Raw genomic sequence first — 60,948 nt, 5'->3', positions numbered from 1 at the left:
ATTCTGCAGGTGCACCGCAGAGAAGGGGAACATTCGGAGCGGATACATGTGTGCTCACACTACTGGCTGTGCTGCGGCCCCGTAAACTGAGTAGTATGGAATTAGTACTCGTCGCCCTCTGCAGTAAAATTGCAATGCGCTGCAGGGCTCGTGACGGATCAGCGACGGATTCTCGAATTTGTTTTGCGACTCGCCTGTTCTCTTCCTCGGTGGGCGCGGTTCTGTCCTCTCTCTCAAAGAGGTCAATAACCGGAACATGCTGAAAACGCCTCGCCAACCGCCTGCGGAAGGTAAAAAGACCGGTCTTACTAAAGCTTATCGCACACTTTTCCATCGTGACTGCCTCAAATGCCCGCACACCACACATCAATTTGACCCCAATTGACTTCGTGTGAGTAACTTTGTGCTTCATTAGCTCATCCCTTACAGCCCTGATGTGACTATTAAACGTTTTGTAAATGTCTTGGTCGCAGGGCTGTAAGAAGTGGGAGGTGTTAGCTGGGGCAACGACGACTTCACATTTATTTTCCACACACGTCTCCACCCATTCCATACCTTTCCGGGAGCCGTGCCCATCCAGGGTAAGCAAGTACTGAATATCAGATGGCACAAACATTCGGACGTATTTATTAAGGTGTTTGATAAATAGTGGAAGAACCGTCATATCCATGGACCCCTTGTCAGTGCAGACCACTACTCCCCCTTTCGGAAACCAACCTTCGGCATCTAAATTTCGCAGCAACGTTCTATTGGCATTAGGATAGGCATTAACATTTAGGGGCTGAAACCAATTGGACATCACCTGTTTACCCTGCACGATGAAGAACGGTGGACAAATTCTGCCTGATGCAGAGGCATCAATCACGGCGGTGACATGCTTACCCGTTCCCGCGGATGCCGGCCTGGACCCCCGTCGTGAGTCGTAGAGTCACAAAAACCCTTGATACGTGTGATACAACGACCGGCCCGCGCGTTGGTCTACAGTACAGACGGCCGTGACGGTGCACACGTGGTCGGGTGTGCCCACGTGTAGGGAGCGCGCGCGTGTACCAACCGGTCGTGGCGGGGCGCACGTGTGCAGTAGCTCACGTGTCGTCCGAGCGGTAGTCTACGCGTGTTACGTGTGCGCGTTAGTACACGTGTCGTCCGTGCGGTAGTCTGTAAGCAACACGCGTGTACAGTAGTGCACACGTGTAGTAGCAGCGTCCGTGCGGTAGTACAAATTATGGCGCTAGCGTTTTAATTGTGTACAGTACCCGGCACGCACTACGCGGCCGGTACTGTACTATTGTACTGGGACAGGTGTCCGAGGCGTCCCTCTGCGGGGTTAAGACCTGGCACCCGTCCCCACCAGTAGACGGGGGCAAGCTCGCCCCCGTCCCTTTCGCGCCTATATACGTCCGTTTCGGTTGTCTATCGCGCGCGCTGGCTTCTAACCCGTTACCGGTCGCTCCCGTTCACGCACCACGGGGCGACTGCGCGTAACCGGCCAGTGAGCCACTCCGTTTTCGCGAGCTCGTCCGATCGGTTCAATTAGCGCGTCGCGTCCGCGCCGCGTGCTCCCTCGCTAAAACCTCAGCCCCTCACCCAACCCAGGGCGGAGAGGAGTTCTCCCACATTTTGGTACTCTTGTGGAGGGGATAACTCTTGAGGTTGAGCCGCACGCGTAGTCGCTCGATCGCGCGCAGAACCGTACGGACGGAAAAGGTTGAGAAATCACCGCGTCGATCGCGAAGCGTATTCGACGAGGAACCGACCGGAAGAAGGGGAAGACTCCGCCGCCGGGCGTCTGAGCATCCGCAGTGGCAGTGGCGCACCGCGCCCCCGGGTGGAGAACCCGGAAGCCCTGCTGCGGCCGCCACCGCGACCGGGCCGCGCGCGAGCGTCCGCATCGGATGTTTCGCCGGCCGCGTCGGCAGGCACCGTGAATCGCGTCTAATGGATGATCGACGCGATTCAGCCGCGCCTGCAGGCCTGGGTCGAGGAGTTCCTCACTACAGAACTCCCCCAGGTCGCGCGCGTGTGCCTCGACCGAACGGTGCCCGCACTCGTAGACGAGCACGTGCGCAGCGCGATACCACCGCTTTTGGACGAGCTACTACCCGCTCTAGTCCAACGCGAGGTGGTGACAGCGCTCGCTACTATGGACAAAGAATCCCCATCCGGTACGGCTCTAAAGGGAGCGATCAGCTCGGCCATGGCCAATCGTCTGGCCACGACCTTTCCCGCCGAAGCAGGAGTCGACGCGCACGCGCAGCGCGACTCAACCGCTCCGGATTTTACGCTACCGCACGCTGAACCGATCGGCGCCGCACCCCGGATCGGTATAATGGCCCCTCACCCGGAGGGTAAGACCATTTACCTCCCGCCCATTTATGGTGCTACAGGAGGACCCACAGAAAATGGCCCTCCCGTACTCGCCGATACGGCTGGCCCCCGCGGGACAGAAAACCGCCCGGGGCGCGTCGCGACAGAAAAGCGACAGCCGTATCGGTCGAGCAGAAGAAGCGCACCCGGCGCTCAAGGATATAACTCGGAGGGTACAGAAATCCCCTCCGTGGAAGAAGACCCGAGACGTCGCCACAGGGCGACGCGCAAGAACCGCGACGGACGCTACGCGCGATACCGCGATGCCGGAGGGGTCGGTTACCCCTCCAATGATACCCGCGAAGGACGCTATACGCGATACCGCGATGCCGGAGGAGGCATCACCTCTGCGGTCGCAGAAGCGGTCGCAGAAGCGACCGCAGAGGTCGCAATGCGGGCAACCGACGTCGGTTCCGGCGAGAAGACTCCGACCTGGACGGCTACAGTAGCCCCGGCGGCGGAGGAGACCGCCATCGCAGGGGCAGAGACCGCCAGTCTGCCCCGAGGCGGGATCCGAAACGGTTGCCGGTGATCAGGCCGCTGAACGACCTGTTCACCAAGGCCGTCGACTACCGCACGTATAGGCTGGAAAATCGCAGCGCGCGCTACGACGCGAGTACCGCCCGGCGAGTTAACTGTTATCAGAAGAAGTTGGACGTCCAGCTGAAAACCCACACGTTCAGTGGTCAAGATCCAATCGCGGTGCTAGGGTTTCTCACGCGCTTCAAGATGGCCAGTGACGCGTTTGCGACCGTACGGAACTGCACCTCGTGCGCTGCTACCCGCGGGACGCTTGTCAAGAACCAGAAGGATCTCAAGCTGTTCCCGGCGGCGGGCCCCATGGAGTTTGTCCCGATGGACCTCCTGGGCCCGCTGCCCAAGACCGCGCACGGAAATCAGCACGTACTGGTCATTACCGATCGGTTCTCTAAGCTAACCCGCAGCATACCACTACGGACCACCACCGCTTCGGTCGTCGCAAGTGCGTTCCTCGACAACTGGGTCTACGTCTACGGAGCGCCGCGCTACGTGTGAACCGACAATGGCCCGCAGTTCGCCGCGAAATTCTTCGACGCGGTATGCGCCCTCCTTGGGGTGAGGCATTATCTCACGACAGCCTACCACCCCCAGACGAATGGGCAAACCGAACGGTTCAATCGCACGCTGGTGCAACGTCTCCGACACTACGTGGAGGAGCACCAGCGGGATTGGGATGACTACGTGCAACCGCTGTCCGTCGCGTACAACACGCAGGTCCACCGGTCGACGGAGACCACTGCGTTCGACCTGGTGTTGACGCGACCACCAACCGGCTTGATCCTCCCCGGTACTGTACCGCAGGACGCGGGGACCCACATGGAGGACCCGCGCACCCCGGTGCAGTACAAGAGGGCCACGCTGCGCAAGCTCCGCGACGCTCTCGACCGCACACCGACGAAACTCACCGCATCGCAAAAGCGGTACAAGGATAATTTCGACAGGAAGGTCAGCTTCTGTCCGGTCGTGAGGGCGGGCGATTTCGTCTACGTGGATCGCCCGCCCCGTCCGCTGACAAGCGTCGAGCGTCATATGCGTGCGCAAAGTCCGACCGATACGGAGGACCTCTCCGTCAAGCTGTTGCCCAAGACGGAGGGTCCATTTCGCGTGCGCTCCGCTACGGATACACGGTCCTGATCGAGCAGGACGGCGTAGAGAACCGCGTGAGCATCGACAGCGTGACTAAGATGCCACGCGGGCCGGGGGATATCGCCACCCCCGCAACGGCGACCGAATCGGAGGTTCCCGCGGCCGCCCCGACTGCAGAGTACGTCGTTGACCGCATCGTCGGATACCGTACAGCGCGGGGCGGGACCCAGTACAAGGTGCGCTGGTACGGATATACCGCTTCGAACGACACGTATGAGCCCGCCGATGGGCTCCCGCAGCCGTTCATAGACCGATATTGGCGCACGCGCCAACGAGAAGGATCTACTCAAGCGTAACGAGGCGCTTAGCAGCACCGCGTCGCACCGTTCGGACGCTCGCGCTCGCACGCGCATCGCAGCGCGATTTGACCGATGGGAGGCGCTACGTTCGCGCATTTTCGCCCCAAACCGTCCTATTTGCGGTTTTCCCGTATCGGTACCATCGGCTCCGTCTCAATCGCGCGGGTGCGATGCCGTTCGCGGAACCGGCTACGATTTTTATTCACCCTAGGAGGGGAGGAAACGTAGCCTCAAAGTACTATCTAAGTGCGCAGGAAAGGGAGAAGAAGAGCACCGACAAACGGTTTCGTTTAATCTGGGCGATGCCCCTACTGTACTACGTAAGGAAGGGAACCTCGGCGAGCCGGGGTCTAGAAGTGGCGCGAGTGCTTCGCCGAGGGCCCCTCTTCGACGTCGTCGGGCGCGGGGCGCGAGGCCCCGACCGTCGACGAAGGCATCGGAGGCGCCGCCAGGCGTTGGCTCACCACCGCAAGGACGTCTTGTACGGAGCGCAACTTCGTGTGATGCTCGGCGCGCTCGCGCGTCGCAGCGGTGGAGGATTCCTGCAACACCGCGACGGTCTTCTCGAGCTGCCGAACCCGGAGCATCCAATCGCGTGCCTGCAGTAGCGCCGCCTCGACCGATGAGGGAGTGTCCGCCCCCTCAAAGGAGCAAGCGTACTGCAGCGCCGTGAGCGCGGCCTCCTCCCGGAGGCGCTCCGGGGAAGCTCGACCGGCCGGTTGACTTGCAGAAGGCTTCGGCATCGTTGTTGGTCGCGATCCGGTTTCCGCACCGGTCACCGCGCTTATGTGCTGAGTGACCGGGGGTGGGTCCGAAAATCCCGCCACGCCGACCGGACGTCTTAAGTCGCGCCGCTCCTGAGCGACCCCCTTTGGAGAGTCGCTCTGTATGGAATCCACACGGGTGAGCCCTCCAAGAGCGGGTAGCGCGGGCGTAGCGACCGGCGCCACCGTATCGGAAGCGATCGCGAGCGAGAGCCCGTCACCGTCATCGGCCGGTGCCTCAGCTACGACGTCCGCGTCAACGTATCCGTACGCCGCGTCGTGGTCTCCCGCGCCCGCGTCGGCGCTGCCCCAAGGCGGCATGTCCGGCGCGCAGCCACGCTCCCAGCTGAACCATACGAAGTCCGGCCGGCCGGTCCAGTCCAGACTTGTCGAGAAGGTCAGCAGCTGGTCCGCGTGCGCCGCGTCGTACGCAGAGCCTTCGAGGATTCTCTTGACGCCGACCGAACGGATGAGGGCGATTAGCCCCGCCGAAAGGCGGAAAAGCACGCCGCGCTCACCGGTCTCCCGCCTCGCGGACAACCGGGGGTCGGGGCACTTCGTGAAGAACGGTAACCCCTGGCGAGCGGCTCGAAGGAAGCACAGCAGCGCGAGCACCACCCATTCGGACAAGACGATCGCGCGCACAAGCTTGCGCGTGCGTTCCGTTTCGGCCGAATCCGCCCGACCGCGCGGCAACCAATGCGCCGCGACGTAGGCCAGCGCACTCGGCGTCGGCACGCAAAGGTGCTCCGGCGCCTCGAGGTCCGGCCAGTCCGGAGGAAGCTCTGGATACAAGCCTCGTCGCGCTGCGCTAGGCACCGAGAAAAACTCGGTGTTATGCCACATGTGGAAGAAGTTATCCGCACGGCGCCAGCGCAGCCGACTCTCGCGCGCAGCATCCTCGCCCCACCGTCCACGGTCCGCGACGCTGTACCAGTGGTTGAAGGGCCGCGGAAAGGCCACCAAGCTGATATCCGGCACGACGCCATCGTAGCGACTGTACCGACCGAATAGGTTGAAGAACGTGATGTGGTACTGCTCCTCGCCACCGCACCGGACGTAGAGAAAGTCGCTGCCAGTCGCAGCGGGCGTACGGCACGGCACGTGGCGCCATCGGGCCTGCCAAGCGCCTGCCCGATTCTGCTGCGCCACGCTACCGCGCCCGGATGGAGTCACGATGGCATGGCTCACAGGGACCGCCTGGAATCGCACCGAGTCCAAGAGGCGACGCCGCACGTATTCGTCGACCGTCACCGGAGCCTTGCGACCGGATGCGCGTCGCCGCGCTCGCCGCCGCCGGTGGTCCATCGAGGACCCGGGCAGCAGCGACCGGACGGAGTTGACGCCACTTTTCAACCAATTCGGCCCGCTGGGGGTCGTGAGGACCCGCCCGAGCGATAGCGTCGACCCCGCTTGGTTCGCTGCGAGGGCAAGACAGCCGGCGGTGCCGGCGTCTCGCGCACAGTCCCGAAGTCGGCTCTTGGCGACGCCGTGCCCGCGGCAGGCAGCGGCGACATGGGAGGCGGGGGCAGTACCGCGGGGTACGCCGGGCCCGCCTCAACCGTTCTTGGAGCCGCGCCCTCGGAGTGCGGCGGCAAGGGCCATGTGGGTCGTTCTTCTATCGGTGGCGGAGCGACCGGATCGGACGCATCAGCCGGCAAGCGCGTCGCGGGCTCAGCCAAATGGGTGGTCGACTCTGTCTCGCCGCGGCGAGTGCGTCGCGCTTGAAACGCGGGAATCGACCCGGGTAACGCCGGAGCCCTTCCGGGGCTCGACGGCGCACAGATCGGAGACGCGTCCGCGGGGGTGTTGCGATGGTCCATGGTTGGTCGGCGGAAGAGCTGGGATAAGGGAATGTTGTCGTCGGGGGAAGGATGGGAGGAGTGGTGGTGAAGTGTGGGGGAGTGTGTGTGGAAGTTGGTGGTTCTGGGGGATTCGCGTGGGAGGAAGCAGAAGACGCACTCTCCGATTCGCACGACATACCAGACTTATATACCGTCAGATCAGGGAAGAGCCACGAGGCGTGGTCGGCCGCGCGGAGAGGCTTCCGTCCGGTCATCGCGCGCGCAGGTTAGGGAAAGGATGGAAGAGGCCGCTGTGAAGGAAATTGGGTCGCCACGAGGATGTGGCGACGGATAAGGAAGGGGGTCTGTGATACAACGACCGGCCCGCGCGTTGGTCTACAGTGCAGACGGCCGTGACGGTGCACACGTGGGCGGGTGTGCCCACGTGTAGGGAGCGCGCGCGTGTACCAACCGGTCGTGGCGGGGCGCACGTGTACAGTAGCTCACGTGTCGTCCGAGCGGTAGTCTACGCGTGTTACGTGTGCGCGTCAGTACACGTGTCGTCCGTGCGGTAGTCTGTAAGCAACACGCGTGTACAGTAGTGCACACGTGTAGTAGCAGCGTCCGTGCGGTAGTAGTAATTATGGCGCTAGCTTTTTAATTGTGTACAGTACCCGGCACGCACTACGCGGCCGGTACTGTACTATTGTACTGGGACAGGTGTCCGAGGCGTCCCTCTGCGGGGTTAAGACCTGGCACCCGTCCCCACCAGTAAACGGGGGCAAGCTCGCCCCCGTCCCTTTCGCGCCTATATACGTCCGTTTCGGTTGTCTATCGCGCGCGCTGGCTTCTAACCCGTTACCGGTCGCTCCCGTTCACGCACCACGGGGCGACTGCGCGTAACCGGCCAGTGAGCCACTCTGTTTTCGCGAGCTCGTCCGATCGGTTCAATTAGCGCGTCGCGTCCGCGCCGCGTGCTCCCTCGCTAAAGCCTCCGCCTCTTACCCAACCCACGGCGGAGAGAAGTTATCCCACAAAACGCTTCCCAAACTCTGGGTCGACATTGGTCTCGTCGAGGTTCCATATGCTATCGCCTTCCTCCAAAATCCCCTGAAAAACGGCGCCGATTCCCTCAATAATCTTGAAGAACGGATCGACATGTTCATATCTCTCTCCCTTGATCTTGGCGAGATCTTTTGCTTCGTAATGTCGCAGAGATAACTCGCGGTGCTTGGCCCTATAAAGGCACACGGTGTCATCTGAAGGTAACCCGTTTTTATAGGGATGACGATTCAGGCGAGCTGTTTGGGCCATAAGGTTCTTCAAATCGTTGATTTCGGCGTCGAAACCACGTTTACCAGCGTAGATGAGACGTGTGGGATAACTCCTCCCCGCCCTGGGTTGGATGAGAGGCGGAGGCTTTAGCGAGGGAGCACGCGGCGCGGACGCGACGCGCTAATTGAACCGATCGGACGAGCTCGCGAAAACAGAGTGGCTCACTGGCCGGTTACGCGCAATCGCCCCGTGGTGCGTGGACGGGAGCGACCGGTAACGGGTTAGAAGCCAGCGCGCGCGATAGATAACCGAAACGGACGTATATAGGCGCGAAAGGGACGGGGGCGAGCTTGCCCCCGTTTACTGGTGGGGACGGGTGCCAGGTCTTAACCCCGCAGAGGGACGCCTCGGACACCTGTCCCAGTACAATAGTACAGTACCGGCCGCGTAGTGCGTACCAGGTACTGTACGCCATTAAAAAACTAACGCCTCAATTCTTAATTACCGCGCGGACGCTGCTACTACACGTGTGTACTACTGTACACACGCGCTGCTTACAGACTACCGCACGGATGCCACGTGTGCTAGCGTACACGCGTAATACTAGCAGACTACCGCTTCGCCGACACGTGCACTACTGTACACGTACGCCAGATTACGACCGCTCGGCACGCGCGCGCTCCCTACACGTGGGCACACCCGCCCACGTGTCCACCGTGCACGGCCGCACTGTTCATAATCTCCCCGCCCGCGCGTCCGTCGTTATACTACAAGACGCTCGGCGATCATGGACTCTTGTTGTTGTGACAGATGCGGTATCGCCCCCGCACGGTTGGCAGATGGGTTCATTATTTTGCGGAGGGCTGACGCGCTTCCTGATTGGTGATGAAGCTTGATGCGGCGGCAGGTGCCGCAAGAGAGGCCGCAGAGGGACGCGATTTTCGAAGTTGGAAGGGTGGTGGACTGGAGGAGATTGAGAGCTTTGTTACCGGCTTGGGTTGCCTTTCTGTCTCGGTGGTTGCGTGTTATGGCAAGCTTGGTGAGCTTTGTCATCGTCGGAGGCATATTGAGACTGTATGAGTCTCGACTTTGATCGTAAAATTGAGGTTTGCAGTGCCTTTATTTTATGTACTTTTACAATAAGAACCAATGTAAGGTATGTGCATTGTTGTTATATCAGCACGCTGATTTGAATTTTTAAAAGGGTCTACCTTTAAATTAATAATAACATAAGGGTGATTGTCCCACGAACTTGCCACTTGTCAGTACCTCACCCCCTGTCCAAATAGCACCCATTATTATATATTATCCAATTATCCCCAGCATGAAGGGTAGTTTCAACAATTGGATGATATTTTAAACAGGCGTTTTGATTTCGAAGATATCAACAAAAAAACGTTTTGATGTTCTTTAAAAAAGCTTCTTCTTTAGGTATTCTCAAAAAGCCTGGAAAGGACGTGCAGATCTCACCAAGCTCCACCCTTCCACAGCGCAGAAGTCACCTGCGGTGGCGAGAGTATCTTTTTCCATTTTGTTCAGGTAGCACAAGTCGAGAAAATTTAAGTTGAAAAGTGACCTCATATGAGGCCATTTGTCACCTAGACACTAGTGGAGTGAGTATCTCTAAAAAATTTACCATTTTGAGTAAATCTATCTCCAAGCAGCCTACCGGATGGAGACAGATTTACTCATTTTGCGCAAATATACATTAAATCGAAATTTTATAAAATCAGTTTAGACACCATTTCTTTAACCAATATTCCCTCGGCAATAGCTTCCTGCAAAACATCACCCATTATTATATATTATCCAATTATCCCCAGCATGAAGGGTAGTTTCAACAATTGGATGATATTTTAAACAGGCGTTTTGATTTCGAAGATATCAACAAAAAACGTTTTGATGTTCTTTAAAAAAGCTTCTTCTTTAGGTATTCTCAAAAAGCCTGGAAAGGACGTGCAGATCTCACCAAGCTCCACCCTTCCACAGCGCAGAAGTCACCTGCGGTGGCGAGAGTATCTTTTTCCATTTTGTTCAGGTAGCACAAGTCGAGAAAATTTAAGTTGAAAAGTGACCTCATATGAGGCCATTTGTCACCTAGACACTAGTGGAGTGAGTATCTCTAAAAAATTTACCATTTTGAGTAAATCTATCTCCAAGCAGCCTACCGGATGGAGACAGATTTACTCATTTTGCGCAAATAGAGATGCGAGTAGAATTGCGCCACTTGGAAAAATTACCAAAATTCCACGCCAATTCTATTGACTTGGTGCGAGCAATGTTCTCTGTGCACAGGGAACACCCCCAACACCCCCATCCCAAGCTGAATTTACCCGCCACTGCCACCCTCCTGCATTCTTCCTGACGCCTTCCCTTCTCCCTTTCCTCCTCCTCTCCTCCCTGCCCTTCTTCCAGGGCATGATGGTGTCATGTGGGGCTTGAGGAGATGGGAACCGGAGACGTCCCCCACAGTACAGTGGTGGAAAAAATTATAAAGCACCCCCCAAAAACGGGCATTGCTGGACAGAGAAAAGCGAGTGTTTAAAAAAGAGCTTTGCCGCCCCTCAGAAAAGGACCGTGAAAAACGAATCTGTAACCAGTTTTATACAGTCGGCACTATATTTTGCATTACAGTTCAATAGTCATTTGACAAGTGGAAATTTTTATAATGCAGCGTGTCTTATTGTGCTCTGCATGGGGTCTCTAATACTTCGTTGCCCGTCCGTTGCTTTTAACAACGTCAAAACAACGCTTCTGCATTGAACCCACTAATTTGTGGAGCGTTTGAGCTGGTATGGCATCCCAAGAAGACAAGATGCACTCTTTGAGCTCTTCAACCCCTCGAAACTGACGTCGATGCTCGTACACCTTCCGAGCCAGAATTCCCCAGAGGTTTTCGATGGGGTTTAAGTCAGGAGACTTAGCTGGCCAGTCCAGAACCACCATATCCTCCTCATTAAACCATTCCCTCACGATATGAGCGCGGTGTATCGATGCCCCATCTTGCTGAAAGACCCAGCTCGGTCCCAGTTCTTGGTCCGCAAACGGCAACAGGAAGCTCTCGAGCGTCCCAATGTACTTAATTGTTTGTTTGCCCTCCAAAACCGCCAGTTCACACTTTTCCCCCCTGCGAAGACTCCCCAAACCATTAATGAGCCGCCCCCTTGCTGGCGCTTCGAAAAAATCAGATCTTCACGTCTTAGATCATGCCAGCAACAGGCAAAACCGTCCGGGCCGTCCAAATTGAACTTCTTTTCGTCACTCCAGACGACGTTGTTCCAGTCTGGATTGGTCCAGGTAACCTTTTCGGTCGCCCAGGCGACGCGCGCAGTCTTGTGATGAATAAGCATTTGCGGAACTCTCTTAATCTTTTTATACGTCAACGTTGGGTGTTGGTTCAGTATCTGCCGCACGCGTCTTGCTTGCACAGGCAGTTGTAGATCCTGAGAAAGCTCTCTAGACCCTAAAATACCCTTGGATGCTTCACGAAGGAGCATGCGTCTACCTGCGACTGTGAGCTTTCTTGGTCTTCCAGCTCGTTTTTTTGACCCATGGGCTTCTGGGTTGCGGAGAAAGTTTTGCACGGCCGCCCGACTTCGCTTTAGCTCCTTCGCGATGCGAGATTGGGACCATTTGGCTTGGTGGAACGCCAAAAGTTTTCCTCGCTCTTCAGCGCTGAGTGACCGACCGCGAGGCATGTCTTCGAGCAGTAAGAGGGATGGAAAAGGGACCTGGGGTGTTCGTGGTACTATTTGAAGAGCTGGTGTTGCCTTTCTCCCGCCAAACACTGAACAACTTGTCCGTGTGGTGTTGTTGGGGTGTGGTGCTTTATATATATTACCACCTGTCAATTTGATTTTGGACTGTAATGCAAAATATTGGCTGTACTGTATAAAACCGTTTACAGATTCGTTTTTCCCGGTCCATTTCTGAGGGGCTACGAAGCTCTTTTTTAAACACGCGCTTTTCTCTGTCCAGCAATGCCCGTTTTTGGGGGTGCTTTATAATTTTTTCCACCACTGTATATCCGTACAGCACCACCACTACCATCCCTCGTGCTGGATGACCACGGCTGCCGAAAGAGCCAATCACTGCACAACACGTTTGAATTTGCGCTCTAACCGGTAGTGTTGCGCCTAGAATCGCTATCTCCAAACGCTAAATTTCTCATATTTAACCTCCAAATATAACTAAACCAGTAGGGGTGCTCTAAATAGATGTGCGCGGTGAGGGTACCTGAAAGGGGCAATTTGGTAATCGGGGGCAATTTGGTAATCGGGGGCAATTTGGTAATCGGGGGCAATTTGGTAATTTTTAGTCTTCCCCTTCCAGATGCTCCAAAACGCTCCGTCCACCTGCCAACACTACTCGTACAGTACTGCCTGCTCTATGTTGGTGTCTTTCTCTCTACAGTATCTCACCATTCTGACGTCACATCTAGCTGCATGCACTCGGAAATTAACGTCTGCCTGCTCAAAATAGAACTGCGTGCGCGGTGGAGATGGCCTTAAGACAAATATCGCCGAGGCTAACGGCATGCCTTCTTCGGCAGCCGGTCCACATGTTCCATCGGGGCGTCAACATGCCATCAACACTTTGAAGCTACAACTAGAAGCGACTCTTGCTCATCAACTTGGCAGCCCTTCGGTTGGAGACACTATTGAAATTGTCTTGAATAAACGATCAAAAAGGCAGTGTCTTCCTCCTCACGCCAACGGCCAAGTACATTCCGCTGTTGTCGCTTTCACACCGTCCGCGTTTTGTCGTCAGAACATCGCTCGAAGCACTGAATCGCAAAAAAATCTTTGCCTGAGTTACACATGCTCACTTACGGCAAGAAGAGAATCTCTTTACCGCCCTCTACAAGTGCCTCCCGGCTATTCGATAGAGTCGCTTCTGATATTTGAAAGAGCCGTGGGAGGCGGAGGGTTCGTTTTTCGGAGCCGTTAGCGTCGCATGTGCATGTGAATCGTGCGGATCTAGTGCCTTTGGACACATGGAAGCTAACCTACATCCGCCGCCAACAAGGCATATACAATCATCTCTCTTTATGCTTATCAGTTCTTTAAGCGGAAGCCATTCTTCTCTCCCGTTTTCCAACAATTACGACAACCCATAGCCCCGTTCATGAATTTCGTAGGCGTGGGCGCAAGAAGAGCGTGCTTGAAATGAAGCCAGAGCACCAAGGTGTTGGGGCTGATCTTCGGCCTTTGATTTTGGATGTCGCGAGGGACAACCTGGGGCCCACAGATTCGACTTCATGGTATCAAGGGAGAGAGGCTATTCGCTGTGATTTGATGGACTATTCTGTTTGGGTGGCTGAAGACGATCAGAAGTGCTCCCTTCCACCCTAGGGGCCCTTGGCTGCTTTCACGGTTCCCTTTCTGTATCCGGCTGTGTGCATCCTGCGGTGGCGGTCCTCATGATATCCACTGCGCGCGCTGAACTCATAAAACATGTTCTTTCCGTAGCACCTCCAATAAAATTTCTCTACGCTGTGGGAAGCTAATCTGCACTTTAGGCAGCCGATGCGCCATAACAATTTCCAAGACAACTTGCAATATCCTGTGCAATGTTAATATCCGGGCGGACATCGGAGCGCTGTTGGTCATCATAAAAAAGAATGGAAGCGAATACATGTCCTCTGACGAGAAACGGGAGTGCAAAGCAGGCCGTGAACCCACACTGTCTGGCGGCCTCTCCTCTCTTGAACCCATGACAAGACTCGGGATCTCTCAAGTCGATCCACTCGGGCGACAACTTGGACGCAGTGCGGCCGACTATACTATTATCGTCATTGACAAAGGTGGCCATGTGAGATATTTTCGAAAACATTCTGAACACTTTCGGAATAGTGGAAGCTGTGATGTCATGCACAGACGCGGTTATGTCCAACTTGAGGAAACTTTTTCGAGGACAACGGGCCAAGGTCGTAGACGGTGTTGGTGGGGTTGATGACGGGAGCGCCGCTGTCAGTGCCATCCGGAAGCAAATTGACCTCGTAGCGACACCACAGCTCGGAATGCTTCCCACGTTGCATACCTACTAGAAGACTCATGAAAGGCTTAGTAGCAGCCTGGAAGCAAGTGGCGGCCTGAACGGTGTCCTCGACCCACTTTATTCGATTCGCCGGGCTTGATAAAACAAAATGCATTTCCAGTGCGGACATCTCTGTTCGGAGTCTCTTGACTGCGTGGACGCTATTTGCGAGGATCTGGCGTTTCGTTTTGAGTGTGCAACCTGGGACGACCTTTGGGAGAAGCTGCTCGAGGTTCTGGAAGAGCTCGCCGAGGTTGTCTCTGTAGCGCTTGGAGTGTCTGCGATGGAGCTCCTGTTTGCGCTTCTTGCCGGCAATGGGCTGGGGCTTGGTGTCGTCGTCGTCGTCATCGTCGTCGTCGTTTTCGTCGTATTCGTTTTCGTCGTATTCGGCTTCGTCTTTTATCGAGGATTGACTTTAGAGCATTTTTTTGTAGATGATGCGGCGCAGTACTGTAATATCATCACCCAAAACAATGCAAAGGCGCTGTAGGTTGTGATACTTTCATGCCAAGGGTCGCACAGGTGCACATCAACATTGATGCACTGAGAGGGCGACAATTAGGCAGGAGCAGCAGCAGACTGCACACTTATATGACCTGTTGTGGCGAAGAGGTGCGTGGCGATAGCGTCAGTCTTCCCACAGAGTCGAAAATCAACCAATGAGGTTACGAGAAGATACTAAAAAATTCAATTTTCAACTTCACTTGTCAAAGTTGCTGTTGGTAAAGTCGTCCAAGTCCAGACAACTCCTCGACAGGCTGTAGTAGCTGACTCGACGAGTCTAGCAATCGTTAAGACAAATATCGCCGAGGCTAACGGCATGCTTTCTTCGGCAGCCGGTCCACATGTTCCGTCGGCGCGTCAACATGCCATCGGTGTCACACTCGCAGTATGCGTGGCCTTCATCTGGGTCGGCTCGTCGGAGTTGGTCCAGATTCTCATGAGCGGAGACACTGTGTCAGAAAGGAGTCATCCACAGCCCTATTTTATCACGTACGTGTCGTTGTCCACTTTCGTGCTATGCCTTCTGGGATTTCTCCGTCCCTCATGGCGCGCAAAGCTCTACAAGCCACCAGGCCATATTGATCACACCGCGCCAGGCACCATGCTTGACTCCGAGGCCATATCCCCGTTGTCGTCAGACGGGGCACCAAGTCCTCCGGTGCTCAACGATGAGGATTCTGATGGTGATAAGGGACCTGAACTGTTGCAATTCGATATTGAAGACCCGGGCTCCGAAGACAATCATGCCATCATCTTTAGCGCTGGACAGGTCTTGCGCATGGCGTTGGTTATTTCACCGCTCTTCTTCCTATCAGACTGGATATTTACCCTGGGGCTGAGTATGACTACCGTGGCATCGACTTCGACGATCTCTACGATCTCCGGGCTTTTTACATTAATTCTGGGCGCCTTCATGAAAGTGGAGCGCTTCTCCATACGCAAGCTCTTTGCAGCAATTGCGACCATTGCTGGGGTCGCTATCATATGCTCCTTCGACAAGAAAAAAACGCAAGGGGATCGTAATTTTGTAGGAGACATGGTCAATGTCGTCTCCGCACTCATATACGCAGTGTACACAATCCTTCTCAAATCTAAATCCGGTCCACCAGGAGCAATCGATATTTCCATGCTCTTCTCGTTCATGGGAGCTGCTGTATTGATTGGAGGAATACCTGGGCTCTTTTTGCTTCACTGGACAAATCTCGAGCGTTTTGAGCTCCCAACGCCCAAACTCGCAGGCATCCTGTTTGCAAACGCATTAATAGGGACCGTTCTATCCGATTTTCTGTGGGCAAAGTCAGTTGTCCTCACTACGCCCATGATTGGGACACTCGCGCTCTCGCTTTCTGTGCCGCTGTCTGTTATCGCGGACATCTTGTTTCGAGGCGACCATTTCAGTCTTCCTTATTTGATAGGGGTAACGATGGTATTTTCTGGGTTTATTGTTGTAAATTGGGAAGAAATACGGGAACGGCGGCAGACAGACGACCCCGAATGAACATATTGGTTTGGATAATCAAGTCTTTGATTCACTTTCCACTTCATGATTGACTCTATTACTGTTATCGACTCGCGTGGACGAGACTTGTGCCACAACATCGCGGACAGCACACATCGGGCAAATTTTGGCAAGCTTGCTCCGAACCGTGAACACAGAAGGCAAGTTTTGATGTTTGGAAAGGGGTTCCGTTTCCACGGCTCACTCAATCTTTTCCACAAGAACCAACGTGCAGCCTAACTTTTTGCTTGAAAGCAACTTGATTACGGTTTAGGAATGCAGTTACAATAAGTCGATGATCGAGAGCTCTTTCTGTTTCGGACACGCCTCGGTTGGGACGGTAATGGTATTTGGGTGACGTGGTATCGCGGCGTGAGAACGTCCTGTGCCTACTGCTCGGATGTATGTGATGGAAAAGCCTGCTTGTGTGTAATAGAATATGTACCTTATGGTGTGGCGTACACAGGACTACAGAGGCATGTACCAGCTTGTGAGATCACAAAAATCGGTCGTTGTACAACCCCCGGCCTGCAGTCAGAAGGACACTGCTGCATTTTAGGAGCACAGCTTGCTGGGGATACTTCCATGCATAAAATAAATTGTATTTTGCTGTAGTATACCGATGGATATGAACTTAGCACCCACCCACTTCCACGGGTTACTGTGCAGAAACGCATGTTCAGCACACTATTCACAATATTAAGCGATGGGTTGAAGCATGAAGGGTGAGCTCCAGTTTCATTAGCATTTCTCTTCTTCGCTCTCGAGACGACTTGCGAAAAAGAGACATATGGCACCCGAGCATCACAACTACTCTTGCTGCACTTCTTTTGTGTCAGATTTCGCACCAGAATCTCGATACATCTCTGTCGCCAATTCTAACTTTGCCTTTGACGGTTTGTGCTGCTGCCAGCTAGATCCGACAGTTGCCAGATATTGAAATTTCCTGAAAATTAAATTTTCTGTGCCTGAAGGTTTTGAGCTCGTCTTGTCGGGATCCCATCTTGATCGCCCAAAGTCTTCTTTCGCCGAGCGGACCTATCCCAATCCGTTTTTCTCAGCCGTCACAACGTCGATTTCTGAAAACAGGTAACAGCGACAAGCATCAGGATACGAAAAGCTGCGACGAAATGGCCTTCGTGCCTGCGTTACAATTGCGCTTGGGTCATGCTGGGACCCAATTCACATCTCGCTTTGTGCAGTCGCAGACATCCGTGCGCCCAGTTGTGTCACACGTGAAGAGCAGATCATCCTCTGCTCCGCGGATGGTCGCGAATGCGGAAGCGGAAAGTAAGGCACCCGCGTTCTCATGCAAAGGCATGACAGTGGACGAATTCTTCGAGAAATCCGTGGGCGAGTGGAGTAGCCAGCGTTCCAGCCACAATCTTGCGTGGGCACAGTTCGAGGCTATCACAAGTGACATCACAATCACAAAAAAGACGGCAAATGACGATGAGGTTGTGTCGTTGTGCCGGCAGCACGAGATAGCCGTGGAGGAGACGGATGTGTCAATTGCAATGAGCTGGGAAGGCGAGTCGGACTGGGACGAGGACGAGGTGATGGAGGGGACCGCAGTGATGTCCGTGGTGAAAGACGGGCCGGCGAATGGACGGTTGCTGAGAAGTGTGGGGTATGCGGAGACGATTCCAGCGGTGGGGAAGTGGGAGATGACGGAGGATGGGGTATTCGTGCTGCACACGTTCTACGAGGCGGCGGCTGCCGAGGAGCGGATTTGGTTCGCGACCCCAAATCTGCGGATGCGGGTTTCGCTGATCAGGACGAGTTCAGGGAATGGGGTCGTGACAGCTTCGTTTTCCACAGAAATCCGAAAACTGCGTCCGTAGGTGTTTTAGAGCTCGTTGGAAGGGAGATTGCTGCCTGTGTACAGGATTAGGAAAGTAAACAGGAATTTTGTCGCGCGCGACCATGACATTGACGGTGTGGTATGGGCTTTCAGAGGTTTGGAATCTTTTTCGCGCACGCAGTCACTGCGCTTGCCAAAACGGCAAAGCACGTGCCAGCGTTATGTGTTGACTCGCAATTGCAGCAAGCGTCGAGTTACAAATACAAACCTTGATCGGGCTCCTGGTGGGAACTCTGCCGGTCTCCCTCTCCATCCTTCTGACACGAGCTGGGGCAAAGCTCATCAATTCTCTTCTGCAGTTGCTGGGCCTGTGCTAGTCTTCTAGCGATGATCTCGATGTTCTCCCCGACGGCCTGGACGAGTTCGCTGTCACGGTGGTGCGGATCGAACTGACGGATTTGGGAGTTGGAGGCACGCAGTTTCGCGACGGAGGAGAGGAGCGCAGCGTGCTGGGCGCGCAGCTCGTCGAGAGAGAGGTCTTGCATGTCAGTGGAGGGTAGGGTAGTCGGACGGGGAGCGGCGGAGCGAGGCGGCGTGAAATAGACGCCGGGGAAGAGCTCCCGCTCCGCAGGCTGCGGTGGTGGGGACATTGCAGGAGAGGGTTGCAGAGAGAGAGAGTAATTGCGAGGCCCGTCAGCTCCGAAGGGGAAGGTTAAGCAATCGGGAGGTTTAGTTCAAGGCTTGGGATTGCGGGCTTGGGATTTTACGGGGGAGGAAGGCGGAGGCGGAACACGTCAAAAAAGTGGTAATCTGGCAATTGCTGGATGGACCCAGCACGGTAGTAGGATGCAAGGGTGACTAGATTGTGGAAAGGAGAGATGAGATTTGTGATCTGATTCTATGTGTAGTTCATGTACAGTATGACCAGTGGAAAAAGCACACTTGGTGACTGGCTGAGGATCAAAATGTACACATGTATGAAGTTGTCGACGGGCACATATCAGTTTCCATTCCCCACTTGGAAAGATCTCTTTGCGGGATTTGTCGCAAAGGGTGGGGCGACACCGCCCAACCACAGCCACATCCGCGCAATGTTGGCATGGAAATTCAAACCTCGAACCACGACAAGAGCACTTGTTACTTTACTGTAGTGCCTCCAGAAAAGGCATGCGAGAAAAGCGATGTCGTACAACAGAGATAGATGTTGACCGCAGGTGTCCGGCCCCCGCATGCAGTTGTTGCCAAGAATGCTGTTGCCAAGAATAACTTTCACACCGGCATGTAGTTAACGGCTCAGTGGAGTCTCGGCATGCCGCCAGCCCAACCGCATTTTCGCAAAAACCCATACGCTCTCTTCGCACTCTGCTGCAATACATGAGTAACATATGATACCAGGCCGTGTTTGTCCCCCAGCAGGGGACGGGTCTGACGGGAACTAGTAGTTCCCGTCAGACTCGAGACACCCCGGCGCCCTCCAATCATATCCGACACTCAAAGCGGCAGCAGGGCAGCAAACCAAATGCTGTCTGAAATTTCATGGTCAGGGAGCTCCCGCTGCATTTCGACTTTTCGTCGCCCGCCCGCGGCGCCACATCCAATCGCGATTCCCCAACAATAACCATAGGGCAGCGTGAGCCCTATCTCCCGCCCTTCTACCAATCTGCATTTCGAGACAGCCCTGCCCGAGCCATTTCCCAGTCTCCGCGCCTTCGCACTCTCCTTCCGCACTCCACGGCTTCACCATGATCCTTGTCTTCGTTCTCCTCCTACTGCCGGCGCTCCACGCCATGCCGTCCGGCCTCACGTTTGACCCGTGTCGTACCGACGCCCGCTGCATCGCCCCTCGCGTGTGCCGCATCGGCTTCATCGGCTTCGTCGACTCAACGGAGCCGTGTCCCGCGGCTGGTGACAACTGCTTCTGTCTCGCCGACAAGCGCAGCTCTTGTGAGAATAAAGCCGACTGCCCGGCTGGAGAGGTGTGCGCATTCTTCACGACTAGCGTCCCGCCCACGATGTTCTGCGCCTCGGAGGATGCCGTCGACTCCTTTTCTACCCTCGTCACAAAGGACGAGAGGTTCGCTCAACGCTCACCAGAACCGGAAGATGAGAAGCCGCAGGGGCCAATGGGGACCCCTGCAGATATGCAAAGCATTCCTGAGCCTCTTTGTGTGGACGCCGAGGCGTTGACGAATGCTGATGTGCAGATGGTCTACCGGAAGCATTTTTATGCCAAAGTTCTTTGTGATAGTGAGAGGAGCTGTGCAACAGCGGCACATATGGTCGTGTGGAGAGGGGTCGCTATGATGATGAGGAGCTATTGTCAAAGGGTACAATGTGAGGAGACCGCGTTGCATGTGAATAGTCCTAGATATAAGAAGAAGGTCAGGATCCAATCAAGGACAGAGGGACTGCAGTTCACTGCATTCGCGGCGAGGTATGGGACCAAGGCAGAGGAGTTGGCCATTGGCGTGGCGGTAAGGTTGGGGTTGTAAGCGGCATAGGAGGAGACGAATGGATTATTTATTTGGGTAGGAGGTTTTAGATGATTGTCAAGAGAGAAACGGAGAGAGGGGATGAATAGGATAAACTGCAAGTGTTCATTTGGAGTAGGGATCTTCTGTGACAAGCAAATGACGTCTTCCGGTTTTTGGTAGTTGCCACTACGACGTTGTAAATAGAGGGCTGCCATCGCGTCCTGATCCCTATTTTCCGGGGATGAACATATGCTAAGGCGCTCGCTGGTGTGGGCGAAGTAGGTCATGGTTGTGTCCTGTATCTTTTGAAGCACAGGGACGGATGGAGGGAGTCGATCTAATCCCGCAGCACTGCTGCGGGATTAGATCGACTGCTGCGGCAGCAGGTTCAGTCGACAAATACAGCAGGCGCACAGTATTTCATACGTGTCTTACGTGCCCACGTGGCACATAAAACCGTTTTGAAAGGATATCAAACTGTAGGAATCTGCGTACGCCCCAAACAAGAGGTTCGCACCCTTCAAACATTTGAACGCCTCGCACCTGAAGACCCACAGATTATGCAAAAGCCGTAGGTATCGCTGTCAATCGCTTGGAATTGACCAGACGACAATTGAATCGCAACCGCATCTGAAACACGTGCTTCACAGGTTCCAATGTGCAGTTGTGTACGGACTGGATTGAAAGGCACGCCCGTTACGTTTAACGGGAACGGACCGTGCTAGAAGAAGAATAGAACTGCCCACATGCTGTAGAGCGCCCATCTTTCAAAATGCAAAAGTGCTTTGATTCAGAGGGCCGTTCAAGCAGAGTATACATAGGAAAGCGAGCTGTTCGCTTCCATTTTTACAGTTTTGAAGCACAGACTCGCCGATACGGTAGATGTATGGAGGGCGTAGTCGAGCCTGACCACTGCTGCAGTTACACGAGATACAGCACAACGGAGACAGGTGAGATGACTCTACTTCATTTCTGCACTGCATCTCCTGGCCCGCGTGAACAAGGGATCTTGAAATACATTTTCTCGCATGTGGCAAAGAGCAAGAGTGTCTGCCAACCAGTACTAATCAGTTTCCTGCGCCACGGCTAGGAAGTAAATAATTGCATCCGACTGCATTTCATCTCCACGGTGATGGCTGATGAATTAGAAAAAAAATCAAAGGTTGCTACCTCCGAACTGTAAATCGCCAAGTCAGTGTGATCTCCTACGTCAAAAGCAATTCACTTTTCAGTCACCTTTCTTTCTGTAATGCACACTCTGTAAACCCGGCCTGACACGTACACATACAACTTGTACAAGGCCTGTCAACGTACTGCACTGTGGAGATTGTGCACAACAAAGCCTTCCTCTTGGACACGCCTTGGGGGAGCTCCGCAAGCAGTACGTTCGAGTGCGCGATTATGGGGAACCATTTGACCACAGCCTCTCTCTCAAGGCACCCTTCCCACACCTCAAGATTCATACGTAACCTCCGTATTTCCACAGGCATTCCACACACCACTACATACCTTTGGCTGTTTGCAAACCCTTAAACAAGCCGCACCTGCGGCATGTCGCCTCCGACACCTTTCCTGCCCAAAACTGGCACGAGCCCTTTTCAGTCCCTCCTACATAACCCACCACGGAATCCACCGCCGACCCCCCTTACCCGTACTACTCACCCTGTCATGCCTCCCACTACTCATCACACTCCCTAACCCCGTCTCAATGCTCTTCCTAGCAGCTCTTCTCTTTTCCCTCGTATACGCCTCCCCTCGTCTTCCCCCCCACCATCATGCATTCCATGCAGCCCCCGCCACGAAGCCTCTCACCCTTTCCGTCCGATCTGGTCTAACTCTCGACGCATGCAAAGCCGACACTGACTGTTTCGACAGTCGTCTCTGCTATAAGATATCCGCCACCGGCTTTGACCTCTGCCGTAGTCGCGACACTGCCTGCTTCTGTCGACCCCCGACATTCACCACATGCAAAACCCTGCGCGACTGCATCAATGGTGAAGTGTGCGCCAAAACGGATTTGGCCAACCCAGCCATCTGCGTCTCGAAGGAAGCGGAGAAGGAATATTCCAACATCAACGAGGCAACCGAGTTTCCAAGTGGACCTAACAGGCCTCCTAGGAACCCAAGACCAAGCCATGGCGGTGCGGGGAGGCGTAGTGTGTCCCCGAGTCCTTCTGCGATGGATGTCGTGACGCCGTCACTGGAGCCGTCACCAGATTTAGAGGCGGCTGAATCCCCAGACCTTTCTCCGGAACCGAGCGTGGCTGCGACGGATGAGGGCTTTCCCTCACGCTCACCGACTCCGTCTCCAGGGTTCCCTCTGGTCGGGCAAGGTGACCCTGAGTCTGTATGTATTGATGCGAACGCTCTGAAGCATGTCGCGCCTCGGGAGCTCATATTTGAATCTCATCGATGGGCGAGGGTGCTGTGTGATGAGTATGGTAGTTGTGCTACGGCGGGGCATATGGTGAAGTCTGAGGGGAAGGCTATGATGATGGGAACGTTTTGTCGATATGTGGGTTGTGTGGAGAAGGCGATGATGGTGAACAGTCCAAAGTATAGAAGAGGAGCTTCTATCAGGTCAAAAACGAAAGGATTGGTGTATACCGCTTTTGCAGCGCGATATCAGTCGCGTGTGGAGGAACTCATCATTGCTGCTGCTGTCCGATGGGGTTTGTGATTTTACAGTACATATATTACGGCTTGAAGAAGATATATGTTCACTGTTCACAATGACTGAGGGACATTGTTGCGGAGAAGCGCTTACCGAAGGTTCGAGAATGAGAAAATTCGCAAGTTCTCGATGAGATGATCGTTGCATGTCTTATTTTTCGTGCTGTGTCGAGTGTCTTGATATTTTGGGGTTTTTAGTCAGAGGACATCTTGACATCCCGTCAAGAAAGGCAGAGTAGTGTTATTTTATGTTTATGCGTGTACATGACATTCCAGCTGGGCATTGTGCAAGCAACACAGCCACTTCCTATCAAGGCATCAGGATACAAACGTGAGTATAAAGGTGAATATAGGTTTTAGTTAATAGAGACAGAAGAGTTTCTCTTGCGAGCAAGGGCTTGTGATGGCCTACGAGTGCAACTTTCCTGGATGTGCAACAGCTCTACATTTTTAATGGTCGCATGGCCTGCATCTCAATCGAAAAAAGCATCTGAGCCTACTACGTCACGGCCACTCTTGCGATACTGGTTTCTTTTGCAAACGACCCGATCTGGTTCGTTGACCTGTATTGGTCGAATGCAAAACAACTGAGCTTTCCACCCTTCTGAGCTACTTTCCAGTGTTTTCATCGACCAAGAGCACACCTGAAAGATTTGCAGGTAGAGAAGGCACAGCCATTATGATCAGATATCTGTTTGGGTATCGTAACATGTATTGTTCCACACGCAGTGCGCGATAAGAGTCCAGTTCCACTCAGCAAGCAGATATTCTGTTCGGGTATTATACATTCGTTCCTGCCACCGGTGAAGAGTATTTCTCGCGGTTTGCTCTCTTCCTCATGGGTCCGGGAAGAGACTAAAGTCTGGTAGTAGTACCGAAACAAGGCGCCGCAGCAACGCCCTCATGTGCGTTGCCCCATCGCATATCCTTACAACCATCCAGAACTTCGTTCAACTAATTGCCTTCTTCGCAGTATGGTTGTGCACTTATTCCAATGAATACACAATTCAAGCCATGCTGAAAATGAAGAGGACCTTGAGCTCATTTACAGCCCACAGAAAAGAATCCGCCATCTTCTAGGAGAAGATTCTTCCAGGACACACGTTGTTTGTCACCAGTGCAAGGCTTTGGTTTTCCTTCCAAACAGCGTTATTGTCGTCCAGAACACCACGTCTAACGCCCTCTATCTCTTTCTCAGATTGGACACTTCGAGTATGTACAGTACAATGGATGCATTTATAGTACCCTGTTCTGTTCGCATGCTCCTTTCCGTAAACAAAGCTTCGGCAAACAGTATATGGTTATGTGGTCTGCGTCATTTACTCACGGAATGTTTTGCGACAAGAGTTGTCATTGAGGAAGCGCGACGGTCATATTGAGGCACATATCACTAAAAGCGTACCTTCATGAGCATATTTGAGCGAGAAAGCGTCGAGCACTGACGACTGCTGTTGAAATCATGAAGCAGAAGAGAGGTAGATTCTTGACTGGCGAAACATCAGAGGGTACTGCAGTTTTGTACCAAGCAAACTTCCTTTCGCAACAGTTACTGTACAGCCTAGCTAGCGAGGGCCATAGCTAGCACCATGAAATCCACTAGGTCGTGAATCACAACGTGGTTGCGAATCACAACCTCTAGTGGATTTCACATCACAACTTGTGATTTATGTGCAGAGTACAGCAGTGTAATTCCTTCATGATGGCTGATTGTTGACTACAGTACCCTCGGGTACCCACCAGTATGCGCGATCCAGCGTCGGGCTCGCCAGCATCACATAAACTGTAAGTCGACCTTCTGGAGCACTCTTCTGTAGGACACACTGCATGCAACTTTCCTGAAATAAATGGCTTACTGTACCGGCATCTCATTTAGTTTCACTTTGTTGCAGCACTCAACCTGAACCTGAGGACACCAAAAAGGGGACTTTCCTGAAATTGTGACTCTAGTTGGATTACAAATGTTTGTATATACAGTATATACTGTGCGTACAGAACCGTGTCATACAGCACATTTAGCGAACCTGTCCCCGGGGTTTCCCAGAGGTCACCCGTGACCAAAAAGTCACAATTAACGACATTTACAGTACTAATGGCATCGTACAGTACATGTGATGGACACGCATATGCAGAGGTACGCGTCTCTGTACAGGCTAGCGTGTATAGGGGTGAAACTCCCCGGAGAATAGCGAGTGGCTGTAATTACTATCAGCCAACCGAGCGTACCTCACCTCGCAGTCTCGCTGCTCCGTGGTACTTATGGCGCCATCGTGAGCCTCTTGCCAGCCCCCCTCTCCTGGCCATGTCTATTTCTCTTGCCCGCCCAGCCCCGGCTGCGCCGCCCTCTTGGTAGTTTCCTTTCTCATCATGTCTTTTTCTCTTTATGTTTCTTTATGTTTTCTTTATGTTTTCCAGTTCGGTTTAATGGTTTGCGTAGCCTTTGTGTGTCCCCTCTTAACCGATGTCTCGTGACCGACTAGAACCAATAAACTACGAATATCTTCACTTATCTACAGCGAGGAACGAACCAGTATGGCTTGCCTACCTGGATGCGTACAATGTCTCTTAAGGGGAGTGATCAGTAGCGGAATGGATACAGAGCCTTCCATTCCCATACACGCCCCAAAGAGAAACCAGTAAAGTTTACCCGCGAGTACATCAATTATGTTGGGCTCACAAGCAGTACACGTACGGAGAAGCGCATGTGCTGTTCAAGACTTTGAAACGCCATATGGAAAACAGAGTGATATCTCCATGTGAACATCATGAAACGTCTGACTCCATCAAAGACACTTCTCGATACGGCTGAAACTGGACATGGCGCTCTATTAGATTACTTGTCCGTTCAAGTCATTCACGCTCCCTTTGTTTCATTAGCCTATGGCCGATTGCTTAGCATCAGTTGTGCTGAGTAGCTCTCGAAATGTACCGGAAAGGGTAGGTCTGAGAATATGATGAGTATTGTTTGTGCACTTCCCTCTTGCTTCTCTGCATGGCACGACGTTCCCGAAAGAGGACCCAAACGCTTAATAATCGATCGGCTACTATATGTCAAAACTTTACGGCATCTCGCTATGACGTGTCTCTACGTCAATGATACATCCCCGGCTCTATAGAACACATAATTTAGATACAGTGCGTACCGTATGCGTTGCACGGTATGTGTATGTCTTGCCGATACGGCTCCATGTGGGATGAAGTGCCATTCTCTTGGAATAATATACAACACGTGGCTCATATTTTCAATCGCTCTTCTTCCGCGCCCCACCACCATTTAGATACCGTGCTAGGCATTAAACAATTGCGTTTGAGTTACGGTGTTATACCGTACACCCTGCTGACGAACTACAGTAATACAGAAACAATGCATAGGGCTATGTTGTCACTACGGTTGGTTGGGTACGTGTCACCCAACAATCAAAAATGTGAAGGAAACACGCTGACAAGTTACCTTGAAAAAACTACTCTATTAGGACCTTGCCAAACACAGTATCACCCCCCACAAAATTTATCTCAATCACACCTTATTTTGTAGCTAGCCTCCTCATGGGCATCTGCATGGTTAGTTTGCCGCCCTTTGGTGAATACATGAGAGGCAGTAAGATCTCTCATTGTCTCAGACGACCGGAATTGGGACCCAGTGCTGTCGCAGACTAAAGAAGAACGCTATTCAGTCACACTTCATTGACGTGTATAAACTATTTTAATTCTTCTCCGAACTTTTTCCTGACAGAGTGATGCAATAATTTCGAGATACACTTCCTGATTCTGTTTCAGGTTCGCTACATTTATTACATACTCTTTTTGTAACAGGATCGATATTTCTCATTTCATTTGTGGTCATTCATGTTGTTATTGTGAGTGCTAGAAGAGATCCAATCCCCAGCGGACCGTGGAAGGGTCATGCTACTTTCGTTTGAGTCGCTCAGTTTCCGATGAATTCAAGGGCAATTCTCTTGATGAGAGAAAATGGGGTACCCACGGCCCCCGGAATTAGGATAACGACTCTCCCAAGCGGAATGGGCCACCCTCGTCAGAGGCCCCTAAATTTGCTACGTTATGCCCAATACCAATCGATCCAGTATAGATAATTCAGCGGCATGGAGCATGCCGTGGGGTCAACAAGCTCCAACCCGCAAGCACCTTCGACGCAAAGCGAAGGTATTTTACTATCGCAGATGGGAAGCATTCACGAAGGACCATCCGAATTGCCTCTTGATAAGAAAATAGAAGGGAATTCCATATCAACTGAAAGGGGTGCATGGTCTGTTTCTGATAACAGTGACCTTACTTCTGCTCCTTTTATCGCCCTGAGAGAGACTGCTCCCGCTGGCGAATCGTCCGACCCAAATGATGACTTAAGGACCGCAGTCATAGAAGTTCAAGCAAGTGTCTTCAACTCCTCGGATTACATGACGGGGAGAGGATGCGATTGGAGTCAGGATGAGTCGGGAGAAAGGACTGGAGCAAGCGGGGGTAGACGGAAACTGACAAGGTTCTTCAGACCCATCAGGAAGATGGATAGAAGGCAAAGAGAAATTAGTCTTAGTAGGCTGGATCGTATGGTAGAGGGGGGTGGGGGGTGGGGGTGGGGGTGGGAAGACGGTGAAATGGCGTTGGCAATATAAGACGGTGCCATTATAGCCTTTGAGTTTAGTGACCCAAATCAGGTTGCCGCGGGATGGGCTACGATGAATGGATTAGGAACAGACAGACGTTGATACTGCGTAATGCAACCATTTCACTTTTGTTTTTTTTTGCTGCTTTCCTTATTTTGAGAATGCAGAAGCTTTGAGTCCTCATCAATTTCTTGATAGAAAAGAAGCGATGCATACATCGTGGTATCTAGACGTCATCCTTTGAAAGTTATCCCTTCATATTTAATAGGCTTGGAGACATGACTGTTAAGGAGCGCACTGCAGTGAACGCACAACCACAAGTCATGTTTTTGAATGACAGACTTAAGAAGTGTTTCGGAAAACTGCAGAACGTGGCGGATATTTTCTGCTTTGTTGCTACATTGACATCTAAGCCATGAATAGAGTTGCAAGTAGTATACATCAATGTGAAATGAAATGAAAAGGGTACCTAACGGAGGTGTCCTGACTCCAGCTTGAAGGGTAGGAGAAAGCGTTCCTACAACTTCCAGATGTGAAATAACGGTCCTGGTCAAAAGAGTTCTGTAACGTGGTTACGTGGTACAAGCATGGTTAGACATGAGGCTCGTACAGTAGTAGTGTCTTGCCGTATATCAATGCTCTACATGCCAGAGACCAGTCACTTCCCGTGGAAAGGATAAGGTGGAATTCGGCCAGTGGACCGGACCACACAATTGGGCCCTATTGGCCCAATCTGTAACCTCGTTGACTCTGTCTACTGTCCTCCTTACTACTGTACACATCTCTACAAGGGTCGACACGTGTCCACAAATTAACGCTGTCAAATCTCGCCCCTCTCCAAAACGCCTGTTTTCCTTTCGATTGTCACACACACTCTCCTCCGTCTATTAAACATGTCCCGTCCCGTCGGTGTGCAGTGCAAGCCCGTCACTCCTGCCGTTGCCCTTTGTTCCCATTTGGCCGTTCTCAATGCCGCCGCCATCCCCGCCCATGCCTATCCCCTTGCGTAAGCGCTCCACCCCCAACCCCTCCCATCCCGACATACCCTGGACACCGGCCGAGGACGTCGCCTTGCTATCCTGCGTTCGCCAACGCACAGTACTCGGGGTCACGCTATGGGCGTCGGTCGCTCGGAGCATGGCGCGCAGCGGCTTCGTTCGCCCAAAGCATTTGGCCGCGTGCAGGAAGCGCGCACGGTTTCTCGAGCATGGGGAGGAGACCGCTGTGTCATCAGACGTGTGCGAGAGGCGGGAGGGAAGGAAACAGGATACATCCTGTAGCGACTTAACGTCGAAGCGGAGGAGGGTCGACTCGAACCGCAAAGAGGAACGTTCCCCGATTAGCGTTTCCTCACCGGTCGGGGATGGAGTAGCGCCGCAGCAGCAGGGGATAAGAGACCGAATTGGGTCCGAGATAGATAGCCCGCCCTCACATGAGCAGCAGTCACCGCCTGTTTTGACATCACCGTATAATGCGACTCCCGAAGAGAGAACGAAGGGGGAGTCTTTCGTATCTACAGCGGAAGCACGGGGGAACGGTGGGCGACAAGTGGGCTCGGGAACTGTGGTGGAGCAACGTAGTGAACACCAAAATGTGGACGTAGTCAGGGAAGGTTTTGATCAGGGCCGTAGTCGTCTCGTGGGAGGCGGGGTGAAAGAGTTGTCAGGGCGCGTTCTTTGGGGAGCTGGGGCAAGTGTGGTATCCCGTGAGGGTCCCGAGGACCGTTTGCAGGTCCACAAGACCGACAGTGAAGGCTCGGGTTCGGGCAAGATTACTCCAAAGTCAGTCTTTCCGCGTTTAGTTGCACGTAGATGTATGTACACTCCTCGGTCTGGTGGCATTGACAGAGCACCGAGGCTTCGTTGGTCAAAACAAGAGGACGCTCTCATGCTCGACTACATGTCAAGTCTTTCACCAAGTATCCCGCTTGTTTGGGAAGACGTTTCTCGCTACATGGAGGCCGAGGGATATGGTCGCAACGCTGCAGCATGTGCGGTACGCGCCCGTAGGATCACGAGCAGTATCAACCCAGCGGAAACGCCTGCTCGGCTTCCAAATCGATCGACGCCCAGGAGATCGTGGACCGCGGACGAGGAATATGCCCTACTTTCATGCTTGGCTAGGAAGGAATTCGATGGAGGTGACTGGAATGATGTCACGAAGTGGATGACCGCCTGTGGATTCCAGCGAAGCTCCAGTGCCTGTCTGCAGCGCATGACAAGAGTCAAGGGCAATGCGAAAGCTCTTGGTATTAGTTGGGTGGAGCTGCTTACGCGTCACCATGCCCCCCGTCCTGTCGAAGATGTAGGCAGAGGCGAGCCGAGAAGCGACGTGCAAGATATTAAAAGTAGCCGAGACAGCGGGCTTGAGTCACGGGGAATGCCCCAGAATGGATCATCGACTAACAAGCACCAAGAAATCGGAGAACGGCCCCCAGCTGCACTGCGCACACCGCCAGAACAGCGATCGCCTGTACCAGGATTGAAGAAGAGTAGTTGCTCATTAAAGAAGCAACTCGAGACAGAAGAAAAACCAAGATCTCTGGAAGTCCCCCTATCTGCGGTGTCCACACAGCCAGAACTGCAATCGCCCTTAGCAGGGTTGAGGAGGAGTAGCAGTGCATTGGAGGAGAAACGGGAGATAGTGCGCAATGGTAAGGAGAAAGCTTTCGATATGAGAGGGAACCGTGATGGGGGTAGAGCCCGAGCTTCGAACAAAGAGAATGTTGAAAAGCCTCTGTCGGCCCCTGTCCGCCCGAGGACGTTGTCCACGGCTTGCTCTGAAGCCACTCGTAACAAAATCGCAAACCAGAGGCTTGAAGTCACCTCCTCACGGGGCTGTATCCCAAACAGACCATGGACGGAAGCAGAAGACAGGAAACTGGTGGAGTGCATACAGGATCGGGAACGCATTAATGGCGATTGGGCGAATGTTAGCATTTGGATGCATGTTAAGTCGTTCCCTCGGTCAATAGTTGCATGCAAGGAGAGGGCAGCCGCGTTGAAAGCAAGAGCAGATGGGACATTTGTAAAATCTCAGAAAAAGGAAACCAATGGTGAAAACAGAAGTCCTGCCGAAAAGGAGCATTCGAGAGGCATAGGAGAGAATTCGGACGTTTTGGCCGCAGAGGCAAGCCGCCACGGTTTGGAAGGGCAACAAGGATACACCGAGGACAGCTCCTTTCAGGAGCGCATACATGGAAACGCAAGGCTTGGTGCTATGGATGGCATCATTAAGACTAACCCGTTTCAAATTTCTATCCCGGTGCACAATTTCAAAGAGATGAAGAAGCGCGCAGGGGGGAGAGCGGAGCCTGGTAATATACTAGTTAGAACGACAGCCTGTCAGGACGATTTCAAGAATATGGACCATGTCAAGTCAGAAACAAGGCATGAGAAAAGAGAACAGTGCGAGAGCAATATCGCAAAGTCCGACCAGGAAGAAAGCTCAAAAGCTCGAGCTTTAGATGAGGAAAAAAAAGATGCAAAAGTTTCTTTTCAAAAAAAGACCGCCGGGCAAAGGAGCAATCTGCAACAAGGGAAGAACGCGCACACTGCTAGCTGTAGCCACACAAGGATTGCCAAGCCTCAGATGGGGGCTACCCGAAAAAGTATGGACTGGTCACCGCAATGGCCGTCAAGCCGAGAGCCAGGAAACATCGCACATGCCGTTTCTGGCAAAAAAGATGTCATATTTGGGAGCGAGCTGGACCAAGGGAAGGATCACGCTACAAACGGTTTGAAGAAGAGCGAAACTTCACAGTACAAAAGGCCCAGATCATTTGCTGTCCGAGAGACTATGGAATGGCCGCAGGAGGGGTCACAAGGGCATGAAGCAAGAGACAGGGCAAAGTCTGATTCTGGGAAGGAAAATACTCATCAGGGGAGCGAGCTGGAACACGAAAAGGATGCTGCTACAGAAGCTTTGAGAAAGGGCAACATTGCAAATCATAAGCAGCTCAAAGCAATAGCTATCCGAAAGACAATAGAATGGCTGCAGGAGCGGCCATCAAACCATGAAATAGGAGACAAGACACATGTTGAATATGAGGGTCAGCCTACCAAACTGAAGAGGGAAACTCCAGCGGAGACAGAAATTTCTGGCGAAGGCCTCAGCAAGACTGCCATTGCTAAGCCCACAAGGCTTCAAACAAAAAGAGTCCGCAAGGCATTCGAATGGCCTAAACAACAGACACAAAAAGAGTCCGCTCGTATAGCAAAACATGAAAAATTTTCTCGATTGAGGACTTGCCAAGGTGACCATCAGAAGAAACGGTTAGAACCGCCCTCAAGCAGTCAAAACGAGCTTCTGAGATGGGAGAGGGACGTGTGTGACAGTGATAGATGCTTGCCTGGCTCCGGTCAGCAAGAAACCATAACATCTCCCTCGCGGCAATCGTTTGGGGAGCTCGCACGGCGCTCAGATACACAGTTGCGCGACGGCGAAGAAATATTTAACGGCGACAGCGTCTTGGTGAAGCTCCGTCGCCGACTGCCAGATGAGAAAAATATGAGAATGGTTCGAGCATTGGCTATTCGCAGGGGTGTGCCCATTCGCCCGCAACGCGATGACGTGGGCAATCCTCACTCCGCATCTACACCTCGGGAATCGCATTTGTTTCCAGCACCCCCAGTGGAAACTGGACCGCCTCATTTGCGAAACGAAGAAGAGCGCAAATCTCCATCGCGAGGTTCAGGACCCAGACGCATCGCCCGATCTCGTATCTCGGCTAACACTCGTGTTTCAGGTGCGCCGCGTCCCTGGTTGACAGATGAAGACCAGGCCTTACTCCGCCTCATTGCAAAGAGAAGTGTAACCGGTGGCAGTTGGGGCGACGTCGTGCTGTGGTTTGAAGAAAAGGGGTACTCGCGTACAGAACGAGCAGTGCAACAACGAGCAAAAAAATTGGAAAGAGAAACGGAAGGTGCGGGCCAGGTCTGGGTGGATTTCTTAAGAGATGTACACGATGGAATCACTACGAGAAAACGAACATCATTGGGAAAAGGTTTTGACCGAACATTGACGGGCTATGAAGATGATCAGCTTGAGAATAGCTGGTACCTTTCGCTCAGCGAAAGCGAGGGTAGTATGATGGATTGCGAGCCGATTGCCCCTCTTGGTGACATGTGAAGGCAACCATGGCGAGGTCTTAGAAGCAAGAGGAACTGGAGTCCAAAGGGAGTGCGGTCCTAAATCTATATTCACTTGAAAGGGAATGTGGGGCAGATTTTTTTTGGCAACGACAACGAGGGGCGTACCTTGCCCAATGGAGTCAGAAATGCCGTCCCTGGAATTCGAGGCAAGCAACAGAAAACGCTAGGAATGGACCTATCTTTTTGCGATTGCTCCTACTGAAATACAGTACCTGTGAAGTTTGGGAACCCGGACACACCGCCTCTTCACAATATTTTCGTCATGTGAATGATGCAGGTGTGCGACTTCACAAGTTCACAGGTATTGGTCTCGTCGAAAAGGTAACTAGACTTGCATAGAATACACCGATTGCAAATAGAGAAGGCAACGAAGATAGGAATTTTGTTGACGAAATGTAGCAGCTGATTTAGAAGCTTAATTACTGACTTTAATCATACCGTACGTGCATAGTGAGGTAGGAACAGGATATAGATGGACAATGGCTCCGTGCTTCAATTCTGCGTCTGTAATTGCTGGATAACTTGCAATTCTGCTATCATGCTGCATTTAGAATCGATGCGTTCAGAACAGTCTAGTGACTATCCCTTGGACACGGTGTTTTGCCCGTTGACATCTTCCAGAGCAGCTTTAATGATTTCATTGTTCGCTGTGGAGAATAAGGTAGCTACGTACCCTCGACAAGGAAAATAGGAAAGTAAGGGGGAGGTTAGCTGCGGACAGTAGGAGCGATTCGTTAATTTCGTGAAGGTGGGAACAGGGTTGCCAGCAAACGTACCTGGGTACATTGCAAACCCCCATTCGGGGTGCTTGGCGACTCTGCAGCCGCCGCAATCGATGGTGCTGAGTTTTCTGGTCTTCACGATCCCCTCGACATCGCTATAACACGCCCCTGCAGTTCCAAAATAAGCAACACCGGAAGCCGGGTCTGTGATATCAGTCCATGCGTCTGGCTGTAGACGAGCGACGGCCGAGCGTACTTTAGTAGCCCAATCTACAAAGCGGGCGAGGAGGCGATCTTTCTCTACGGCCTGTTCATCGCCGTATGTAACGAGGTCGACAGAGGCGCGCTGCACGGTAGGTATCAATAGGACGGTGGCTGTAGGGCGAGAACGTAGGTCCGGGAATATGATTGGGATGTCCCGGAGGACCTGCCTCGGGCAATTGTGAACAGAGTACTCAAAATCAATATAGGTGGAGGAGATTGTGGGTGGGAGGATAGACGAGGGAGATTGCCTTTTTGTGACACTGGAAGGTGTCCTCGTATCGGGCGCCGGGGCTGGAGATGCTCGCGGTGGCATGGTGGTGGGTTGTCGAAAGGCGAAAAGAAGCGGATGAGTCGTGTATTTCGACGCTTTTGAGATGCGTTTGGGGGAGTTAGTGAGAGAAATGTCACTTGGAGCAAGCAGCATGGGTCTCACTCCCTGTTCGAGTGCTCGATGCACTGTGAATATGATTTTTTGGTTATATTGTGTGTGTTTGAGGGTACAGTACCTGTACCGGTTTGCTGCGAGTTGAATACGGAATTTGGCGTTTTCGGCAGAAAGCATAGGAAAAAGATCGGGTGGCCGCGGTTGGTCACATGTACCCCGCGCTTTTCACGCTCGGCCGAGCCACTGACCGGGCAGGGGGGGGGGGGGGGGGGGGGCAAAGATTGGGCTTTCGACTCAGTACCGTGGCGGCTATGGTGCAGTGCGCGGAGGGGTTTGTTAAGCAGCCCAGTCGATCGATCTGTGGTGCGCTGACGGGTTTGTTAAGCAGCCCAGGCGATCTGATTTGTTTCGACCGAATGAAACACTGAACACGTCGCATAGATACTGTACAGTACCATGGCATTGTACCCTGTGCAATTGCAACTTCCAAATGATGCGGAGATCCCCGCCCTCGACTGGCACTTCGCTCCCCTTTCCTTCGACAAGCTGGGAGCTTGCTCCGCCAACACGATGAATATCATCGAAGCCCTTGCCCTCAAGATTTCCTACGGCAGCCATTGTGCATATGGCACCGTGAAGTTGCGTCTACAACAACGCATTAGCTATGCTATCTGGTCATCATTTGCCACTGCCATCCTAGCACGTATGCCATCCCACATCACAGACTTAACATATCCAGTCCAAGCGTGACACTTGTCCCTAGATATCTGTCGATATGAGATAGCATTCGCAACAATAGTCATTGAATAAAACATGTGTAACGTAGCGTGTGGCACAGTGCCTTCACCCCGCCCAGGCATCCTTGATGGCTTGATCATCTATACAGTAGGTCTACCGTAGGATTCCTTCATGTTTTGCCGCGGCTCTCACAACTCTGACCCCAAGTATTTGGGGTGCACTTGGCCCACAAACGTCGACATCTAGGAAATCGACGTTAGCGAATGGTTGGCACTCAAAGTTAAACTGAGTTGTGTCGCGACTGTGCTTTTTCCAGCACGAGGATTCTGTGATTCACAGCTGTTTTCGGACAGCGTGCAATTGGTAAAGCACACTCCAGGATTCAGGCTGTCGTGCCAGACTACTGTACAAGTATGTCACCCGCAGGTCAAGGAAACCGGGCAGCAGTGTCGACGTCTAGTGGCGTTGCCTCGTTGCGTGTGAGGTGGCTGTGAGATATTTGGCGGCAAGGTCGAGGGAAAGATGCATGCGGCCTTCTAATTCGCGACGCGTTGGCCCCTGCGGATGGCGTTGTGGGGGGCTCCGCGGGAAATGCAAACGGAATGCAAAAAGATTCGGCCCGAGGTGGGGCGGGCGAATCCGGCAGTATGGACCCGGGGCGGCGTACAGTACACGCGGGCGTACAGCGCACATGGGCGGTGCTTGTGGTCAGCATTTATCCGGGTGGACACGACGCCCACGTGGACACGGGGAGGTGTTTCGACGCGGAGATCAGCGCCCAACTCGATCGGATCTGAGCTCCAACGAGCACGCAATTGGTCTTGAAAGTGCTCATTGCAAATTTTTCCCGCAAGAAAACATTCCTTCCCTTTGTGGCCACCGAAGCTCCGCTGCCCTCCTGCTCGCTCCCTCATTTTAATAGCCTCCCATTCACCACCCCTTCCCTTCAAACCTCCTCCATCTTTCCCCGCTCCCAAAAACCATCCTCTCACCCCCCTTCCCACCCCCCTTCCCATCCCCCTTCCCGCAACTACGCGATCGCAATGCCCGTCGCTTTCATCCCGGCCCTCCTCCCGAGGCCGCTCGCCGCCCGCCCCGCTGCCTCTCTCTCCCCTGCACCACCCTCCGCCCTCCATCTCCGCTCAACCTTCCTCCCCGCTAGACCAAACTACTCGGCCTCTCCCCCCCTCCTTCCCCGAATTTCCAGCACCCCCTTCCGTTTATCCGCCTCCGCCTCGGATGTCTCGGCCCCTGTCCCGGCCCCCGTCCCGGCCCCGGAGAAGAAGACCAGTACCTTGAAGGTCGGCTTCTACATCTTCCTCTGGTACGCCTTCAACATCGTTTACAACATCTCCAACAAAAAGGTCCTCAACTGGTTCCCACTCCCCTGGTTTGTCTCCTGGTTTCAGCTCCTCGTCGGCGTGCTCTACGTCCTCCCGCTCTGGGGGCTCCGCCTGCGGAAAGCCCCCGTCGTGCCGAAGGAGGCCCTCAAAACCCTTCTCCCCATCTCCGTTGGCCACGTCATCGGCCATGTGTCCACCGTCGTCTCACTCGGCGCCGTTGCCGTCTCCTTCACCCACGTCGTCAAGAGTATGGAACCCTTTGTCAATGTCGTCGGGTCGGGTGTCTTCTTGCAGAGCTTCTTCCCTTTACCTGTCTATCTCTCCCTTTTGCCCGTCGTCGCGGGTGTCGTCATGGCCTCTGTCTCTGAGGTCTCGTTCACATGGCTGGGCTTCCTCTCCGCGATGACTTCCAATTTCGCTTTCACAGCCCGAAACATTTTCTCAAAGCTTTCTATGAACAAGCCAAAGGGAGAGAACATGGGCCCGGCAAACCTTTTCGCCGTCCTCTCCGTCATGTCCACCCTGTTACTCGCCCCGGTCGCACTAATCATCGACCACCCTGCGAAGCTTATAGCGGCTTGGAAAAAGGCCACAGTTGGTGCCACTGCTGTCGTCGCCGCTCCCAAGCTTATTGCGGGTCTTCTCATTTCGGGCCTGTTCTTCTACTTGTACCAGGAAGTTGCTTTCAAGGCCCTTGACTCCGTTCATCCCATCACTCACGCTGTCGCGAATACCGTCAAGCGCGTCGTCATTATTGTCACTTCCGTATTCGTATTCCAAAACCCGGTCACAAAAGCCAACGCAATGGGATCCGCCATCGCCTTGCTTGGTGTTTTACTGTACTCGGTCATGAAAAACTATTTCCCAGAGCTCCCCAAGAAACAAAAGCAAGCGTAAAAATATCAACGTGCGCAGTTCCTAACGGCTTTCGACCTCTGTTGCTCCTCTCTGAATAGCCCGCAAACCCATATCTACAATTGCAGGAGCAAAGCACATGCTTGTTTGCACTATCGTGAGAGTAAGAGTGCCGTGATCCATGCGTTGTTTGGACAAATGGGGAGGTTCGTGAGAGGAGCGAGTGCTTGCCGAGATTCCTTTGCGTGCGATGTGTCTTCAGCACCACACGATGCATTCGGCGGCAGCATTCCCGCCCTGTCCCTGTCGAAGACCTCTTCCATTGACTCGAAGAAGGAGTCCTTTTGACTTGTTCTCGCGGGGCTGCACCATTGCCGATTGAACCAGATGCACAGTCGCACTGCAGAAGAGCTTTGCTTGTATGAAACGTTGGTAGGGCTCTCTCCAGTACCGGCGTACTCAGAGCTTCATTTCATCACCCCCAGCAATGGATAGGGGTCTGTTCCGTTGAGTGTGTGGTTGACACACTTGGAGATCGACGCTTCGGGGGTAGCATTTCAGTTTCGTTCTGGTCTTGAATGACCCGCATATTGCGACACGTAGACGTGACTTCGCATGTTGTTAAACAGTCTTTTATTCATATTCATTTGCAGGGATCAGTAATGATCCAATCCCGTGAGTGGTATGTTAACGGATATATACATTCAGCCAGTCAAACAGGAGGCCTCGCACGGTGGTATTAACGCCTGTTGACAACAACGTACATTTTTCCATTATGTCACCGTGAGGGGTGTCTGGCGCTGCCGCTCTCCAATGATTCTAGAGCCAGTACCTTCAGCGCCCCCAGGCTGTTGGCGGCGACGAGCAACTCAGGGTTTTTAGGACACCAGCAGACGCTAGAGACAAACTGCGAGTCGTCATCATCGTGCGTCTCTTCACCAGTAAGAGGGTCTACTGTCGAGAAGCGGTAGCCAGTGAACGGTTTTGGAATGGCCTTGTAGTAACAGTACGCAGTGTTTTCCTCTGAACCGCATGCAATGTAGTCTGGTGTGACGCTCAATCCGACAAAATTCTTGTCATTCACGTGACCAGAGAACGTCCGCGACAGCGACATTGTCTTTAAGTCCCAAAGCTTAATCGTGGAGTCCACCGATGCCGTCACCAGCTCTGTAGGTGACATGAACTTTACGTAACTGACAGCGCGTGTGTGCGACTCGAAGACGTGTAGTTCCTCGCTTGGATTTCTTAAGTCGTAGTAATGAGTTTTGAAGTCCACTGAGCCAAACGCGATCTTGTTGGCCTCCTGGGGGTGGAATTTGACGGAGCATACGTTTGCCGGGCGGTTGTCAATTGTGAGCAAGCTTCCACTCTGCGAGGTGTGCCATAGCTTGACGCGCCCGTCATCAGAACCGGACGCGAACAGCGTGGGCTGTGTTGGACAGTAGTCAACGCTCCATGCGCGATTTTCGTGTTCCTCATACTCGCGAATTGAAACGCCACGGTTGACGTCCCACAATGTGACGAAACCCTCGTAGTCCGAAGAAACAAGATGATGTCGAATATACGGGTTCCAGCAAACCCAGCTAAGCTTGGCCGTCGTCGGGATCTCACGTACTGGATAGTGCACATCCACCCTGTTCCTCTCGATATTCGAAAATTCGAATATCTTTATGCGCTTGGTAACGCCCGCTGTGGCCAGAAACTCTGATTCACGATCAAACTCGATCGAACTGATGATATTGGAGGCCTTGAAAACATCGTTGCACGGTGCATCCGGCACACGAGCTACATGCATCAATGTCGCGCGATCCCTTAGCCGCGAATACTGCGTCAGCTTAAAAATGTCATCCGAGAATGTGCGCAAAGCCCTCCTTCTCTCCTCACCCGAGTGGCGCGCGACAGTCTGAAAGTAGTGCTCTTGCAGGACGTCATAATTTTTCTGCATTCTCTTCCGCTTCTTTCCCAACTCGACATCTTCCGGACGAGTCGGTGGCAGCGGCTGGTCCCTCTCCTCCCTTTGGGCGCCCTCCCTCTTATCTAACATGGTACTGGTAGTGCTTGACATCTCTGGGCGCAATTTCGCTTTTTGCCGTTCCGCCTCGTGCACGTCAGCCTCAAGCAAGGATACCTCCCCGCGCAGGGTCTCGATAGTCCTAACCTTCTCCTGCTTTGTGTGCTTGAGAAAGTCTAGTAGTAAATCCGTCTCAACCCTTCGCTCAGAGCCCTCCTTCTCCTGCAACTTCTGATTCAGACTCGCGATAACCGCAGCGAGCTGTTCGGTGCTCAAGTTCTCCCCCGCGGCGAGCAGCGACTCCGGTGACGGTTGAACAGGGCCGAGCGGGACGGCGGCGCTCATAATCTCCGCGACGGCGCTATGCTGCGCGCGATGGGGCGGGCGGCGGGATGGGAGGGACGAGGACGAGTCGTCCGTCTCTGTCCAGGGCGGGTGGGGCGGCATGGGGACGGGCGGGTCCTGCAAGGCGGCCCTGGCGCGGCGCTCGGCGCGCACGCGGCGCTCGGCAGCGTCGGCGGAGGACGGCAGCGCGGACGGCTGCGGGCGGCGCGGCAGCGGCGGCGGTTCAACGCGGCGCGACGACATGCGCGGCGTCATGTCCGGCGTCGCCATCGGCGGCGGGGTGCGCGGAGAGGGCAGGCGCGGCATCGAGAGCTGGGTCGAGGCGTGTGGGAGCGACGGCGGGAGCGCGGGCGAGATTGAGTCCAGCGAGACCGGGATGTGGCAGATGGGGCAGTCCGCGCGCGTTTGCAGATGCGTGGTGAGACATTCGTAGCAGAAGACATGGCGACATGGTGGCGCGAAGGAGGAGGTGGGCGGGGCAAGGCAGATGGGGCAGTTGTAGGGCGACGAGCGGACGGGGGGTGCTGGGGAAGGCATCATGAGGGAGATTGTGGGACGGTGGGGAAGGTGAGCAAGGTAAGGAGAGCTTGAAAGGAGGTGTGGGGGAAAGCTAGTAGGGAAGTGAGGAGAAAGGTGACATGTTGCGGAAGAGGGGAAATATCTTGGGGGGGGGGGGGAGGGAGGGATATTAGTTGGGATGTGCCTGAAAACACTGTGTGTCTGTCATAGACATATCCTAACGCATACGGTAGATTTCAGGCTTACACGTGTAGTAGGTGGACAACGACTGCGGCATGCGCCGGCATGCGCGGGCGAGATCTCCACAAGATTGGCAGTGGCGGTGGCGGATGCCAGCAGCGTAAGGCAGAGGCACATACTGATCTTGGCAGAAGTGACCCAGTGGAGTATATCTGTGGCCAAAAATCTCCGCATTACTTGTATCTCTTTAAACACACATTTCGAGCCTCAATTGGGCTTTTTTGCCTTCGATTTGGAAAAATCGGGGGCGAAAACCCTAAAAACAATTGCAAAAAATAAAACGGAGTGGCTTGGGAGCTTTGAATGTGCTTGGACAACTGTACTGTTGTCGGATGGGCCCTCGAGGCGTGATTGGATATATCCACGGGATGGGGCTATCGAGGGCCTATAATAGAGCAGTCGTGAGGAGAGTTGACCTCTCCAAGCCCAAGCAAAAGATGCGGCACAAGCCGGGTGGATGCTCCCCCTCCCACCATTGTTTATTGCGGAGCACTATCCTTTAAGTGTGCGGATTAGACGACCGTTCCGTATAGTAAGTGCAAGGACACATATGAATTGATAATCCGCAATGGGCACTACATACGTAGGGGCAATGTACAGTCAGTGACCACCCGGGGTTTATCTGACATTTTGGCTGTCATGATAAATTTTGGGCCATGCCGAGCTGACACTAGCTATGTTAGAAATGGACCTCCGCGAGGTCCCGCGAGGTCATAAGGCCACAGTTTCGGATGTACTACCAACCCTTGACTTTCGGCTCGCATTTTCCATCTCTTCCCGAGAAGCGACACTCTCTCCACATACCTCAAGCGCTCGTCAGTTTAGTTTTCTTCTGGTTTCTGCTGGTTAATGCGCAAAACGGCCAAGTATGGTACATGCGGAGCCCGTTTCGTCCGATCCGTTGCCATCTGGAGGGGCGCATGACGGGTTGTTATGTCCCTCTTGCTTCGCCTACCAAACACAAGACAGACGAAAACCAAGCCTGCTAATACTTCTCGACGAACAGCAGGTAAGATCTAGGGCTGCAGCTGACACAGGGACGTCCCTGAACCCCTTTGCTACCTTTGATGTAGCGGAAAAATCGGCTGCGTACCTCTGCACTGCTTGCCGGGACAAGAACGCTGGATGGCAGGTATTGTGTAATCCCAGGAGGTATGGTGCCAATCAGCGTCAAAGGCCCTGCGGCTCTAGGAGAGAAGATGTTCTCCCGATGTTCTCAGAAATTCTACCGTCAGCTGTTTCATTTGTTATAGAAATATCCAGGGCGTACGGTGGAAGCGTGCAGAGGTATGTAGTGGGGAAAATAGGAGAAGAAGGCCTACGCGCGATTGGACGCTGTTCAATCTCATTTCTAACGGGGAAGCTGTTCGTTCGGCATTTACAGATGAGCTAATTCGACTTTCCGAATGTGACAACGTAACTGCTCAGGAGCTCTTGAGGGACCCTTCCGGGCATCATCTCTGCTATGCGCATTTAAACCACAGCAGATTCCCGCAAGAAAGAGCAATGAGACTACAAAGAACCAACAACTCTGAGGGATGTGTTTTCATGAATTGCGGCTGTGTTTTTGACAACGATTATCGTGGAACATCTCGTCTATGGAGAATTAATTCGATCAATGTGAATACTTTAGAGGATATAGAAGAACTGTCACAGTTTGACGACAATATCCCGAGTAATTCCAATGGCTATTTATCTGCTTCAGATGTGAGAAGACAGTACGGCTGTCGTACTGTCTCTTTATTATCACTGAAGGAAGCTTTGGTAAGCTTCCAAACGTCTCAGTAGCCGAACTGTCTTCACCGAATTATCGCTGGCTCGTTCGGTTTATAAAATTCAGTGTGGCATCAAGCGCAGAAGCGACAAAGTCGCCGTTAACTAATTCGTTCGGCTCAGTTCCATGCGTACGTTGGCTCTCTGACCCCCTGCATGTCGTCACAATTTGACAATACGGAAATGTTTGTCCTGACATATTTGTTCAGACACGGTAAGAGAATACTTTTAACTGCTTCTGAGGAAAAGGAACTAATCGCGAAGGACAACCCTTCAACTACCCGAATTGGTGGTAACAACAGAGATCTTTTGGCCATCCGAAAGTCATCCTTTGTCTCTAAGCACGCAGCGGGCTCCGTGCTTTGGAAAATAGACGTTTACAACTTTATAGCCGACTTAGTAACGTCTTCTAACCAACTGCTTCCGCCAAGGCTACACTTAGACATGCAGATGCGTAGGGCAGGCTTTGTACTTGAGAAGTACTGGTCAAAGTCCTCAGAAGACAACCTTTGTCCGAACGAGGTCGGGGGCTGCTCAACGACATATGGGTTCTGTAGCATAAACACCCTCACGGAGAAGGGTGTTTGCTCACAGCTCGACGGAGACCCCGGATCGGGGGAAGACGGAGAAAGGAAGCACTACTGGCTATCGGAACCGGGCGAGCCCGGGTAGCGTGGTAGAGCGGGATCGGAGGTGGTCGCGCGTGGGTACGGGCGGATCGACGCCTCGACGCCCCGGGGCGGTACTGGGTAACGATCCAGTAACGACGGGCGGAGGCTGATCCTACTCGCCGCGCGCGACCACTACCCGCGGGGCTCCGTACTAGGCCGACGTGAACGTCGCTCACGTAGTCTAGAATAAGCCGGCGAAACCTAGGTGGTAGGTTCTGGACAAGCCCGTGGTTGTCCTCTCCCCTCCGCCGTCGGTCCGCTCATATTTAATATACAAACCTCTATAATAACACTACAGTACCGAGGTACTGTAGTGGTCTACTGTAGCGCAGGTCGCCCTGCACTGTACGGTGTCAGCCTCGGTGCTGACAGTACACGTGGTACCCGTGTGTGCGCGCTTCGTACGCGTCTGGTACACGTGTACATGTGTGCTGTGGGGCACACGTGGACACGCTCGGTGGTACTGTAGAGCGTCGGGCTCTATAGTTACTAAATCAATCGTGATCTAGTCTAAAGTGAGTCCCCCAGGCGGGGTTATGCTACACGGCCCCCCCTCAAGAGGGAACGTCCGCGTTCACGTGGGCTTGAAGGGCGGTCTGTGTCCTTCTTCCCGATCTGCATCCCTCCCCCACGCGATACCTCTGTTCAACCCCTCTTTTCGCTGGTGTACACTCTCCTCCGCCGTCGCGTGTCTCCGTGTCGCTCCTTCGTGGGCCTTGTTATCCCTGCTCGTAGTCCCCCCCTTTTTGTTTCCCGCCATCCCTTCGTCGTGCGCTGCCATCGGGCGGGCCCTTGGCGTGTTCTTCAAACCTCGAGGCTAGGTCCGGCTGACAGCGTCTCGCCATGTCGTCGCCACTGGCTCCGAAGCCATCATCACCGCCGACGCAAGCCGTTACTGCAGAAGCTCCAGAAGACACTGCGGAAGCGCCTTCGCTTTCGTTATCGAATGCCCCTCTGCCTGACGCGGGTGTCACAACACCAGCGCCAACGTCACCCTTTCAGCGGACCCGTCCGTCGAGGGAGTCGACGCTATCCGTGGAGTTGGCGACTACCTCTAGCCGCGTTGTCCACCCGCCGCATGAGGGCAGGCAGCAGGCTCCGCGCCTCACTGGTCTCGAGGGGGATGTTGCCCCCGCCGTCGCGGTCCCCTCTGCAGTAGAGGCCCTCCCTCTTCGCGGGTCCAACACGAGAACGACCGACGTTGATGCTCCCAGCACGACGCGCTGGTTCGGCGTCCCTCTTTTGCGGCCCGTCCCGCTTCCTCTTGGTGAACTCCGGTATCCGTGGGCGCGCCACGCTCGCGTGGGCGTAACGGTGGGCGAGATCTTGGCAAGCCCTGTCTTACGTCCTGACCTGTCCCGCATCCGCAAGATCAGCGAGGGCGGCCTCGCTGATCAATCCGCGCTGGCCCTCAGCCAACTTCTTGCCGAATGAGACGGCGTGGTTTACCAAATCCCCGACGCGATACAGGGTGATCGCACCTTCGCCTTTGGCCTGAAGGAGGTTCTATAAGTCGATCGTTTGGCGGCCTGCTTGTCCGGATTCAACCCGGACATTCAGCCCCGTTTTATCTTGGCCGAGATTCCGGGGCTCTACGTGTACCCGTGTCCGTACGCGTACACGAAGCCGCGGGTGGCCCTTCAGAAGTCCGCGGCGAAGCTGATGCGCGCTCACGGCATTGCCGTGACCCATCGGGACTGGTCCGTTTATCGGCGCTCATCGGAAAAAGATGGTGGCGTCTTCCCGTCGGCCTGCTTCGAGCACGGGCTTTCGCCCGGGGACTTCCCCTCGCTGCCTCGGCAGGTTCGCGAGACCTTCCCTTCTCTAGGTATTCATCCGCTCCTGCCCTACGTTCTCAAGCACTTCGGGTATGCGGCCATCGACCCCAGTCACCCCGCCCGCGCTCCGTTGAGCGACAGCTGTGCTAAGGAGTGGGCGTGGTCCATCGGGAGCGCCTTTATGGCCGAGGTAAGTGTGCACGACCGCGTGTTTCTTCAGTCTGGTGAGACCGTATTGTACCTGGCGCGACTCGCTCCCGACTTGCCTAGTGCCCCGCCACATCCGCTCGAGCGAGGCCTTTCACAGATTTCCTGGACGCTCCGAGGCTTCGTTTCGTTGATGACCCGGGCGGACGAAGTGAGTGAGCGTCATCACCACTACTGGCCGGATTTCACTACGGGTGTACGTTGCGCGTACCTCGTGTACCATTCAAGGACGGACACGTTCGCTTCTCGTCCGGCGGCGACCCCGGAGTCAGCCAGAACGAGAGGGAGGCGGGGTGGTGTCGGCTCAGGGTCCCGGCGGAACCGCCGCAAGCGGTATCGGGACCTGGATGGCGTCCCTTCCACTCCCGCCATGGTAGATGTCGACCTGTTTCGTTCCACTCCGCCCCGTGAGGCAGAAGAGCAACCGGTGATACCCGTCGCCTGGCGAGCGATCCTTCCCATGCCTCCGCTAGCTCCCCCCTCCGAGGCCGCGGCCCCCGGGGTGGCAGTTCGGGACCTTCCTCTTTCGCGGGAGAACATCACCTCGGTGTCCGAACTTACGCAGGTTTTGGGACCCGCCGGTGACCGGGCGTGGACCGTGGGTAGCCTCTTATCGACGATGGCGAGCTGGTTCCTCGCACGGACTAATGAGGCTCGTTGCCTCAACGGAGAGGGCGACTCGCTCTCCCTCTCGGTCCGACGGTTGCAGGGCGAAAAAGACTCCGCGCGGGGCGCTTCCCGCCTTCAGGTTAGCGCGTACGAACGCGCTGTCGCGGACCGAGATCGCTATCGACAGGAGCGGTACAGCCTTCGTTCCATCCAAGCGTCCGCGGCCCGTGAAGTCGTCCTACAGCCACCTCGCCGACCCGACCCGTATGCCCGCCCGACGGCCGTCCTCCTGACGTCGTACGGGTCAGGGGCGCCCGCAGCTCCTGTACGAGGAGGCGGTTCATACCAGCGGGTCACCATGCCTCCTTTCGAGGAGGGTGCGGCAGTTACTCCGCCGAACTCTGATGTTCCGCATTACCCCGGGTACTGCCCGCCGAGGCCTTTAGACCGTAGTCTTGATGGCACTCGTTGAGGTGGCATGGTTCCTCGGTCCGCGACAGGTCCTCCCGTTCCCTTCGTAAAGAATGTTCGCATCCTTCGTTCTTGTTCCCACCCGCTTCGTGCGGGGGTGACACTACCATTTTCGTTTTCTCTTCGTTAGCTCTATTTGCTACTTCCCCCTCTTCGACGTGGTTCTTGGGGTGACTCTCTAGCGGGGCGCGTCTGCATGCATGAGGTTCCCGCTTGCCCTCTCACGCGTCGAGCGCGGCAACTCCGTCAGCGGGAGGCAGGTTCGCGGCGACCCTGACGATCCAGGGGCCGTGTCACGCGGCGCTATCACGGCCCTTGGGACGTTCCTGCGTGTATGAGCGTGTGTCCGCTCTGGTCGGGCTCGTCCCGCTGCCGTCGATCCGTGGCAGGCTCTTCCGTGTCGACGGACCTCCGCTACGGGGGTTCGTCCGCTGTCCTTTTCCTCTTGCATTCCGCACTCGGGCGGGTTTCTCGGTCTACTGTACGAGGTCGGAGTCGGCTCCGTCGATAGTCCGGGGACGGTGACGGGTGCCCATTCGCAGCGGGTCCGCGTAATCTTGGCGCGTGCGCGGTTAAGAGCTTGAGGCGTTCCGCACCGCCCTTCTTCGTATAGGCGTTCGGCTCGCTCCTCTCCGTCGATTGCGAGCACGCGGGGGCGTGGCTGTCCGTCTTCCACTTTTAGACGGCGGAGAGGGGGCCGGTGTTATGCGGACGAGCTCGCGGTCGAGCATCTCGGCGGCGGTAGTCCGTACCGCCTCTCGCGTCGTATCTGCCGCGCCCCTCGCCGTGGGCGGCGAGGGCAGAGCGTGCGACAAAGGTTCGTATCGCTTGCGTCCCTCGCCTTCGGTGGCGAGGGCGCGCGCGCGACGACGCACGACGACGGGCGGCCCTGTCGTTGCTACGCACGCAAGCGCAAAGGGGAAAAAGGGTGAGTGACGTGGCGTGCAGTGGCTCTCTCAACGACAGCGGAGGCTCTAGCGTGCGTGGTCACGCGCTTAGGCGGTGGCGGTCGATACCGCCCCCCGCATAACTGTGGCCTTGTCGCCCCTCGCCGTCGGTGGCAGTGGCGAGGCGCGCTCGTCGCACGTGAACGCCGCAGGCGCTTCGCTGCTCGACGGCGGGGTCGGCGTTGTCGGAGGGCCCGTATGCCCCTTTTGTCGCGGCGAGGGGCGACTGTGGAGGCCCGCGCTGCTCCCATGCCCTTCATCCGGGAGGCTGTTATCGCCAAGTGTCGGACACCATGCACGTATCGTTGTCCCGATTGCGTGTGGCGCGGGTGGCGTGGGCTGCACGTGCCACACGCGTGGGTCTGTGCCATTTCCCATCCGTCGCTAATTTCTTCTATAATTTAACCCACTGCCGTCGGAGGTGGCGGTTTGTCAGAAAGGCCTGTACTCAGCTTACAGTATAAGCGTATCGCGGGCTGACAGTGGGGAGGGAGCTGCGGTCGTGACCCGAGGTTCGTATGGGCGTATATTACCTGTGCCTCAGGTTACCTGTCTTCGCTCGGTCCGCATATTGAGCGTGAGTTCGGTGTCCCTTGCCCCTCGTGCATTACTTCGCGCGATCTTTCCGTTCGCTCCCCCAAAAAAATGGCGGGGCCTGACAATGGTGCTCCGTTCTCGAGGCGGATATTCAGGGAGCGTCCCTGTCCCATATAGGGCGCACGAAATCTAACGCCCTACTCGGTGTGGGCGTTGTCCGCCAGCGACTCGAACGCCCCTGCAGATCGCTGCAGCGCTCTGGTGGCAACGAGCGGGTTCGGATACTCATTATTCATGCCGAAACATGATCGTCCTGATGGGTTCAGGGCTCGTGGCCTCCTTGTATTAGCCACTCGTCTTTGGAGGAACCGGTGTCCCTCTGTATTAATTGCCGTCCAGGCGGCGGTTGTCATACGGCAGGACCGTACTGCTTGCGATCATGCAGTTCTTCTGCGGTCGCGTGTTCCTTTCGAGGATCTTCGTTCGGTGTTGTTCCTGGAGTCGTGTGACTCCCTCCCCATCGGGGGAGGTTGGAGGATCGGTGTCCTTGCCCGTTTATCGGAATTTTGCCTAACCGCGGTCGGTTACCTTTATCCCAAAAGGAGCGGTTGGGGGCCCCCTCCTCAAGCGTGAACGTCCGCGTTCACGTTTGAGTTGAGGTCCATGCCGGTGCGTCTCCAGAGGCGTTGGTAACGAGACACCAATTCCTCCGGGACGTGAGTTCGGGCAGTCCAGGTGGGCGTGTCGTAATCCACCCACTTGATGAGGAACTCGATAGTTCCGTCTTCCGTAGCACGGTGCTTCAGTAGTCGCTCGACAGCGTACTGTGTCCCGTCTCTGACCTTGTCGGAAAGATCAGCTGGGGTTTTCGTGCTCGCCCGTAGTGCGTCCGTCGGCGGTGGTGCGTATACGCAGCTGTCTGCGGAGACCCGCTCAGTGACCCCATCACGATCGATCGTGATGGTTCGGCGGTCGTTCGCGAGGACGCGGTAGGGTCCGACCGCGGGGGACGCGAGCTTGTTCGAAGTCTTCCGCCCGTCGGTGGGTTTGAGGTATACGTACTCTCCCGGACGGAGTCGCGAATTGATCCGTCATATGCGCTTATCGAAGTCGCGCTTGTAGCGAGCCTGCGTCCGACGCAGGCTCCCGTAGGCCCATTGGATTGTCGAATCCAAGGTCTTGAGGAACTCGGCACGTTGGTTCCCCCTGTCGGCAGGGGAAACGTCACCGTCGGCTCGTCGAAGCGAGAACTACGGCGGTGGCCTGCTGAGCACAAGCTCGAACGGCGTCTTGTTGGTGGTGCGGTGTACGTGGTACGCATACGTAAGCGGCCACACGTATATGTCCCAGTCATCTTGATGCTCGCCTACGTAGTGCGTAGCATCGCAGCGATCGTTCGGTTGTATCGCTCGACTTGCCCGTTCGTCTGGGGATGGTACGCCGATGTGTACATATTAGTTATCCCCAGAACACGGCCCGTGCTGTGGAAGAACTTGGCGTTAAACTGCCGTCCGTTATCCGACAGCAACGTGCGCGGGACGCCGTACTTAAACACCCACGGTTCGCAGAACGCAACTGCGACGGTGTATGCGGTTATCGTGCGGAGCGCAACGACTTGCGTCAGCTTGCTAAAGCGGTCCGTGATCACGAGCAGGGACCGTTTTCCTGACTTCGTCTTGGGGACCGGCCCCATGATGTCGATGGCGAGGCTCTCGAGCGGCTCGTAGCTGGAAACAATCTCAATCGGTTGAGATGTTTCCGCAGCTTGACCCGGTTCATCGCGCAGGTTCGGCAACCTCTCACCGTGGCGGCAACATCTGCAGCCAGATGGGGCCAGTAGTACTCGCGACAGAGCGCGTAGTACATACGGTTCTGGCCCGGGTGCCCCGCGATGACAAGGTTGTGGCACAGGCGAATGAGCCTGGCGCGGAGCGCCCGAGGTACCATCACCTGCACGATAGCAGGGTCGAAGGGGTGTCTCCGTTTGAGCACCCCCCGGTGGTCCTCGAAGAACGCGGAGTCCCGGGACTCTGACTGTCGTGCCAAAACGGTTTGGCAGAAGTCATCCACGCATTGCTCTTCGGCAATCTCCTCTATCGTAAGAGGAGCCCGAAGGTCGTCCAGCGGAGGGGCGACCGAAGAGTCGGGCGTGCCAGCCTCGTGGTCTGCGGCGCGCTCGATGTGGGTGGCGTCCAACTCTTCATTCTCCCCCCGGAACGAAGTGGGTCCTTGGAGAGCAGGGGCTTCGTCGTCGCCCCTCGGCTCGTCGCGCGCTCGGGCGCGCGACCTTCTTCGTGAGCTGGCTTAGTTCCGTGTCGTCGCGAAGATGTGCTCGACCTCGTGGTCGCAGCTCGCGATGCAAACGTGGCCCGTGAGCTCGTTCGATACGTCTCGAACGGTCGTGCCCGCGTCGAAGGTGGGAATGTCGTCCTCCAACTCGACGGTGGGGCGAGGATCGTTGACGACTCTCGGCGACACGAGGCGTGACAGGGCGTCGGGTACCTGGTGCACGCGCCCGGGGCGGTACTGAATGGTGAAGTCGTATTCAGCCAGACGTAGCCGCCGCCGGGTGAGTCTTCCGGAACTCTCGATGAGGGACATGAGCCACCTCAAGGCGTCGTGATCCGTTCGGACGGTGAACTTCGTGCCTTCAACATACGACCGTAGAGTGCGGACGGCCCACACTACGGCGAAGCATTCGCGCTCGGTAGCATTGTAGTTTCGTTCGCTGCCGTTCAGCGAGTAAGACCAATACCCAACGGGGCGCCAATCGTTTGGCTGGTCGTGCTCTTGGAGCAGCGTGCAGCCTAGTTGGTAGGCGCTCGCGTCGGTGTCGATCATGTACGGTCGTCCATGCCGACGCAACGCGAGGATCGGCGGAGCGATCATGCACTCCTTAAGGTTCTCGAACTCCTGGAGTTGATCCTCAGTAGGATTATAGAAGTCAGGATCCGAGCCCTTGCGCGTCATATCCGTCAACGGACGGGCTATTTTCGAGAAGCCCTCAACGAGGCGGCGATATACGTTACACGCCCCGAAGAACGAGCGCACCTGCGTCAGCGTCCTCGGGAACGTGAACGTCCGGAAGGTGTCGGCCGCCGTATCGGCCACGCTCAACTTACCTGGGGAGATGACGTGCCCCTGGTAGTGTACCTTCGGTTAAAAGAAGCTACACTTCTTGAGCTTGAGGGAAATGCCAGCACTCCCTAACAAGCTCAAGACAGTGTCGAGATGCTTCGCGTGTTCCGCGTCCGTACGCGAGAACACTATGGCGTCATCGAGATAGACGAGGCATATTTGCCAGCGGACTCCGGAAAGAATAATATCCAATGCACGTTACAAGGTGGCCGGTGCCCCATTTAGTCCGAACGGCATGCGCAGGTGGCAAACCGAGCCCATGTGCGTCGTAAACGTGGTCTTATCCCAGTCCTCCGGAGCGACGGGGATCTGCCAATAACCGGAATTGCAGTCCAACGTGGTGAAAACGGCTGCATCTCCTAACGAGTCGATGCAGTCGTCCATCCGTGGCAGCGGATACGAATCCGCTGCGGTCTTCGCGTTGAGACGTCGGTAGTCCACGCAGAACCGAAGAGAGCTGTCTTTCTTTGGGACGAGCACCGCCAGAGACGCCGACTCGGTGCTCGCGGGTTCGATAATCCCTGCGTTCAGCGTTTTGTTGACCTCCTTGGCAACCATCTCGCGCATGGCGGGCCCCTTCCGATGGGGCATCGAACGAATCGGTTTCGTTCCCGGTTCAAGAGGGATGCGGTGCTCCGTGGCTCGGATCGTTCCGAGCGCACCGCTTCACAGACTCGAATGCTTACGGAGCATCTCGAGTACGTGGGCACGGAGCTTGTCATCGTCGATGTATGACAAGTCCACCTCTTTTTCCCAATCCGTCGGTGGAGTTTTGGGTTCCTTTTTCTGGAGGCTTACGGTGCCTCCCGCCGTCGGTTGGTCTCCAGGTGGCCGATCGTCCGTACTCACCTGTTCCCTCCTAACGGTCCCTAGCTCATCGGAGCTTGGTCGTCCAGCTCTTGCCTTCCCGACTTGATCGGTCAAGTCGGTCAGGTGTAGCGCATGTGCGACCCCCTCGGCGACGCGACGTTCGGGCGTCAGGATCGCGAGGGGGTTGCGCGTGGCGTACCCCACGACGGTGTGCTTCGGAAGCCGCCTTTCCCGTGGCGAAAAGTTCGCGACGAGGACGTCGAAGGTCTGATTCGGCAGTACCTCGACGACGCCGTTCTTCAGCCTCACTCCATGTCGGTGTTGGAGTGACGGCTTCGGCTCCATGAATACGAGGCCCCTCCCCGCGGTTGTGACGCGCACTCGGGCTTGCGACCTCGCAAGGATGGTGACCTAGCGGGGGATTCAGATCGCCTGCGCGGCCTTCTGGCGTACATCCGGCCGTCTCGTCTGGCGTCCGTTCCGCCTGGTATGGGGAGTCGGCTCCCCTTTTCCGTCGACGATGGCAACACAGCCGCCTTGGCGCAGCTCCATACGTTGAGCCTCGATGTCGATACATCGCACGTGCGTATCGATGAAGGCGGTGCCGAGAAGGACCGGCACGGCGAGCTGGTCCGCTACGACGAACGGAATTCGGAACGTCGCGTTCTTCAACCGCCCGGCCAGCCGTACGACGGCTGAGAGCTTGAGCGCATTGCTATTCGCGCCAGCCAATCGTGGCGTGGCGCGTCTCGTACGACGTACCGCGTCCAATCGGGAGGAAGGTCGGCCTCCCTCACCAGATTATACCCCGAGCACGTATCAACGGCGATCGTGTGGGGCTTGAAGCCATTTTCCCCCGTGGCTATCGAGCCGAGGACGTTGTAAATCTTCGACGTCAGAAGGCAAATGACGCTGTCGACCACCTTCGGGGGAGACGGGGCAGCGAGGTCGTTGCGCTTCGGGCGCCTTCGACGGTTCTTTCTCCTTCGTCGGGTCCTTCGTCCTGACCCACCGGACGTCGGTCGTCCGGCGGCTGCCTGGGGGCGTGTTACATCGGCACACGCCCTTCGTTCCTTGTCGTGCACGGGGCTTGCGGAAGCTCCAGTGCCTTCACGGTCGGTCCGTGGCATCTGACCTACGACGGTCAGGGTATCTTCCCCTTCGCGGTCACGTGCCAGGCTTACGGAAGCCGGGGCCGTGTCACGGACAGTCGTCGGTGCCGGACCCACAGGGGTCTCGGTGACTTCTGGCGGGGCAGCGGGGAATATGATCGGTAAGTATCCCCCTGTCCCGGCGAGGGCGGAAGGTGACGGGTCTGGGTAGATGGAAAAAGACTGCTGACGCGACCGTGTGAGCGTAGCCGTCTTTACGGGTTTTTGTAATACTGGAACTATCCGAGGTGGTCGCGCCGCCATCGACAGCGAGCGCGACTTCGAGCCTCTTGGTGAGGGGGTGAGGAAGACTCCTCAATTCCGAGCCAGTAGCTTCCGCGAGGTACTCAGGTACTTCGTGGACTTGGGCTGCAACGTTCGGGGGTTGCAGCACTTGAGGAGCAGCCAACGTCGGGGCTCCTCCAGGCTCATCCGCGAGCAGAGGGTCCGGATCCTCTGCCCAATCCTGGAGGTACATGATGTCGTTCTGTACCCCCGGAGGAAGCCGGGATCGGTCGCTGTTTCCTCTCCCTTCCTGGTGCGGGTATCGAGTATCCGCTTGGCGGAAGTCGCTTCGGTCACGAGTATCGAGCTCGTTGCGACGGTACCCTCCCCCGCGTGCGGCGAAGCGTGCGCCCCCACCCGATCGATTCGGGAAACCTTGGGGCGAAGAACGGCCCTCGCCGACCGACTGCCGGAGGAGGTTGCGCGCCTCGGGCGCGTCTCCATCTGGTAGCGGTAGTTCCTGTACGCCGTGAACATACGTTGTTCCGGCGACAGGAAAGGGCAGGCGTACATGGCGTGCCCGTACGTACGGCACGGCCAGCAGACGTGTGCACTGCCGTCCGTTGAGGCAAAGGCCGCTGCGTGCCGCGCCTCCTCATCAGTGAGGAGGGGCACTTGAGGCGCTGCGCCCCCTGCAACTCTGCTCGATATGTCGAGCTCTGCGACACGAGGGTCCGTGCCCCTTGCCACTCTTGGAGTGTGCGCGAAGGCGGTTGCGTAAGTTGATGCCGCACAAAGTAGTGCGCGAGGGACTGTTCGGAGAACACTTCCATGCACCGGAACGCGGCCGTTTCCAGCCGGTACGCAAATGTGTTCTCTGTCTCGTGCGGTTGTTGCCTCGCCGTAGCGACGTCGTCGTACGCTTCACCTAACACGTTACGTCGTCGTCGAGCTGGCCCATGCGGAGACCAAGCATCGTATAACTCGTATACGGGCGCTCCGCGTCGCGCTCTAGGAAGTTCGCGAGGGCTAGTACCGCAACACCTTCGGTAAGGTGTTGCGAGTTGAAGTTTATCCGGATATCCTTCAAGAACGGCAGCAGCTCGATCGGGTCGGTACCGTCGAAGCTACGCATCGTGGGACAGATCCCACGACAGCGTTGTAAGTACTTCGCGATCCGTCCCGCGTCACCCGAGGTGACGAGCCTCGAGGTGTTCCAGCCTGGCACTAAAACAACCGGCGCTCTTTCCTCATTGAGGGGCACGGTCGAACAGACCGAGTTTAGGACATTCAAGGCACCACATCACAGATAATTATTGCCCAAAAGATCGGACGCGATCCCATAAATCTGTGACTTTTTATCCACGTTTGTATCATTAAGGCGTGCCACGTCATCAAAAAACGATGACCATATCAATGTGCAGCTCCTCTCTACAGTGCTTCCCCCGACACATGGAAAGTGCGGAAAAGAGGCGGGACTTTCCAAAAATTGGGAGTTTTGAAGTTGCCTCAAATGTAAACGGAGGACTTCTTTGCCATAAATTGGAAGGTCCTGTCGATTGGGCAGATTTGTTTTTATATCTAACCATATGTTTATCAGGATGGGCATTTGTATGGTTCATTACAAGGCAAGAATCCTCCTTTGGCCCGTACAGTGTATATATTTGTAACCTTTTTTGGTGTCCCGACAGTTGTGGTGTGGTCAAAAAGTTATGGGCACCCCCCTTTACGTCATCTCGCAGCCTCGCTGCTCCGTAGTACTTCATACGCCACCGTGAGACTCTTGCTGGCAGGCTGGCACCAGCCCCCCTCTCCTGGCTAAATTATTGTGTATTTCTCTTGCCCGCCTAGCCCCGGCTTCGCCGCCATCTCGGAAGTTTCCTTTCTCATCATGTCTTTTTCTCTTTATGTTTTCTTTATGTTTTCTTTATGTTTTCTTTATGTTTTCCAGTTCGGTTTAATTGTTTGCGTAGCCTTTGTGTGTCCCCTCTTAGCCGATGTCTCGTGACCGACTGGAACCAAAAAACTACGAATATCCTCATAGGAACAGTAGTCATTGAATAAAGCATACACATAGGTGATGAAAATGGGTGGCTGTTGACAGCCACCTATTTTACTCGTGACATCACGAGTACGACGCTGTCAACAGCGTTCACGAGTACAACGCTGTTGACCGCGTCATAAAGTTACTCGTGACATCAAGAAAACCCCAGCACGTCGCGTGGCGGTCTTTACAGCGATGTACAGTACTGTTGTAGGATTATTGCGTCTTGTCCCTAGCGCTTTCCACTGAAATACTTTTACAAATTTGCGCTATATTTTAGAGCACTGGTTGTCTTTTTCCTTAGACACTCATGTGAGTTGTGAACAACTGAAACGCCTTTGTTGTCCCTCAATGCAATTAAGGGCTCACCATTTAGCACTCGCAGTCTGCACGTCCTTCTGTACGTCCGTCTGCAACGATCATACTGCGATTACATATATTTTCATTAAAAGAGACCACGAGACCTGCGTTCGCCCAATTGGTATCATGTGCGCTGGTTCAGATTGCATCACTCCGTGTACGGTCAATTCGATTGATATACAGTACTTTCATGCAGTGCCCACTCCCAGAAACATCATTTCACATCATTTAATCATTGATATTTGAAATTTCGTAACATGGATCTGTACCCTTCAGTAGATTTGCTTGTACAGTACCCAAGGGTGCTACAGTATACAAGCCACGGCCCTTACCCTTGGTAGGCCCTAAGGGCCGTTCCTAACGACTACTGGACTGCATGTCGCGTCTTAAATAACTGGCACTCTTGGAGCAGCCAAGGTAACAGGAAGGGTAGTACTGTATCTTACTCAATGAAGGGCCTCCGGATTGCAGGAATCGGGCAATAAAGCTCCTTTCAGAGCCCCTCCCAACCACTAAACAAAGTTTCATTTGAGTAGAGAATAGAAATGCACTGCCGTGTGGTAGAACTAAGTTCGAAGTGGAGGTTTCTCACGTAGAAAATGCGGAATCTTCAATGACGTGGAGAGAGAGACCGAGGTCGGTGGGAAAGTGATCTCTTTTGCAAAATGGGGACATTACACATTCGGCGGCCAGGAGCAAAAACTAGGCAACGACAGCAATGGAATCTTTCGCACCTTTTTGAAGAGCAAGCATGGATAATATTCTTGGCTGTGTTCTGTAATACATATAATCGAGGTAACTGTTCGGTCCCTAATTCGTATTTTTTCTGTTTCCGAAACTAAGCGCAATAGATTTAAACAAAACATATCATTTCTTTAACGATTTGGACACTTTAGAGTCACTTTAGAGTCGAGCGCATCTTCCAACGAAAGCGCATCTGTGGCATCAACAGTCGACTTTGGACATAGGCGCGTGCTCTGTGACAACACGTCAACTAAAAACATTGAAATGGAGCCTGTTTAAATATATTTTCCTAATTCGTAATTCTGGCGCATTCAACAGAAAGCGACGTAGCCCATCAATCAGATCTCAAATGCACGCCTCACAACCCTCATCTTTGCACTTTGTCTACGAATCCTCCTTTTGTCAGAAAAAATCCGGGCTCGAGCTAACCGTTTTGGGGCGAGAGCTCACAACCTATGCATTTCGGAGGCCGTCTCCTTCCCACAGTTAGAAGTTTATGTAGTTCTATTCCATTTTTCTGGTCTGCACCATGCAGTCCATCCCCGAGTGGCTATGTGGCGCCGTTTTTGATGGCGCGAAATGGGTTTTGCATACTCGGAGAGGAGCTTTGGTTTGCACTATTTCACGCGAAGGAGGCGGGAGAAGTTAATATGTTCCGCAATTTTATCGGAATTCTGAAGACGGGTTAGGAAAATAGTACGAATTTGGGACCGAACGGTTACTTGTACAGAGTAAACCCTCGTTAAAGTGACCCCACGATATAGTGATTCCCTCGCTATAGTGCACTTTCGGGCAGAATTGCCCGCCACATATGCCCATATGGGCCAGAATCGAAGGTTTCCCTCGATCGTAGTGTACCCATACTATACAGTGGAACCCTCGGTAGAGTGCACTTTGGAGCCCAGTGAAGCCTTAAGATTTGTATAATTTTGGTTACTTTCGGTATGGTTCGTTGTAGGCAGCACTGCGCCTCTCATACAGCCTGTCTGCTGGGCAAAAGAAGGCCGAGTCCATCGTACCTGGCCCCCTCAAGATGGGCTGATTTCGTGAGTGTAAGCAGGCTTTACAGTGGCTTACACTAAAAGGTACAGTGTATCCTCGTTAATGTGTACTTTGCCCCTCCTCCGCACCCGCCACAAATGGGGTCAGTATAACGAGGGTTTACTCTGTAGCACAATGGGCGCCTCCGGAAATTGTTTTTTGTGTCAGAGTCATATTTTTCTTTTTTGTGAACAAAAAGTGAGTTTTACCACGGAAATGCTTGCGCACATAATGTGCGTCCCCCTACTGTACGCATGCTTTGAACTCGTTCCTAACGACGAGCACGGCACCGGACGCCGGCGATGACGCCGTCGGAGCTCTATCTACAGTGTGTGCTGTGAGCTAAGCTCAATCATGATGGTGTTTTCACCGAGCAGCCACCGTCAGAACCATGAATGACCAAATGGCTATTCTATTGCTACTTCTCATTCAGAGCCATGCTCGGTAGGATGTAGATGTCGAGTCTCGTCGGTCGGGCGGCGGCCGACGCTTTCTCTGTGTACAGTAAATTTGGATTGTACGCGCGCACATTTTGACATTTGTGCGATACACATTTAACCTAGCATGGGGTCGCCCGTCCGAGAAAACGGCGCGTTGTGTGTGCACAACGCGCCGTTTGTGTGTCACAAAATCCCGATTTGGTCAACACAATTTGCGATTTTAGAATTTCAGGAGTCGCCCAATATCAGGGCAACACTGTTTCCTGGCAACGCATTATACCAGAGTCTCGAAACAGCCTAGATTGGCTCCAAGTGGCAGATGTGGCTTCAAAAGGGAATCCCCTTCCTGCTCAACAGTACAAACAAGCAAATCGGCATAGTTGCTGACAAAAACATATTATTTATTAAGAGTCGTTCTAAGTCAAAACGTTTTGTAGACATTACGTTACAAGAGAAATCATACTATGCACCGCAAGAGTGAACGTGTCCACCAGGACTTCATCTTCAGTCTTTTTCGCTTGTATCGCTGATTCATTAAAGATAAGAGGCAGCAACTCTGCTAACAGTGCCGGCGATTTTACGATAGTTCATCGTGGCGCTTTTCTCGAACACCTGAGTAAAAAGGGGCCTCGTTGAAAAGCCGAGATGTGTATAAATAACTGCACGGAAAAATGGAGACTTTGAAATTCGCTGCTCATCAAGCACTTGTTCAACCGGACAATCTGAGATGGCTCTCTTGTACTCTTTGGGTGTCTCACTGGCTCTTGTGGCCGTCATTTCAGCTGCTGCGTCGCCAGGAAAGGGCGCAAAAAAGGGCATTTCGTCTCTTTTCAAAAAGAAGACAAATCCCTACACTGTTCGGAGAGCATTCATTGATCCCGTGTACAAGAAGCAGGTAAACTCTTCCATCGCCTCGGCGAGTGCTGGCGAACGTGCTGCTCTCACGGAGCTCCTCACAACTCCAACCGCCGTCTGGTTATCAACGAAAGCTGATGTACAAAGAAACAGGAAAAGTAGAATAGCGAAGGCCCTCAAACAGGCCAGCAGATGGAAGAATCCGCCAATGGTGACGTTGATCGTGTACAACCTCCCCAACCGCGATTGCGCCGCCGAGTCAAGCGCAGGGGAATTTTGCTGCAGCCCCAACAAAAATGGCACGTGCAACTTTCTAGACGGATCGACTATGTGCGAGGATGGGTTGAGGAGATACCAAAACGAGTACATTAAACCACTTCTAAAGTTTGTCAGGGAATATCGGAAAATAGTGCCGATGTCGTTCGTGGTTGAACCAGACAGTCTGCCCAACCTAGTCACCAACTTAGAGAACCCGAAGTGTGGAAATAAGGCGACAAATTCGTCGTATATGAACGGGATTAAGTTTGCCGTCAATTCGCTTTCCGAGGCTTGCCCCCACTGCCCACTTTATTTGGACGCAGCGCATGGAGGGTGGCTTGGGTGGGAGGATTCAAGCGTTGGGTTTGTCAAGCTTTTAAAGAAGCTGCGCATTGTCAGGAAGCTCAGAGGTTTTGCTATCAACGTGTCAAATTATCAAGAAATGGGGGTTATATGCCCGGAAGTGGGCTTCTGCCTTGACGGGGCGAATCCGGATCATGAGTGTTGCAAAATCGATTCCTGTGGGCTGCTTGAGAAATTTAACCCTGGGCATACAATTCTGAACTACGCGATGTCGTTGAAATCGTATGTAGAATCGGCAATTGACGGGTACGAGCCAAAGTTTATAGTGGATACTTCCCGCAATGGAGCTGGGGATGCAAGGGAGGACTGTTCGGTTTGGTGCAACGTAAGAAGCGCTGCATTAGGAGAGCCGTTCACGACAGAGACGGCGAACAAGACCGTGTTTGATGCGTATCTGTATATCAAGCCGCCGGGGGAGAGTGATGGATGCACTGAGATTTTGCCCGAGGGAGGCAAGTGTCCGAGGTTTGATTCGGTTTGTGCGTCAGACGACAGCGTGGGTAGCAAACGTGGAGAACCTAGGGCCCCGGAGGCTGGGGATTGGTTTGACTATATGATTAAGGGAATCGCTACGAACTAAGTGCATTACGCAAAGCAACTTCGAGTGTTGGGGGGAGTTTTGCGAGAGGAGCTAGGGTACAGTTTTGTACATATGGCAGCGCTTCAAGCGATTAGGTTTTAAGAATTAAGATAGGATTCATGATCATGATTCATTGATCCCTTACACACCGTAAACGAGATACATGCATCGCCCTATATACTATAAAAGTGCAAATGCATCAAAGATTATAGTAACTTCCTTCTTTTTTGCACATTCTCCTATACTATTTCTTCTGGTGTTTTACACGTACTGTACCTTTCTGCAGTATCTGTTTCTGTGCCGAAATTCGTACAGCCATAAAAGTCCGAGGAAGTCAGATGAATAAATAGCCAGCCCATCGGAGGGTATGAAACTGTAATAGGAAAGACAAATTGTGGACGAATTCATGTAGAAAACCTTGCCAACAAGCAGGACGGTAATACTCTTGAGAGGGGACCTCTTGAAAACACCATACACGGCAGAACCCCCTATAGTGCTCTCATAAATAGTGCCACCTTGAAAATAGTGTTTCTCTTTCCGTAGGGGCTCGAAAGTTGGCCCTTGTACCCACATTTCAACAAGAGAAGGGCCAACGGCCCTACTGTGCTTTCGCTCTTATCTGAAATTCATTTGTAAAAGAGCCACTTTATCCTGGTACGGTTCCGAATGTTAAAGCATGCGGACATGTACGCCGTCAGGATGAGGGTTTCGGACGTTGATGGAGAGAGCGTTGTGTTGCCGCAAGGTAATAGAGAGGTAGGAGCGTAGGATATGTTAAGCCGTGGAGACAGTAGAACACCTCTGTGTAGCAAATGATCGGGGTTGTTGTTGCAAAACGGCCAGTGCCTCAGAGGTTATAACACCGGATGTGTTCAATGATAAAACGTAAAGGGTTATAGAATTATTCATGAGACGAGAGCCGTAGGAGCGGTGTTTAGCAGCTTCCATACGCGGTCCCTGTGACTACCCCAATCGACTCTATTAAAACCGCAGTGCATACGGTTCGGTGCATCGCTCTACTGTAGTCCGAAGCATACTTGCGGGAGATCTCTTTGAGCGGACCAAAAAGTCCCCGCAACGCTCGGAGGAGCGCTGCTCGAGGGAGAATCTGCTGAGGCCGAAGTGAAAGCGTGACAGGCATCAAGCACGTTTGTCGAGCTGGCCTTGGTGCCGAAAGACGGGGGAGGAATGGAAAACAGTATGATGCTCAATACAATGTTACCGTATGGTACTAAATAGAAATTTCCATATTGCGATAAAGGCAGTCGAGTGACAACCACGGATTTCAAACCGTCGAAGAAATAAGTGGTGACATCCTGTGGTGTATTCTGCACTGTAGTGCCCAGCGGCGCTACTAAGCGCGTACGTTGTACAGTGTACAGTATGACACGGCGGCTGAATGCTGCTGTGCGTGAGAGAAGGTAAGGCAGATTATAAAATTGGTATGCCAGTCTCGTCACAGGCACGCGTTGTTGGAGAGAGGAGAGCCTGAGAAGGCGTGCAGAGGGCTGGCGAGCGTGATGGCCCCCTTCCCTCTTCGGCTCGATATTCACCACAACATATGCGCATGAGTCGCTCCCGAGCAGCT

General features: G+C 54.1%; 13 protein-coding genes; 7 read left to right on the top strand and 6 right to left on the bottom strand.

Moving 5' to 3' along the window:
• Nucleotides 1-11,144: 11,144 nt before the first annotated feature.
• CHC_T00002833001 (hypothetical protein) lies at nt 11,145-11,873 on the bottom strand. Its single transcript, XM_005713906.1, has one exon. The coding sequence runs from the start codon at nt 11,871-11,873 to the stop codon at nt 11,145-11,147; it is 729 nt and encodes a 242-aa protein (XP_005713963.1).
• Nucleotides 11,874-13,692: 1,819 nt separating this feature from the next.
• CHC_T00002832001 (hypothetical protein) lies at nt 13,693-14,157 on the bottom strand. The gene has a single exon (XM_005713905.1). The coding sequence runs from the start codon at nt 14,155-14,157 to the stop codon at nt 13,693-13,695; it is 465 nt and encodes a 154-aa protein (XP_005713962.1).
• Nucleotides 14,158-14,718: 561 nt separating this feature from the next.
• On the top strand, nt 14,719-16,626 carry CHC_T00002831001 (hypothetical protein). The gene is made up of 3 exons (XM_005713904.1): nt 14,719-14,826; nt 14,957-16,165; nt 16,594-16,626. The coding sequence occupies exons 1-3, from the start codon at nt 14,719-14,721 to the stop codon at nt 16,624-16,626; spliced, it is 1,350 nt and encodes a 449-aa protein (XP_005713961.1).
• Nucleotides 16,627-17,535: 909 nt separating this feature from the next.
• On the top strand, nt 17,536-18,060 carry CHC_T00002830001 (hypothetical protein). The gene has a single exon (XM_005713903.1). It carries the CDS (start codon nt 17,536-17,538, stop codon nt 18,058-18,060), a length of 525 nt encoding a protein of 174 aa, XP_005713960.1.
• Nucleotides 18,061-18,065: 5 nt separating this feature from the next.
• Nucleotides 18,066-18,149, bottom strand: CHC_T00002829001 (hypothetical protein). The gene has a single exon (XM_005713902.1). The coding sequence runs from the start codon at nt 18,147-18,149 to the stop codon at nt 18,066-18,068; it is 84 nt and encodes a 27-aa protein (XP_005713959.1).
• Nucleotides 18,150-18,201: 52 nt separating this feature from the next.
• CHC_T00002828001 (hypothetical protein) lies at nt 18,202-18,333 on the bottom strand. Its single transcript, XM_005713901.1, has one exon. The coding sequence runs from the start codon at nt 18,331-18,333 to the stop codon at nt 18,202-18,204; it is 132 nt and encodes a 43-aa protein (XP_005713958.1).
• A 1,227-nt stretch (nt 18,334-19,560) lies between these two features.
• On the bottom strand, nt 19,561-19,878 carry CHC_T00002827001 (hypothetical protein). The gene has a single exon (XM_005713900.1). The coding sequence runs from the start codon at nt 19,876-19,878 to the stop codon at nt 19,561-19,563; it is 318 nt and encodes a 105-aa protein (XP_005713957.1).
• A 154-nt stretch (nt 19,879-20,032) lies between these two features.
• Nucleotides 20,033-20,683, top strand: CHC_T00002826001 (hypothetical protein). XM_005713899.1 is given in 2 exon segments: nt 20,033-20,512; nt 20,513-20,683. 1 exon segment carries the CDS (start codon nt 20,033-20,035, stop codon nt 20,510-20,512), a length of 480 nt encoding a protein of 159 aa, XP_005713956.1. The 3' UTR covers nt 20,513-20,683.
• A 1,519-nt stretch (nt 20,684-22,202) lies between these two features.
• CHC_T00002825001 (hypothetical protein) lies at nt 22,203-23,531 on the top strand. XM_005713898.1 is given in 2 exon segments: nt 22,203-23,174; nt 23,175-23,531. The coding sequence occupies 1 exon segment, from the start codon at nt 22,203-22,205 to the stop codon at nt 23,172-23,174; it is 972 nt and encodes a 323-aa protein (XP_005713955.1). The 3' UTR covers nt 23,175-23,531.
• A 5,221-nt stretch (nt 23,532-28,752) lies between these two features.
• CHC_T00002824001 (hypothetical protein) lies at nt 28,753-32,913 on the top strand. Its single transcript, XM_005713897.1, has one exon. The coding sequence runs from the start codon at nt 28,753-28,755 to the stop codon at nt 32,911-32,913; it is 4,161 nt and encodes a 1,386-aa protein (XP_005713954.1).
• Nucleotides 32,914-36,088: 3,175 nt separating this feature from the next.
• On the top strand, nt 36,089-37,883 carry CHC_T00009257001 (similar to glucose-6-phosphate/phosphate-translocator precursor). XM_005713896.1 is given in 2 exon segments: nt 36,089-37,285; nt 37,286-37,883. 1 exon segment carries the CDS (start codon nt 36,089-36,091, stop codon nt 37,283-37,285), a length of 1,197 nt encoding a protein of 398 aa, XP_005713953.1. The 3' UTR covers nt 37,286-37,883.
• A 138-nt stretch (nt 37,884-38,021) lies between these two features.
• On the bottom strand, nt 38,022-40,136 carry CHC_T00008502001 (E3 ubiquitin-protein ligase). Its single transcript, XM_005713895.1, has one exon. The coding sequence runs from the start codon at nt 40,134-40,136 to the stop codon at nt 38,022-38,024; it is 2,115 nt and encodes a 704-aa protein (XP_005713952.1).
• Nucleotides 40,137-58,031: 17,895 nt separating this feature from the next.
• CHC_T00010029001 (exoglucanase 3 1,4-beta-cellobiohydrolase3 family GH6, Exoglucanase 3 (Pyrenophora tritici-repentis (strain Pt-1C-BFP)), Predicted CDS Pa_4_2420 (Podospora anserina)) lies at nt 58,032-59,360 on the top strand. The gene has a single exon (XM_005713894.1). It carries the CDS (start codon nt 58,032-58,034, stop codon nt 59,358-59,360), a length of 1,329 nt encoding a protein of 442 aa, XP_005713951.1.
• The last annotated feature ends 1,588 nt before the right edge of the window (nt 59,361-60,948 follow it).

This window comes from Chondrus crispus, genomic scaffold, assembly GCF_000350225.1.
Source record: "Chondrus crispus Stackhouse genomic scaffold, scaffold_158, whole genome shotgun sequence".
Lineage (NCBI taxonomy): Eukaryota > Rhodophyta > Florideophyceae > Gigartinales > Gigartinaceae > Chondrus > Chondrus crispus.
Note: the sequence above shows the minus strand (reverse complement) of the source record. Positions and strands in the feature narration are given on the sequence as shown.

Coding starts and splice junctions, on each gene's coding strand:
- CHC_T00002833001 (XM_005713906.1), bottom strand. CDS start 11,873: ATGCCTCGCGGTCGGTCACTCAGCGCTGAAGAGCGAGGAAAACTTTTG.
- CHC_T00010029001 (XM_005713894.1), top strand. CDS start 58,032: ATGGCTCTCTTGTACTCTTTGGGTGTCTCACTGGCTCTTGTGGCCGTC.
- CHC_T00002832001 (XM_005713905.1), bottom strand. CDS start 14,157: ATGGCACTGACAGCGGCGCTCCCGTCATCAACCCCACCAACACCGTCT.
- CHC_T00008502001 (XM_005713895.1), bottom strand. CDS start 40,136: ATGCCTTCCCCAGCACCCCCCGTCCGCTCGTCGCCCTACAACTGCCCC.
- CHC_T00002831001 (XM_005713904.1), top strand. CDS start 14,719: ATGCCAAGGGTCGCACAGGTGCACATCAACATTGATGCACTGAGAGGG. Junction 14,827..14,956: donor TGACCTGTTGTGGCGAAGAG/GTGCGTGGCGAT, acceptor GTCCAAGTCCAG/ACAACTCCTCGACAGGCTGT. Junction 16,166..16,593: donor TATTTTCTGGGTTTATTGTT/GTAAATTGGGAA, acceptor TCGCGGCGTGAG/AACGTCCTGTGCCTACTGCT.
- CHC_T00002830001 (XM_005713903.1), top strand. CDS start 17,536: ATGACAGTGGACGAATTCTTCGAGAAATCCGTGGGCGAGTGGAGTAGC.
- CHC_T00002828001 (XM_005713901.1), bottom strand. CDS start 18,333: ATGGAGAGGGAGACCGGCAGAGTTCCCACCAGGAGCCCGATCAAGGTT.
- CHC_T00009257001 (XM_005713896.1), top strand. CDS start 36,089: ATGCCCGTCGCTTTCATCCCGGCCCTCCTCCCGAGGCCGCTCGCCGCC.
- CHC_T00002824001 (XM_005713897.1), top strand. CDS start 28,753: ATGCCGCCGCCATCCCCGCCCATGCCTATCCCCTTGCGTAAGCGCTCC.
- CHC_T00002829001 (XM_005713902.1), bottom strand. CDS start 18,149: ATGTCATGGTCGCGCGCGACAAAATTCCTGTTTACTTTCCTAATCCTG.
- CHC_T00002826001 (XM_005713899.1), top strand. CDS start 20,033: ATGTTCTGCGCCTCGGAGGATGCCGTCGACTCCTTTTCTACCCTCGTC.
- CHC_T00002825001 (XM_005713898.1), top strand. CDS start 22,203: ATGCTCTTCCTAGCAGCTCTTCTCTTTTCCCTCGTATACGCCTCCCCT.
- CHC_T00002827001 (XM_005713900.1), bottom strand. CDS start 19,878: ATGCGGCACACGCGAGGGGCGATGCAGCGGGCGTCGGTACGACACGGG.